This window comes from Coloeus monedula, assembly GCF_965178545.1.
Source record: "Coloeus monedula genome assembly, chromosome: 14".
NCBI lineage: Eukaryota > Metazoa > Chordata > Aves > Passeriformes > Corvidae > Coloeus > Coloeus monedula.
Window position 1 is genome coordinate 5,032,888 of NC_138794.1, and position 71,908 is coordinate 5,104,795.

Consider the following 71,908-nt stretch of genomic DNA (forward strand, 5'->3'; position numbering starts at 1 on the left):
AAATAGGTCCCACATGGGGCGTAAGAATACAAAGCTGAAACAGGAAACTAGAAATGATGTGTTGAGCACTTGGCAGGAGCTTATGGCAGCGCCTTGGGAGAGGATGGAATAGCACCAGCCCTGCCCCAAGGGTGCCTTAAGGCACTGGGCCTGCTGTGCATCACTAAATAGGAGCAGCTCCCAGAGTGCCCCAGCAGCACTGGGCTCCTTGCAATGCCCTGGCGTGCACAGCCACAAACTGTGCTGGTGTAAAACAGCCCAGCAGATCAATGAACATGGGACTGTCTCACTGCCTTCACCCAGCTCTGCAGCAATGCCACCATGCCATCTTTAAAGGTTAAAGACATTCAGGATTCAAAGTATTTAATTAATTAACATAGCTTGTCCTGCGTGTGAAGAACAATATGGCTCAGGCACTGGTCCCATTTTTTCTTGAGCTGGCTCCCCATGCCAGCAGCCCCCAAATTGTGAGGTGCTCCTTGCCAATAGGGATATCAGGGTGCAACTCCACAGGGATGTTCATCACTGTACCCTAATTTAGGGCTCCTGGCGTAGTTACTGGAGGGAGATTGGCGACTCTGGAGGGCAGTGTGGCACTCTGAATTGCCAGGGGAGTGTCCCTGGGTATATGGGGAGCCTGTAGAGAGCACTGTCAGATGTCTCCACGTTGCAGCATGAGCAGTCACTGGGCTGCTGGGAGGCTGAAGGATGTCAGAGGCACTTGGGAATCCTCGGGTTCATCACTTATGGCTCTCTCCAGTACCTCTCAATCTCCAGTTGTGTCAGCATCTTCCTCTGTCAAACTGGCAGCACCTCACAGGAACACGATTTTCAAGGCTATTGGATGGGCTGCCAGGCAGGACCCACAGGGCCTCTGGCTGTAGCACCACCAAAACCACTAAGGAGTCACTGCCAGGGCACTGGAATACATACATTACTTTCTTTTTTTTTTTACCACAGAAAATTCTTGGCTTTTGTTAAATTTTTTTCAGAAAAAAAAAAAAAAAAAAAGATCATAATTTGAAACTGTTTTGTCAAAAATCCTGAGAGTCCTGGCTGGATTGAGCAGGTACATAGGCACATATGAGCACCACACCGTGAGGCAGCTGCCCGGGTGTTCGTCACTCGCATTTTCTCTGCCCTCAGCCACGCCTGTGAAGTGTTTTCCCATCGCTTGAGCCATTTGTTCCTGTGCAGGTATCTCTGATCACATCAGCAGGATGGAGCTGCTCAGAGCCAGGTGTGGCACTGGCTGGGCCTCAGCTGGTGACGCACAACATCCCACAGGACATTCCCTAAAATCTCAGTAGATGACATAGCAAAGACACTGCAGGCTTGAACCAAAAGTTTCTCATGGCTGTTCTTGCCAAATATTTGCTGCCACAAAGATGAGAGGAAAGGAAAAAATAGATTTGTTTTGCACTAGGCTTTGGGTTAAGAAGAAGCAGGAGTGGGATTTAGACACAAAACACTGTGGTAGATTTTAATTCATAAAATCCTTAGATTATCAAGATGAAAGCTAAAACATGTCTCAGCATGAAACAGCTCTCAAGCAGAGCCCTTTTCAGAGGGGAGCTGGGCAGCTGTTCCAGCAGGCTTCATGCTGTTTCCCACATACTTCATTTGCAACACACTCCATTGAATATGCCTAGGTTACAAATGAAATATTATTTGAAAAATAACTTTTTTCAGCATTTGCCAAGCTCTGCTCCACATGCGAACTTGGACTGGGGTGGAAGCAATACATCAACTGCTCCTAGTCCCAGGGTATTTTTGCCCATAAAGGCAAACCTACCTCCATCATCTCCTTGGTGCTCACACAGTGGCATAGCAAGAGCATTAAGGACTTAGCAAAGCAAATAATCTCATCTAGAAAGCATTTATGGCAGGGAAATTTCCATCCACCTTCTTTAGCCTACTGACAGGTAGGATGGAAACAACTGTGCTTGCATAGCAGGTATGTATAGAGTAGCCCAGCTCCACACCAGGTGCCTGTCCTGCTGGGATCAACCTATGGAAATGTGTCCTTGCTGCAGTGTAAGAGCAGTTATCCAGCCATTACCTGTCAGAATTACTTCGTCTCCATCCTGCAGGAATTTACGAGACTGTCCACTGCCAAGGGGGATTTCTTTTGTTCCATTCCAGGACAGCTCCAGCATAGAGCCAAAGCTCTCTGGCTCCTGCAGCAAGAGTTCATAAACAAATAAACAATTTTTTAGTATCTTTCCTGCTGTTCAGCTTCTTGCTGCTGGGAGCAGACATACAAGTATGTTACCTCTACAGAACAGAGTTTTGCTGTTGATTCAATTCATTGATACATTGGGTCCTTTTCCTGACTTTGCATTTTAATTGCTGGCTGGCTCTTAGCAGTGGTGCTTACAGCTGTTATCTGGTGTATTTAACACAGTGTTCAACCTGTTAAAGCAGTTTGGGTCTGCCACAGCAAGAATGGAAGCAAGTGGAGGAAACTTCTACAAATCCAGTGCTTTTATGTTGTCACGTTTAAGATTTTTAATTACATTTTGTTCTTCAAAAGAACAAAAAGCTGGTGAGTGTTTGTGAGTCTTTAATGTCATTCTGCAGTACAATAATTTGAAGATTCAAAAAGCACCTCAGAAATGCTCAAAAGAGAAGTACAGGCAGCCCAGCTTGCAAACAGCTTACCTGAGGCTGTCTTTGCAACAGCGTGTACAGGATTTGTATTTGGTGTTCCAGAAAGTGCCATATATTGCAGCCACTGTCCATATGGCAGCTCAAGGGGAGTAACAGCTTGTGAAGCTGGCTCCAACTTCATTGCAGAAACTAAAAGTTATACCCAGGCACCTTTCACATTTTTTTCAGAAATACAAAGCTGCACTACATAGAGGGTAAATGGATTGGGAGGATGCTTCCACACAGAAGTTAATCTGCATTTGTTGGAAAATAGTTCTTAGGGAAAGAAGTAGGAGAGATCAAAACCCCAAAACTCAACCACATGAAAAACCAGCCAAACAAAAACCCTACCCAAACCAAACCACTTCTCAGGGTGATTTTGGGGCTACCAAAGCAGCAGCCCAGCATGCCAGGGAAAGAACTGCAAATGGTTTTGTGGTGCTCAGGTCAGGCAGGGCTTAGACCCAAGCCCTGCTCAGTTGGTTTCGAGTTGCTGACCAGTGGCTGTCATTGTTTCAACACTTACAGGTCCACTGATGGTGCCAGAGGCCAGGAGGTCTCCAGGTCTGAGGTTGCAGCCATTGATGGAATGATGAGCCAGCTGCTGTTTCATGGTCCAGTACATGTGCTGGAGGAAGGAGGAAGAGGAGGCTGAAGCAAGGAGGCAACAAAGGATGAACCTCTCTGGTGGGCCATTAGGCTGTGCAGAATGGAATCATGTGGCCTGGCCTATGGCTTTCATAAAATCCACACTTTAACATGCAATTTAAAAATCCCTTTAAATTTTTCTTATTTCAGCTGGATGTCATTTTCCCTCTTCTTCCTCTCTAAGGCCAGTACTGCTGACCCAGGCTCCATGATTACACCCAGTATTTTAACAGCCTTATAGGAAAATCTACTTATTACTGATTTGCTGACTACTGATTTACTGATTAAGGTAATTACCATGCAAAGAGCCAAATGTGAATATGAAATTGATTGAGAATTGCTGCAGCTGGCATATAAATCTCCTGGCTTCAATCAGGGGGTGGAGGCAGAGCCACCACGCTGCCCACAGAGGGGATGGGGCAGACCCAGGCTGGCAGCAGTGAGGGGCATCTAAATTAGAGCTGTGGCTGCAGAGCTGTACTGCAAGAGGCATTTCCCTCTTCCTGTAGTCCTCTGTCCTCACAGCTCCCCACCAAATGGGCACAGAACTAAGGATGCTCTGAGCACCCCAAACCCAGCAGCAGGAAGAGGTGCCCCCCTCATCGAGCATTCAGGTGTTTCCACCTCACAGGGGGGAACTATCACCATCTTCCAATTTTTTCCCCCTCTGTCTCCTATGCAGACTCAGATCTGACCTTCAGCTGCACTGGAACAGGCTACCCATGGAAGTGGTGGATTCACCATCCCTGGAAGTGTTCAAAAGCTGTGGGGATGTGAGGGACATGGTTTAGTCGTGGGCTTGGCGGTGCTGGGTTAACATTCGGACTCGATGATCTTGGAGATCTTTTCCAACCTCAGTGGTTCAGTGATTCTGTTCTATGACTCTAATGCAAAGAGCAGTGTTTGAAATTGCCTAGGGCTGGAGCTGATGGCATCAGCAAGATTGCAAATAAACAAAAGATACTGGAGTCTTACCTTGAAATTGGATCTGCATACAGTAGTTGGTGTGCTCATTCCTTCTCCTGCAGAAAATAAAGAATAAGAAAGAAAGAAGCAATTTGTTTGTGTTGGATGAATGATGTTGGAGTCTTTTTATTTTACAGATGGATGGAAACTTCTTTTATCATTGTAATCACTAGTGAGAAACCAGTAATAACATTTTTTATTGCTATGAAGACCAGGATTTCATAGAGAACAAGTGTGGGGATTGCACTGCAGTAGCATCAAGCTGCCCATTTCCTACTCTCTGCTCTCCTATAGGAAAAACACCTGGACCTAGTGGTCAGCAGGGCCATAAGGTTGGGGCTGAGCTGGGTTAATATCTGGATCCCACACAAACCTGCTTATTCCACACCCTGATGACCCCTGCTGATGCAATGAGACCCCTCAGGGACCCTCCTCAAGGGGAGCTGACCACCTGGGGGGCATTCCCTGCTTGGCACAGCAGGGAGCAGGAGGAGCTCTGCCTCTTTCTGTGACAGAGGCAATCTGGGCAAAGAGGGAGAAGAAGGAGTGCAGAGCCCAGAGCAAAGCGCCTGAAAGGTGTGGTGGTGCCACAATATTTAATTGGCAATTTCAGCTTTGCAACCCACTCAGCTTTGCCCTACCTTTAATAGCAACAAAGAGCTTGATGTCGAAAGTGTAGGGCTCTTTATCCTGAAGGTAGGGCAGCGGCTTAGGATCCTAGGAGCACATAAAACACATCATAGTCTGAACTAAAAGAAAGGAAAAAATCCACAAGCCATTCCAGTGAGTATTTGTGTACCCAGCCTGTGCTGCACAACCCATTCACTTCACCCTTCCTACTGCTCAGATTATCAGTGTTTGGTCTCATGCAGACACTTTTGAAGTTCTTCCTGAACAGATATGATACCCATATAATCCAATTCCTTTTTCTGCACAAGGTTTGCAAAAGCCATGTCCATCATTTCAGCGTGGATGTTAATCCAACACAAAGGGAGTGCCAGCACACCTTTGCTCTGTGCCTGCACAGAAAAGATAGTGAGGTCTCTGCAAGACTCTGTTATCTTTTCCAGTTTTAACCACCTACATAATGTAGACAACTGGAAATGCTTGAACAAAATATTCTGGCTTGACTCCACCCTCTCTCCACCACTTGCTGGCTGCTAAGTGCTACCAGAGACCCAGAAGAAGCTCTGATTAGTTTATTTTCCAGGTGTTTTAGAGATGATTTTTCTGTCCTGCTCAAGCAGGATGACAGCACACCATGTGCCAGGGCCAGTGACACCAATGAGCACTTGAACTCAGAGGCCTTCGTCTGCTCAGAAGCAGAATCACAACTGTAAATTCCATGGAGACAATCCTTGGCATGGATACAGCTCAGTGATTTCTACTGATGGGATCTTCCAGCTCTGCTGACATTTTCCCAGCACTGCTTTTCCTTTACTTCAGCCCTTTCCCTTGCTGACCTGGACAGGGTTTGGCAACACAAATGGCATGAGAGCTTCCATGGTGACAACCCACGGAGAGATGGTTGTGCCAAGGCTCTTGCTCAGGAAAGGACCCAGAGGAACATATTCCCACTTCTGGATGTCACGGGCTGGGAAGAGAACATCCAAAGCAATGCAGGTAAATATATCCTAGGAATTGCACATCCATCAGACCCATGAAGCAGTAACATGAAATTAAAATGTTATCCCCGCCCTTTTCCAGCTGTTGTGCCCAAATCTTAATTTAAATCCATCCATTTCGAAGCTTCAACCCAATTTTCTTACATCAGATAGATTAGGAAGACAAACCCGCAATAAGTAAAACAAACCAGGCCCTATTTAACCAGTATTTTTACCCCCAGTTTAATTAATGCTTTTATACCCAGCTTCTTGTCTTTGCCACTCATAGGGAGAATTTCAACAAGTTAAGTCCTTGCAGAGACTGAGGGATTTGTGATTGCCAAATCCTTTTCCTGACACTGAAATCAATCACCATCCTTGGTATCACCATTCTTAGGACTCCTCCATCCCTGCCCAGAAGAAACTAGACTGATATTAGCTCTTCCATATGTAAATAAATCTTCATTAGGCAGAAATTCCTGGTTCTGCTAATTGATCAAAGCCAGATTGACACAGGCACTGAAAAATACAGGCAACACTTTATTTTCATCCCTTTCAATTGTACCCAGTGGTTTCAGGGATCAGCGTTCTACTACTAAAATATGGAATTTATCCCTCTCCAGGGCTTCCCATGGTGCTGTAACCCCCTCTCCAGGCAGATCCCCACAGCACCGGTTACCGCTCCAGTCGTTCATCAGGACCATCCCAAAGATGTGCTCCTGGGCTCTGCTGATGGGAATGGGCTCCCCATACTTGTTTCCAGGGCCTACAAAGAATGCCTGAAATCAAAAAGCAACATGTTGATTATGTTTTTGAACTTAAAAATCTTTACTGCTCAGAGAGTTACAGACAGCAGCAACAGAGGCTAGGCAGGATGGGTTTTGCACCATTTCCCACACACATTTGGACAAAACCCATGGCCTACTCCCCTTTTCTTCCCCTCCGTGAAGCTGGCAGGCTTGAATTACTTAAGAGCTCTGTGTTGCTAAGAGACAGACATTAAACAAGGACACGATGTTGTCAAAATGCAGGAGGAGAAATGTTCCCTCCTAATTACAGTCTGGATTCAGGACAGGTTTGCCCACTGAAGGGACTGATTGCTGCAGGCAATGAATGGGAAGGAGTTTAAAGTCATCCAAGGGGATACTGAATGTGGCTGGAGCCTGGTGAGACAGTGGGGAAGAACAGGCAGGTGGAGAAATGTGCCCAACCAAGTAAAGCAGGCCATGAACTGGGTGCCTGCACCAGCTCCATTAAGAATCTACAAACTGCACATGCAGAGGATTCCACAAGGAATCTCAGCTGTCTCTTTCTGTCTACAATGTGGAAGTTTTTCCTTTTTCTTTCACAGCAGGCAGCAGTAGAGCTCAGGCTGGGAAGCAGAGCTATGAAGCAGAGCTATGGCAGCACCACAGGAACCCCACTTTATGGGACTTTATCCCCCCCTTATAGCACTGATTGGCAAAGCACAGAGCATTAAAGACTTTCACTTCATTTTTATAACCATTTTCATCAATAATACACTTCTTCCACTTCTTTTTTTTTAAAGGGGAAAGATTGGGAATAAATCATTAAAAAATTATATAAGCCATTAAAATGATATAAATCTTAATGAACAATCCTATGAAACTCCCCCTTCTGGATCACACTAAGCCACGGCATGATGTGCCTTCCCAACATGTTTTTTTACAACACCCACAGCACAGGTTTCAGCTTTCCAGGCAGGAGAATGAGAATTTGAATCCCACTCCCAAGAACTCAGGGCTTCCTCTGCTCTAGCTCAAGGTGCAGACAGCCTGTACTTCCAAACCCCCAGCTGTCCACTGAAAGATCCTGGCTGCAGTGCAGAGGTAACTGCTAACCAGGAAACAGGCTGTGGTGGCTGATGGAAAGAATTCTGCTGCCTGACTGCACCACGGGTGCTCAGCTTTGGCCAGGTGAGCTTTTTCCAGCCTGAGAGCTGCATGAGCAAACCTCCCAATGTGCTAAGGCACCCTGCTCCTCATCCAAAGGGAAGGTTTGCTCCACAGAAATCTTTACTGCCTGTAGCACTGACAGCTCAGAGAGGAACACAGCAATGGACCCTATGGGACGTTCTGTTTAGAAGAAGCTAAACCCACCCTTTCTTCCCCGTTTCTATTTTAATGTTTTTCAAGTCATAAGGAGAAAAAAAAAAAGACCCACTCACCATTTCTAACTCGATATCCAGACGTTTACAAGCACCAAACACTGGAGGTTTATCTGGGGGTAGAAGAAAGAATATTTTACATCAGGGGCACAGGTAGGAAAATAGATGTCCAGCAGAAACAGCAGCTGGTGCTGCTTGGCATGGTACAGAAAATGGGCGTAAACCAGGGCTTTCTCTTGCCCTGACCCCAGGCTGGGCTTTAGGCAAGGAATCCCAGACCCTTCCACTTCACTAATTTATGATGTGGAGTAAAATTAAAAACCAAAGTAAGTAACAATCCACATTAAAATCCTCCCACAGACTCACCATTGTCAGGTTTCGTTTGCCCCACAGGTCTCCGGATGGGCGTCCCAGACACCACAACAGACGATGCCCGGCCGTGATAACCCACAGGGAGGTGCAGCCTTGAGAAAGAGCACCACAGTGCCTGGGTTAGCTGTGTGCCAGAGCAGCTTTTTGGGGTGGAAGCACCAAGGGAGTGTGAGGTACAAGGAGAGGGAGCTCTGTATAGATGGGCACAGACCTCAGCACCTCACTGATACAAGGATGGAAGTGAAATGTAATCCAGAGCTGTGTTGCAGTCTTAATGCATTCTGTGCCACTTCTCCAATTAATTCCTTGGATCTTAAACTCTGCTTTCTTGTCACTCAGCAAAACCTTTTTTTTTAAGGTGTATTTGTCTTTGAACTGGGCGGCTGCACAGTAACTGCTGTGGGGGGTAATGAAGGGCAGTGCAGATTCAGCTGAGGCTGGGGACATGTGGGGTTGGGTTCTGGTATTGAACTCTGGACAACATGGATTCTCAGCTGCTGTGAACTGAAACCAGTGTGATCCTGAAAAAATACTCAGACCTTTAAAACATCACATATATGTACAGATAAGCCTGCAAAATATCGCTGCGCTAGAGAATAATCCAAGCCACCCACCAGTTTGGCATCAGAGCGTTCTCCTTCCCCCTGAACATGATCCCAACGTTTGTGGCATGCTGGCGTGAAGAATAGAAGTCAGTGTAATCTCCTGCAGGAGGAAAAAAACCATAAAATAGGGATCAGTGGCAGGAAAGTCCCTCATCTGCGGGGGCTAAAGCACATCATACACTCCTGGCAAAGAAAAGAGCAGGAGAGGAGACAGCGAGAGCACTCGGGGGATGTCATTAATAGCATAAAGGGGTGATTAACAGTTCACCTATAAATTATGCAGGCAAAAAATGTCTTTTTTTTCCTTGAGTCTCCAGTAGAGAAGAGGAGGGAAAACGCAGGACATAAAGCAGCAGCCCCCTTTCCAGAGACAAGGCAATTCCCGCTGCTTTTCCTCTTGCCGGCGGTACCCGGCGCAGGGACTCGGCAGATACTCAGGGCATCTGCTGCCCTCTGCTGCCATCCCTGCAAACAGCTCCCACCCTCCGCATCCACGGGAAAACCCAGGCAATGAGGGGGAAAGCTCAAACTGGGAAGGTGCGTTTGCATTTTGCTCGTTGGTGAGCTCAGTGAGTTATCCAGCAGCGCCAGGAGGATCCAGCAGAAAGGTATCCCCTGGATTCCCAGCCTCGCAGAGGAGGATCCAGCCACTCAGGAGAAGCAGGAACCACACACAGGACAGAGCTGCTCCTGAGTGCTGTGGAATCCTGAATGCATTGTGTCTGTGTGATACAGCTCCGTCACACCACGGCAGGGCTCCGTTCCCAGCACTCGTGGGAGCCGGGAGCCAGCAATTTTCTGACATGTTCAACCTGGAACTATTTTCAGGAAGGTATCACACCTATGGGGACTCCTCATGGTTCCTCTGGGACAGGCTAGACTTTGTCCCAAAGCAGGGCTGTGCCCCGTGGAAGGCAAAAGCCAGCTCAGAACAGAGTTTGGATGGAAAATGGGCGAGTTCACATCCCTGCCCCTGTGAAGGTTCTGCCCTCAAGTGACTTTGATCAAGTTGGTTTGGGTCCAAATACAAACTCCTGTTGAAAACAGAAAATGCTTATGTATCTATATGAATATATTAATCCCAAAGCAGTCCATGGCCTCATGGGAGTGGAGGCAAGATCTGGGATGCAGAGTAATGGTCTGGGAGTGGAAACTCATGCTTGCTTATAAGGCTGTGCTGGAGTATCTGCCTTGGAAACTGCAATCCCTGAATTATTTTCTGATGGCAAAAGGGGAAATTTTTGGAAACTGAACAAGTGTTTCTTGCCTGGCTCTAGTCACAAAGGCCTTCAGTGCTGCCAACCTGATGACAGGAGTTATGTACCACCAGACAGCCCTGATTTAGTGGAAATTGCATCCAGGAGTGTTCTGGCTGCTATTGAGCTTCCCCAGGCTTTTATTCTTGTGCCACGGACAGCACCTACCTTTCATTATGTACAATAATCTACTTCTGGCTGCTGCAAACCACATTCCCTGTCACAGCTATGATCTGTCTGTCTGAGCAGGCTGGAAATAAAGCAGCTGCTCCATGTGGGAGCAAAGGGCAGTGCTGAGGAGCCCCTGGCTGCGAGGGACTCACCGATGTGGGCAGGCAGGTGCATCGTCGCAGAAGCTTGAGGTACAAATGCTCTGAAATGAAAAGTGATGCCTTCAGATCTCAGAAAACTTGCAGCTCCCACCCTTAAGAAGTGTGGAAGAGGCTGGCTTGCTCTCCCAGCTCCTTCCTTAACTTAGTTTGCAAAGCCTTGCAGCAAAAAGACCTTGCAGAAAAGCTGGTGACTGCCCAGGCTGCTGTTACTGGGATGGTTACACCAAAAGGAGCAGCTGTCAGGGCGTGAGTGGGGAGGGGGCATCCCTGGGGCTGGCTGGATTCCCAAGGGGTGCAGAGAACCCCCCAGTGCCCATGCCCAGGACACCACTGCCTCTGCTGCATGGGAAGGATGAGTTCATGGCATGTGGCTCTTGAGGTGTCTGATGTGAACTGCTGGCCCTGCTCAGGGAAGATCCATATGGCAAGCAGCAGCTCAACCTCTCTCCTGCACAGGGGAGCCTAAATCCTCCCAATCTCCCTGGCAGGACAGGGAGGAACAGCTCCTGCCAGGGCAGGCACTTGGGGTGTTAAAAGCATCACTCTGGACAAACGAGAGGTGTGGATTAATGGACACACACGCTTTCCACCAGCACAGCACAGAGCACAGTCCTCCTCTCCAGCCCCTACACCACTGCACTGCCCCAAATCTGAAGCTGACTCGTGACCACATACTCAGTTTTAGCAAAGTCGAGTGGTTGCTGAGGACAAACTGGGGGGGTCTCCCCATGGCTGCTCCAGGTGTGACAGGCAGGGAGGGAGGCACAGGGGGAGGTGGGAGAGGTGGGGACCCTTGAAGCTGCGTCTCCATGGAAGGCCATGGTGAAGGGGCCGTGGTCAGAGGACCAGCCCAGCCCACGCCTGGGCAGCCCCACTCAGCCTCCACAGAGGCAGCAGGTCCGGACACACCCCAGGGCAGAGCTCGCTGTTTCCAGGTGGAGGGTGACACCCTGGATCTGCGGGCAGTCACAGGATTAATCAGAGATTAATCTTTACGTAATTAAGAGAAGGAAGCACTCAATGTGCACAAACACCAGTTAATTCCCATGTAGGAGGCAGGTGGCCACGTCAGTCGGTTTTGGTGCCCTGTCACTCAGGTGACACAGGTGACATCTCACTGTGCCTGCAGCCACTCTCTGCTCCCTCACCTTCTCCTCAGCTCCACGTTGTCCCTCAGGGTGGGCTCTCCAGCTGACAGCAGCCTCTGCAGGAAAGCCCTGGCTTCACTCCACGCTGGCCGGCCCAGCCCCATGAAGGCGTTCAGGGTGGGCTGACAGCGACACAGAGGTGGGGGGAGAGAAAAGACCACATTTTGCTTATTCTTCACATGCAGGAAGATGTCCCACATTTTCATCCTGGTGTTGGAAGCCTGTAGCCAGGGTTATGCAGCTGCCTGCACCCCCATCCACACACCACAAGCCCTCTGCAGCAGGACCTGCCACATGTTTGCATCACCCCATCCTAACACACCACTGCAGGCCCTGGTGGCTTTGGTATCTCAACCAGCTGCAGCCAGAGGTCATTTGTATTTGCCTTTATCCTTAACATAACCTCCCTGTCATTAATATCCCATCTGTGGAGTGTTGAAGGCACAAACAAGAGTGAATTAACATTTAGGGCTTCATGTCAGACCCCTGCATTGCCAAAGGCTGATGACACTTTCCTGGGAAATGACCTTTGGACTCCTAACACCACTGCTCTCCTTGCTATGACACCTGTGATGGTTTTTGCTCTACCAGAACCCGCCTGACAACATATCTCCAGTTCATGTTCATTATCTCACCACAAGTTGCTAAAGCCCCTTACGGAATATTTCTAAAATGCGTGTGGAGATTAGAACAGGCTCTGATAAATACCTGGTCAAAGACGTGCTGGTGTTTGGCAAGAGCTGGTCCATTGAAAAGATGTTTAATGACGCTGAGATCCAAAATCTGGTCTCCAATTGCTACCCCAAGCCTGTGCCGAGGCTGCAAAGCATCGAGAGATGGGAGGAAGAGAAGAAAAGTTTATGCTTGTACCCAAAAATGCCCCAAAGAGGGCATAGAGGAAGACAGTGACCACAGAGGGTTTAACCCATCCAGGACAAAGGTCTGGTACCACAGCAATAGACCACCAAGAGCCAGTCTGAGTCTGGCTGCTGAAAAATGCTCAGACCCATGGGCAAAGCAGCACTGGCAGACCTTGAGGGGTGGAAAAGAGCTCATCCCCACCTTTTGGGGAAAGGACAGCACAGCAAGCAGAGGTTTCTTTCCCTGCCCTCTTTCCCCCAGAAGTATTTGTGACAAGCATTGCAGAGCAAGCTCATAAGTCTGGAACAAGCTGTGAAGTAGGAAAACGCTCCTGCTCCTTCTACAAGCAGGGAGGGGCTATGGGCAGGATGGATCCCATCCCTCTGGGCATGCCATTGGAGAAACAGGCATTTCTGCACCCCCAGCTCCTCCCCAAAAGACTGAGGATGCTCTGGACTCCTCTGGTGACACCAGGAAGGCGGCACATCATGCTCGGGCACAGCATTTCTGTGCCACATCGGACGAGGCTGCCCTACATCACCCATCCTCACACCATGCCAGGAGCCCAGGACCCGCATGCCAAGCCCAGGCTGGATCCCCGCTGGATCCTGGCTGCAGGATCAGCATCCCACACACACGGGGGAATGTGGCTGCAGCCCCTGACAGATGCAGCCCAGGACACAAAGCTCCTGTTCATGTCCCGGGCGCGTGCGGAGCCGGCGGCGACGGCGGGGCAGCAGCACCGACAGACCCACGGCAGCTGCACAGGGCAAGAACACACCACAGCCCCCATTTATTTGTCTCTAGGACACAGAGACAAACTATTGCAGCCCCTCTGAAAAGCAGCTCACCAAGGTAACCATTTTCAAAGATCCATGCTATTAAACCTATTTTTTAACCTTTAATTTCCAAACAAGATTCCAAAAGTGGTAGTAAGTATTTATTCAGCAAACATTCCTGCAGAAAAAAACCTAAAGGTCACGTCAGGTTAATCTGTAACTGCGATCGTCAGGAATGACACCAATTGTTTGAGCCTGAAATCATTAAAACATTCAGCTACTATCAGAACATTGTTCTCCTAAATAATTTCTCTAAGTCTTGCCTGTCATTTCATAGGGTACGAGTGAAGATTTTTTTTCAGAGAACAGTAACTGAGGAAGGCAGAAAAATAATCCAAACTTGCCAGATAACAGCATGCACATCTAGGAATAGATTAAGCACCATCTCAGCTTTATCTTTGGAAAATACCACATCAGAAAACACAATCTTGTGGTTTAATTTTTTTTTTTAAATCTACACAGATAAGCAGTAGAAACCAGGAGATAATCATGAAGTTTCCATAAGCAATGACAAATAAATTCTCCACTTTTTCCTTCTGAGAAGCAGCTCTTAGCTTGTTCCCCTTTCTCCAGAACACACCTCTGGAGCTCCATCCCATCAGGCACTCAGAGGTGTGAGGTTCAGCCCAGCTGGGCTCAGTTCTCATGAAAATTGGGAATTGGGAGCTACCTCCTTGGCAGAAAGGTTGAGCCACGTTTTCTTATGTGCTCATAAAATAGAAGGCCTGGAGCTGGCTCAACCTGCAGGCTTTGGGCCCAGCTTTAAACAGGACACATTTGTACATGTTTAATGCAGCATTGCATAAACATAGGCAGCACTAAAACAATGGGTCAGCTGCAAAACCAGGTAAAACATACATTTGGTGTCCTGCTTTAATGCTTTTGCAGCCACCAACAAACTCCCCAAGAGCAGTAGTTAATGGGGCTTCTTTAGGGTCATGGTGTGATTACAGTCACAAAGAAAATGGATTGAGTTAAAAAACAAAAAAATTGAGTGCGAAATGCACCATGCCTCCACGTAGGGAGTGAAAGGGTCAAACACAGATCTAATGATGTCATAAAAATGGTCAAAACCACACAACAACAAATACTGTACTTATTAACCAAAGTACTTCTCAGCAGTAGCAACACTTCTGATTTCTCTTACGCAGTTTCAAAGAAGCTGACATCAAAATAACCACCCTAAGGAAACAGACAGTGTGGCAGCCACAGTTTTGCCACCAAGTGAGGAAGCCTGTGTGTCAGGCTGGGAAGTCTTCCTTTATCCCACAGTGCTGGCAGATTCTGCTCCCTCATAGCCCTGAACAATTACACCACCTCAAGAACAAAGTTTGCTGTTACTCACCTCCTCCTTCGTGGAGAAAACCCCATAGGGGAGATTTTGGAGAGGAAAATCTGAGTCCTTGTCTACCCGGATGAAAGACATGCTGAACCTCAAGCAGTCCGTGCTTACAAACAGCTCCCACCTCCCAGGTGCTACGTGCCTCCGAGGAAGAAGATCCTCTCCAGGTGGCATAACCCAGAGCAGAGGAGCATCAAATCCCACCCTCTGTCCTCAGACACAAACCAATCGCTGCTCTGCCACCATCCCACCCCTCTGCCTGGTCCCTGGCAGTGGTTAATCAATGCCAGAGATTTGCCTGAGTCAGCAGCTGTTAATTGGTCCCAGCCAGGCAGTGACCCTGGTGAAATGGGGTCTTCCTGCTCACAGTTACCTCTCCTGGATGTATTTAGAAGATGGGTAGATGTGGCACTTAATTTAGGGGTGGACTTGGCAGCACCGGGTCAGGGCTTGATGTTCTTGGAGGCCTTTTCCAACCTTAATACTTCCATGATTTTACAAACCCTCACACGAAACCGAGGCCTTCCCATGACAGGGGAACCTCGCTGTGGGTGAAGGATCCAACAGCTCTAAGACAGAGGCAACTGCCCTCGTTCACCTTCAGAGGGGTCACTTACATGCCAGGGCCCTGGTGAAATGATTCCACCCACACTGATTCTCCCACCACGAGCTCAGGGGCCCTTGAAGTTGCACAATTCACACGTGAAACTGCACTGTGTGTGGTTTTTAGTTTTGCAATGCTACTGCACCGCACCAAGTCCTTCCATTTTCTCCATGTTAAAACCAAAGACACATGTGCAGCCAACCATAAAGAGCAGGGAGGCTGGTACTTCTGCTGCCAGTCCCAGCTTTCTCCTACCTGCAGGAGAAAAGTCACTCATTTTCCAAAGTAGAAACCAATGAGGAAACATCCTTGAAATTAGAACTAAATAGCAAAGACCACCTCTCTCCAATAAAAAGAGGAAGATACTTGTGAATGCCAAGCCAAAGAATTGGTTTGCTGCTCAACTCTTTTTTTTTTTTTTTTTTTTTTTTTTGGGCAGAAGAGGCCTTAGAAAAAAATGCAGCAAATTGTACAGCCAGGGATTCAGTGCAAGATAATCTAACAGCATCATCTATGACAGCTGCTCACTTGCTGAGACACAAACTCACAAGGTGCTGTTTAAAAAGGGGTCTTATTTAAACAACACAATGCCTAGCATGAACTTGTGGAGGATTTCCTGTAAAATTTCCCCCGGCTGTTGGAAATGCTTTAAACACAGTGAAGATGTTTTGTGGCCAGATTATAGGATCTGGGTTATAGAACCTGCTTATTCCAAAACTGAAACAAAACCACATTGAAAGTCTGTTCCATTACAGTGTCCAACGTGAGGAGACAGATTTACTCAAGCGTTTTGTAGTGCTGTGAATGTGCTAGTGTTAATTAAAAGGTTAATCTGCTAACCTCAAACTGATGACACAAAATACAGATTGAAGTGCAGATCAACCACCAGGATAAACGCAGAGCCACTGCCAAAGCAAATAAACATGACACGTAATTCTCAGGTGTCACGGAAAGGTGGATATCCAGTCTAAATGTAAGCTTAGACAACAGGACCATAAACTCCTTCAATATTAACTCTGAGCCCCTGCACAAGCCAGGCCAAAGAAGGTTTATTAGATTGCTTGGAGAAGGACAGGTGTGCAAGCAGTGTGGTTCTGCCGCACTGTGGGCACTGCCAGGTGAGGATCCCACTGTGTAATCAAGAGCCAGAGGAGCAGCTGCTTCATAACTGGTGGTGGTAAAGGGAGTATGTGAATACTTTTCCTGTACCTTTTCTTTTTTCAGATACCAGAAAACACAAACATAACAGGTTTTCCCCACCCTCCTTGGGACATCTATGGTGTCTCCTCTCCGCCTGGCCCAGAAACATCACCATCAGGTGAAAGGCGCATTGGTCAGGAGGGCAAAGAGGAAAGAGAAAAGGACATGCTTAGGAAAAGAGAAACCAGAAATACGGAAGAATCAAAGTGAGAAGGACTAGAGAATATGGAAGTAGCAGCAAAGAGGAAAGCAAACAAACACTCACCAAAGGTGACGCTGCTGCTCTTCCACGCTCTGAGCTGGGCAAGAGGAAGTTTAGCAAATGCTCTGAGGAAATACAGGATCTCTGAGCCATGATAAGGCAGTTAAGAGTTATTTATTCCTTCCTTCCTTTACCATAAACTCCATGTGCTTCGTAGATTGTGGTTAGGCCATTTTTGCAAGCACAAGCTACTTCATTTATTATTGAGTCTTGCAGATTACTTTCTGTAACTACCACAGAAAGCTCCTTCTGCTGCACAGTTTATATCCTAAATGTAGTGCTTTATCTACTAATTGCCAGCCGTAGCTTTTAAAGAGCATTCCAAATTTTAAAGAATGGAGCCAGCTTTGATTAAAAATTTAATGTTTCAAATAAAGCTGTGCAATCACGTTTGTTTCACAAATGCAGCAGCAAGTCACCCAGTGAGACTTCAACTGCACATAAGGACCACCTGGAGAGGAGCTGGTGCTACTTTATTAGCATACAGTTAGATCTGGTGACAAGCAGCACTGGCTGAAGTTTCCATGGCACTACATAAACCACCTTTAAGTGATGGAGATGACCAGGGTTGAGGCACAGACTTCGATCTCAGGACAGGCAGCCTTGAAGAAAGAAACTTACTGAGCACCCTCACAAGACAAGAACAATTCCTCCAACACTCCTGCCTGTCAGACAGGAGATCCCAAACCCACAGCACCATTTCCTAGAATCACACACATGGCTTCACAGCCTACTCACGGCCACATCTGTTTTACCTTTAGGTCTGGCCCAACTGAGGTACATTGTCACAATGTCACAAATGCCCCAAACTCCTGCACAGGAAGCACGGAGAGCTCCCTGGGCAGAATCAACAGACAAGGTGTGGAAACTGCAGTGTCTCTGGTAGTTACAGGTGAAAAGACTAAAAAAACCACCAGAATTTAGCTGGCATTGGGATATACATGGTCACTGTGAATAAATACACTTTAAGTAAAGGAACCACCAAAGGAAGGTCCCCATTAAAATAAAGCAAGAGAAATCCAACTTACATATTCCAGTGACAGCCACAGGGGCTCGGATTTTTTTAAGTTTTATTTAATCAAAGTTAAGACGTGGATAAACATAAATACAGCACAGGTATTTCAGATCATTCTTCATATTTGTGTACAGACAAACTGATGGATGTAATCCCAATGAAAACTGCAGTCAATGAAGTGCATACAGCCTTCCCCCCACACACACAAAAACAAACCCCAATTAAAAAAAAAAAAAGAAAACAACAAAAAAACCCACACAATCTCAGCACACACTCTCATTACAAATGATTCATACATAAATAGGTAGAGGGTGCAAACAAGCTAATATGCGAACATGTATAACCTCTCGTTAATGGGAAAAAAAACCAGAAGCAGCCATAATGATTAAAATACATTCAGTTACTGATAACTAGTTGTGCCATACAAGGCATTATCAAAAAAAAAAAAAAAAAAAAGGAAATTGTGCTGCAGAGAAAAGCTATATACAACAAGAAAATAAACTGCAAAGTTAATGCATGCATGTTTTATCCTGGAAAAGCACAGCCCTCCAATATTTTTCTCCACGTTTGTTATAAAAGCCCTCTGCACTCAACTAAAATTAAAATGATCTTAAAGGATAATACTTGTAAAGTTTACTTAAGTCTTCAGCCACAGAAAACTGCAATGAAAATAATGTTCAGAGTCATTTTCAAAACAAAAAAAAAACCAAAACCAAAAAAATCTATTCATCTGATGACATGCATGATTAAAAGGTCTAGGCAAGATACACTGCTCTACGTTCCTGATGACTAAGGAAAAAAGCTCAAGTCAATTTAATCTGCAGATGGTCAGAAGATTTTTGTATTCCAGCAGAAGCAGCAGTTAGTTCAGATCTTCTGGATCTTTTCCCCAACAACTACAGGATTCTCTTTTCTGATTTTCTCAGCAGCATCAGCTTTGTAATTGTAAGAGCAACTGTGTACATCTGAGTAACGATGCATTCCACAGTAAACGTTCCCACACCGACATTCGAACCCTGTGGACAGAAACAGCAGCTCAGATATTTCAACATTCTTATTTACATTGGTTTGCTTTAAATCCTGAATGTGTTCACTCACTAGCAGTAAATCTCAGTCACCAGTGTCAATCAATCAGCCAAAGAGCCTCTGCTGCAGAAAGCATAAGAATCACAAATACATTTTTAAGTGATTACAGCAAGATTTGACTTGACCATCCCTCTTTTTGCATGACACTCTAGCACAGAACATTCCTAGAAAACTCCTGCTCTTTTGCTAGTGTTTATGAGCCCTGAAGAACTCAGGCCCTTTCATTGGACCACTGCAAAGGTGGCTAGTGAATGGCAGCAAACTATCAACCAATTCCTCAGCTAAGCAGACTTCCAAAAGGAAGTATTTGGAATTATGAACTTCACTTTAAGACAGGAGGCTGAAAAACAAAATGATACATGAATGACTAATCTAGTAAGATTCAGCTGAAAGCACCTTTGACTATTACTTCAAATCAACATCAAATGACCATGCCCCATTTTCCCTTTAAGATAACATTTCAAAGGTCCAAAGCCTAAACAAGCATAAGGAAACTGAAATCAGTATTTCTTACCAGTAAGTCCAACCTTCTTCCTGCACATGAAACAACGATTCTTTTTCTGTTTTGGTTTGTCAAGCGACTTGTCCTGTTCTTCAGGTGTGGGCTCTGCATTCTCTGACACTGAAGCTGACATTAAAAAAGTTAGTAAGAACAGTGGAGAAAAAAAAAAGTCTGTCTCTTCCCTTTTAAGTCCTACAACAATCTAAAGCCCATGCTGTACATTTGGCCATTTTGCTGCAGCTTCCATTTTTGAAGTGTATTGGTCTCTCTGCAGTGACTGAACTCTCTCCTTCTAGACCTTCAATGTAATTTAAGGAAAGAACTCACTAAGTGCTTGAAAATACCATAAAAAAACAGAGTAATAAACATTAGGTTTAACAGTAAGATTCAGCACTGTCAGATTCAGGAAGAAAACCCAGCAGCCAAGTGCTTCCCCACAGTGTTACTCGCCAAGTTCCCAAAATCAGCTTGTAAGAAGCACTCTGTGTACAGCATCAGCTGAGCCAAACACCCTCTTTCAGATCCTTAATCAACATTATTTTTGCTGAAGGCTGCAACACGGAGGCCACACAAAACACAGTATTTCAGAACAATCTCAGCTATTGTGACACTGCTGCTCTTGCACACCTGGAAAAAGCCTACACAGAACACAGTCCCTACCTGGGGTGACCAGCTCAAGAGACCCAGACTTACAGGTTGGAACTACATTGTCCTGGAGCCCAGAAGGAAGCAGGTAAAGACCTAATTTTAAAGACATTTCTCCTAAGGCAACTTTCAACCTACTTTAGTGTTCTCTCACATGTAAAAGAAACAGGTTACAGGTTGTGTGGGAGAGTACAAACAAGTAATGGTAGTATTTGCCTGACTCAGGTAAAAATAGAAGTTGGCTGGTTTCCTCAAGTATTTCCACATTCCTTACATTACAAAACAGAAATAGAAACAAAAAAACCCCAACTTCATTTCAAGAAGGGCAAAGAGCCAACCTCTGCCTACCAGACATAGCTACACCACAGCAGGACAAGTCTCCAGGGAGTAAGATACACAGAAGCTGGGAGTATCTGCAGCAAAGAACAAAAGCAAGCTCCAGCTGGGAGGAGTGTGGATGGAAGCAGAGCTAGAACCAGTGCTGTAAGGAAGGGAATACAACAGCAAGCTCAGACATTTGTCAGGGAAAAAGCTGCAGACATCTCTGTGCAGCTGGACTTTTGTTTGTCAGAGACTGTCAGATGCAGTTCTGTGCTAGTTCTACGCCAGTTGACAGCTCTTCTGCATGACAAATCCAGTGGGGTTTTTCATGTGCTGCTATTCTGATTTTTTTTTTTTTTTTAAAGGAAAGGGCACTCACCACTTTTGCTGCGTATCAAAACACTGTACTAAGCAACATCAATGGATAGCAAGATACCTGATAACCAGCAAAGACTTTGCCTGAGGGGACACTATATTCCACAGGTTAATCTAGCAAAGATACTATTATACACAGTCTATTAAGTCCTTCTAAGTCACCACCTATGTTACAAGCAGAGCTTCTCTTTGTCCTGAAACGTATAAAAATTCATAGTTTGCAAAAAAAAAAAAAAAAAAAAAAAGGAGGTTCAATGGCTTAAAATGGCTGTTACAGGGCACATTTCCGACTGGGGATAGTATCAGAAGGATTGCAAGATAAGAACCACAATCAGCAAGGACTGAAAGAGGTGAGACAAATACCAGAAGGGGTAAGACTTACTCAAATGAACTTCTGCAGTTTTATACAAAACAGACATTGCAGTCTTAATTCATTAAGACATCGTCATGCCATGAGCTAACATTCTCCAGTCTGCATTTCCTGTTGTAGCAAAATCCAGTTACCTCAATGTAAGTTTCACTAAGAGCCTCTGTAACTATTAGCTAAATTTAGGAAAAACTGGCACTCTTCCCTGCATAACAAGGCTCTCAAACACCCTTACTTACATTTTCTTTGTGCGTATGGCTCTCACATTAAAAAAGTTTAAAAATACTTAAGAGCTGCTGCTCAGTGTAGAACCGAGTGGGAAGATTCTTCTACTGCACCACAAGTCACTCTGTATCTACTGTAGTAACCATAAATTTTAGGTCTCAATTTGCTTTTGAATAGAAGCCAGAGATTTGAACCAAAATCCTCTATGATAATCACAAATATCCCAACCATGAGTTTCATTTTACATCATCTTTAATGGTATGTTCATGGTATTTAAGAACACTAAAGTTAAAAAAAAAATCTCTTAGTCCCTATCTTAGGGCATCTGGGCTTTTTGCAGTGTTCCACAAGCACCATCATACAAACACTAGCTCTGAAGTCTAGACTTATTAACATATTCTGAAGTTTTCCTCTATTTCTTCTGCAAAGCGTAAGTCCAACAAAGACAACTCTGAACTGCTCTTTGGGAACTTTATCCCTTTGTAGTTTTAGCTTGACTGCAAACAGCAAGGACTGTTGCACACAGCTCAAGTCCCATTTATCTGTCTGCTTTAGAAAAGTAATAACAGTAATCTAAGAAAGATTAATTATTCACCCAGTCTTTCGTTCAATGTTGTTGCAGCCTGGTAATTTTTGTTACATGGCAAGTTAAGGAGACCTCAGCTGAACACAATACATTAAGTTACACCAGCAGCATAGAACAATTCTCCTCAGAACAGACATTCCCACAAGGCAAGATTTTATCTAAATAAATACTGACATTACTTCTCCTTTTGTTCCTCTACATCAACAGAACTACTATGAGACACACTTCACTCTGGGATCAGCTAGCACATTGCTGGGACTTTATCTTTTTCTAAATGTTAGAAACTTAGGCAGTACTAAAAAAAAAACCACTTGGATTCACGTGTTTGTATCACATTCTTGTCAGCAACCTAAAATTCAAATTCCAAAAAAAGGAGAAACTTTAGGATGCACAACTGTTAGAGCAATTCAATTAAATTCTCTCAGCATCCATTCTAAGCTGCTTTCCTTCCAAACTTATATTTTCAAATCAAAATGCTTTAAAACTGGAAACACTACATTTCCTATGATTTTCAGTTACAGGGCAACACAGAAGGAACTCTTAAGGAAATAAGGCTGACCCTGCCAGAGAGTTATAAATAGGGATGGTAATTTAGAACTGCAACTATATGCTGGTGATGTTCTTAGTTTAGAAACGAGGGTACAAAGAAAAGGACAGAGAACACAGCTGAGTAATCTAAACACCTGATATAGGTTGATCCTTGAAAAACATACTGTAAAATGCAGATATGTCCCTAAATTCAAAGCTTCTCGTTGAGAAACCTCTTTTCTTCTCGTAAGGAGAATGAGCTTGAGAGGTAGAGAATCAGAAGGAGCACAGATTTACCCAAATGGTTAAGGAGAAAGACATGCCTCTGAAAACCTGCTGGAAAAAGTCTTTTCACAGGCCCACACTTCACAGTGTAAGGGTCAATAAAGTAAAGTATTCCCTCTGCCTCCCAGCGAAAAGCCTGCAGAGGCACTGTCAAAACTGAGACAAGAGCTCTCAGCTCCAGAACACAAACTTCCTAACAGGCATTAGAGCGTATCTCTAGAACATATATTTTCAAGAGTAAACATGTTTCTAATAATTAACACCTCAAAGGTTAGTAAAAATGGTAAAAAAAATAGAATTAAAATCTTCTCACAAGTTTATGTGACCAAGGAGATGGCCTTACTTGGCACAGTAGCTGAATAATGACTCTTATATTCCACCCTACAAAAAGGGGATGGGTCAGGTTTAGAAAAGTATCTGAGAAGCATAACTTTGATACCAGAAGTACAGTAGAAGAACAAATATTTAGAATGTTTAAGTGGAATTACATGTTGTATCTGTGAAAAACCTAAACTTCTGTGTTTAGACTAGTCCACAAAAAAATAATCCTCCCCACTAAAGCCTAAACTGTCTCAGTAGAAGGCAGAATATTTACTGTCTTACCTTTAAATACCTTTCATAATGTCTACAGGTTACCAGTCTGAGCATATTTTGTACACTATCTGTCATTTCTGCATTTCCTAAGAAATATTACTAATTTTTTTTTTTAGTCTTAAGCTCTTAAAGTCTGCATATAGAAAGAAAAAGGGAAAAAGAAACTTTATTTGTACCAGCAAGAAGAATTTTAGGCCAATAGAGTTAAAATAACCCACTCCGCCATTTTCCTTCAAGCAAACATAACCTGTGGTTTGTTAATTTTATACTTGATAAAGTGAATTTCAGTAGTTCAAAATATTACACCACTACAGTTCCTAAGTAAAAGGTTCCTTTATAGGTATTTCCTGTTCACAAAAAATACTCACCCTGTCTTGCACTGGCTGTGTCAAACACCCTCTATCACAAATATGCTCATAAGCTTCTGGTATGTGCTGTAAATGGTTACTCTGAGAAGTAACAGATACTCAAAACTCTACTTACATGTAATAGCCATGGCATACAACAGGATGTCCATTTACAATGTGCATTTCCAACACCAACTAACACACTTGTTTATGGCAGACACTGACCAATCACCAATTAAACATAAACATAAGGTTTCATCTTGATTTGCCGTTCAAGAAAAGAAACTTTATCCTTATTTTGCCTTCTGACTTCACACAGTATTTGGGTTTGAGAATCAGCCATCTCAAACAGGAGTGTATTAAGAACAGTCAAAGTTTAAAAAACATTATTCATAAATTCTGCCTCTGAAAACTAGGCACCAACCTTGCAACTCTTCTGTCTCAGGTACTGTTTTGTCCACAGCCGTACTATCCGGTTGGGATGATGCTACGGATTCTGTTAAAAGTGACTGACTTGACACAGGGCTGGGGGGCAAAAGAAGAAAGTTACAATTTTTATGATGCATTTCCACGTTCTTTTCCTGTAAGAGATACATTAGGGCACCTCCTGATGAAGTATCCCAGAACTTTTCACTCTGAAGCTGTTTCTGTAGCCACTTAGAACTGCCACAATCTGAACTGACACAAAAGGTAAACATTTTTTTAAAATTCATATTGAATGCAATAAAACAGTTCTACTACAAAAAAGGAAGAACATTTTGGGTGGTTTGGCATACCATCATTCCACACAGAAGCAACAATGCAACATTCAATATGCAAGGATCTTTATAACATAAGTCAGCAAGATAATTGTAGAGGAGCTACTTTCAGTGTTCTGGTGATATGAACAAGAAAATTGCAGCATGTCAATGTTTCCAGTAATAAAAAGCTGAAGCAGCTGCACACAGAACCCCTTGGATTTTCAGTGTAAAGTGGTGCAGGCAAAACTTCCCAATCCTTTGGCCATACTGCTAAATCACAGCATGGCTGAACACTCACCAATGAACACCCCGAGCAGCTGAGAGAGAGCAATTCAACACTAGCAGTCGCTCCCAGCCAAGCTGCTCATCCAGCAGCTCTCCTATGGAACAAGACAGAGCTCACGCCCCAAGCAAGAGGTAGCACTATCTCATTTGCATTATTTTTTTCTTCGTTTTCACTGAGGGATTCACTCTGAAGGCAAAGCCCAGCAGCCCATGAACCAGCACTCCATGGCACGACCAGAGCACTGGAGTCACAATTTTAATTGTCAAGAACTGCATGCAGGTCTCGAGCTGCCTGTCTGGCCACCTGCAAAAGGACATGTCAATTTAATAGATCTGTCCTTAGAGCATCATAATTCTGAGATATTTCCAGAGACTGAAGTTGAATTCCTGCTTTTTTATTTTGGAAAAAAACCCCAAGCAAGTGACACTGATTTTTCTGAAGTGCAAGTCCAAGAGCACTCACTTCTCCTGCAGTCAGTAATCAAGCCAGTGATCAGTGAGGTACTTCTGCTCTTTCATGATTTTATTGAAGTTGTGAGAGAACAAAGGCAAGGCACTGTAATTGGTTCACATCTGTGCATTGACCTGGATGAACTTTTTTTTTTTACACATACCAGAAGAGTTGTTTCAGGGTAAGATATGTATTTTCTAGCCCAACTAGAAACCTCAGAATGGAAAGACTAAATATAGCATCAAGCATGGCACCTAGCTCTCAGTTCATATGCAGGATCCAAGCATGAGATAACACCTCCCATAAAAAGATAGAGAGCAGAAAACAGTCTGAGCAGAATCAGTCAGCAGTAACTGATGAAATCGCCCTCAGCCTGTGTTTTGCTACATTCATTTTTCTAAAGAAAAGTTGAAATGAGTATTACTACAAGTTAGCTTCCATGGTATGTAACACACTAACACTTTTCACTCAAAAAATTTCCAAAGCACTTAAGTTGCTGTTGGTTGTGTCATTCTAAACTGAAATGAAGCACTAAATATAAACAAATATTTAGCTTTTACAAATGGAGAACACTTAGTAAGTCTGAGTGATTTACAAGAGCACATTATGTATCCTTGAATAATCCTGATGGAAATTACTTGCTTAATAAGAGATCAGTTCAGTAGCACAACTTGTACCAAGACTTGTATCTTTCCCCTGTTCTAGTACTCTCCACTCTTCGTGAAGCAACTGGCTTGTTAACACATTATCATACATTTATTTATGAGAGCTCTAGTAAACAGCTCTCTGCCACTTTACAAAATCCTCAAATTTCTAAGATGAAAAGAGTTCTCCTTTGGTAAATGTACAACTACAAGTTGTGGAATCAGAAGAGCAGCCAGACAAATCTCTGTAGAACAGAAGCTGGCAACTTCTATTTGAGGCTAAATTCTAAAGACAAATTTCCATTTGAATGCCAGATGAAGCCCTGACATCCTATGCTTTAAAGTCAGCACTGAAATCTTACACCTTTTCCTAATCCTGGTTCCAGCATTTAATTATGCAGGATCAGTACACTTCATTTAATCATTTCGACACAGATTTTTCTGTAAAGACACAGAGCACACCGAAGTGTCTTACCTTGGCTGCATAGATGGAGTCGATGTAGAATCTAAAGTGGACTGAGTTTCCTGGGCACTGCCCTCTGTGCACTGGACCGGTAAGGACTCGGTGATACTACTGACAGAGGCTGCTGCAAGACACACACATCCATGGAAAATGTGTTATGCTACTTCCTGGGACTACAACAGTTACACACCGAAATCACTCTTCAACCCCTGCGACACCAGTCAAGAAAGTAATTGGATCTCTGCCTACACCATAATGAAATGTAATTTAAAAAAAAAAAAAAAACACATTATGTTTGGCCATATTTTGATCTCATTCCAGCCCCAGGCCCCCAGAACTTACACTGCAGAAAATTTTGAAGCTGGAGTTTTAAAATAGTTATTATTTTTGCTAATTAAAGCATCTGCAAGCAGCTTTCTCAGCATAAACTGCAGTATTCTGACATGAGAAGTTGGTGTTTTGTTTAAAAAACCAAGATGGATCTGTGAGAACACCAGTATAACATCCTAATGCCAACTCCAGATGCATTTTGAAGGTGTAGAACCCAGATCCTCAGATTTCAATAGAAGCTATCGCATCAGTTTAAAATGTCAGGTTGTAGGAAAGGCGACAGTACACGGGGCACTGGGCCAAAAAGAACAGAAAGTATACGAAGTTAAGGAGAAACTATCAAGTGTTTACAGGTTAATCCTTCAGCATGAGGCTGCAGAGACAAAATACCTGTACTTTTAAATGCTTTTCACAAACATTCCCCAAGATCAATCCTATCTCTACACTCAGTAATTCCAGGAAAAATATGTTGGCATAGTGTTTTTCTGCATTTTTCCATCTTCAAATCAGAAACACTCGAATACAAAAGGTATTAGTGAGTCTACTTCTGAGCAGATTAGTGGCAGCACAGTTACATTATGAGCATTCCATCCAAGCTCATTCTGCACAGTAAGATGCTGGAATGAAATGGTTTGCACTAATGCTCCAACAATCAGTATTTGGACATGGCCATGAAGCTGCTGCCTGCTGTGTGTCAGGTTGAGCTGTTCACACACGTGTACAGACGGTGTTACTTACCAGGAGGGCTAATTCTACCATTACTGTTCTGCCTTTGAAGGTGCTCTTTGTAGCACACTGAACACATGCCATTTGTGCGAGGATTCCCGTAAAATCCGCAGCCAGTGGAACAAAGCATAGGCACTTGGCTACGGTTAGTTTCTTGAGCCATTTTCCCTTCTTCTATAAACCTGAAATTGATACAGACAACCCAGTATTTAGAGGCCTGAGAAAACCCTTCTTTTACAGCTGACATTTGAAAATCTGGAATTTCCTATAGCTCAGCAAAAAGACCTTCCAGAAAAAATGCCTTGTGGGTAACTTGGTGCCCTTTCCCAAAGTCTATAAAGTCTGCCCAGTAACGCAAGTACAGTCATATGTAGGCGTTGCATGACCCACCCTCAGCCCCACCAATTTGTTTTTGATATACACCCTGCAAAGAAAAGTAATTTTAGCAAATATTGGAACTATTACTGCTTCTGGCAGTCAGGTAAGGAGAAGAGGGGATGGGGACACTTATGCTGAAACCTGAACACCTGACACTGTGCATGAGAACTGTAAAATAAAAGACAAGCATAGTAATACACTCACTTGCTGCATAGTAATTATAATTAACAACAGTCACATGAATTCACATGTCACTGTGTCATTAGTGAAAGACAACATAACTGCTTACCACAAACCCTGTATTATGATTTTTCACACGCTGAGAAAATCACCCTTTCAGTCAAAAATATTAGACCAGGTACACATAACCATCTATTTATAAATTATGTGTGAAAATATAATAAAAATGAGAAGTAGAAGATACATGAGTTGCCTCATTATTTAACATCCTTAAATTTGGTTTTCATTAAAACTGCGTAATTTTTTTTTCCCCATGGCTTGTATTAAAGTAAGTTTACAGATATTTGCAAGATATTACAAGAAAACTACAACAAATTACCATTTCCATCAGTGTTCTGAGGTTCCTAACTATTATCAAGTGGTCTAACTTGCAAATCATTTCTGTCACATCACTGCATGAGATAAAATCAGTTTCCATTTTTCCCACATCCATAAATATACAACTGCCCTTTTTTTACCAATTTTGAAAGAAAAAACAGCTTCTCATTAAGAAACTAGGTATATCAAGGTATCAATTATTTAACTCAAGATCAACTTAGACCTACTATTTCCTGATTAAAAAGTAAGCTGAAGCATAGGTAATTTTAATTCTTGCAAGTCAAGCCAAAGATAACCAGTATTACTGAAAAGAAAAAAAAGAAAAAAAAAAAGAAAAAAAAAATCTTGCAAGTAACATCAGTATACATTTCAAACAGAAAAAAAAACAGAGGGAAAAGGCTTTCAAGATAGTTGAATACTTCACCAAGTGCCACGTTATAAAACTAGATTAAACCACAGTAAGAAGTACCACAGTAAAAAAGACTTCCTTTTACATAAGAGGTATTTGAAGCCAAACACAAACAACTTTCCCATTATTTTGTTTCCAGAGAAATCTCATCTCCTCTCACACCCACATCCACCCCATTTTGTTTTTATTTCCCCAAAACATATGAAATTGATATCAAGAGCAAACCTCTGGGTTGCAAAGCCAACAGCAACACAGAAACAAGTCACGTCTTCTGCTCACAGCAATAAGGTACTCTATGGATGAGGAAGTATTCAAGAGTTAAGACAAGGAAGATGTACAGGCAGGAAGACAACCAAAATCTGATAGCATCTTTTTCAGCTTCAACCTGCAATTAAGCTTATTTCAGCTGTTGACTGCACTCCCCCACCCCGACAGAGAAGCACTTGCTTTTGACATACAAAGCCCCCATTGACCTCACATGACAGCTAAATTTGATTTTTGCTGAAGTACTGTACTTGTAGTTGAAAGAACACTTTCATTCCTGCCTTTCTCCAGACAGTCTTTCAGAATGAAACTGCAAGTAGTGCATGTGGAATTTAATTCTTATGTTGGGCCCAACATTCAGAGAAGCCATTTCAGGGGAGAGCAAATTAACACAAGTTTTCTGTGCTTTGGTAACCAGAACCAATTTAAAGCTGAAACCTTATGCATGTCACTCTTGGGATAGAATGTTTAAGATTGAAAGACTAATGAAAAACACTTTTGACTGAGTATTTCAAGAGCTAATAGAGATTCAATGTCAAAATACAAGTATTAATCCTTTTAATTTTAGGCAGCAGCATATTAAAGAACCCTATGCTAACTTTCAGAAGGCACCATGATTGCCCTTCTGTTCAATATCAGCTTCAAGCAGCACACAAGAACTCAGTAACAGCACCAGCCACTGCTAATATTCCCCTACAGAACGTTGCTGAAGGGACCAGGTGCTAATGCAAACAGAGAATAACAATCTCTAACATGGATGTAAAATAAGACGTTTGGGTCCAATTCAATAAACAAAGTGTGAAAGGTGCCCAAAGATGCCCAGACGAAAAACAAGAAAAGCTGGCCTCAGTTCCAGCTAAGCCAGTTCCCAAGCTCATTAACCAGTGGATCCTGTCACCAGTCAAAGCACAAGCCACTGGCATGAGGCTCCAGAACACTTCAATCTCCAAGGGGAAGTGCCAGGGATTCTTCTGAAGAGTTTTAAAAAGGGCCACAGGAAGTGGAAGATCTTTCATTGGTTTCTAATATTTGAGAAATACAGTGAATAAGATAGGATCAAACTGATGCAATGTTATGAAGTCAAATGAGAACGTGCACCCAGACAACAAGTTCGAAGAGGGCAGTTGGCTATAATCCCCCTCACCCACACTATTAGTGCTGTGAGCTACCAAAAAAACCCACCAGGAGAAAAGGACCATAACCAACACAAAGTTTTCTGACAGTTCAGTGAGCTCAATCAGCTCACATGCAAAAACCCAAGTAGAAAGTCCAACACAAAGGAGAGCCTCTGGAACTGATGTGAGGGAGGACATGTGACCAGGAGGGACAACACATGTTTTAGCCACCTGTAAGCTGCTGGAATGGCTGAACTCATCTATTTGAACCCTAAAACCACAAAATGCCAAACCAGTATAGTAAGCTCTCCCATCCTTAGCCCTCCCTTTCAGCGCTCACATGCACGAAAATGAAACAAGGAAGTGATCAAACTTTAAAAAAACCAACCACTCTACCTTCTGCCAATTAGTTTCAACACAGGTTGGTTTCTGAGCTCATTTGTCACGGGTGTGCTGTTTGGGCAGGAGACAGGGTCTAGCTAAAGACAAGCGTGGAAATGCCTGTTTCAGCAGAAGAGCAGGCTTGAAAAATTAAGAGAACCACTAGCCAAAAACAGGCATTGAAAACAGAACGAAAGAGACCCAAGTACTGGCAGTTCCTGCCAGTGCCACTGCACTTGAGCCATGGCTCTCCTGCACACATGCACCCTGCAGGAGGGCCAGGGCCGGATGACAGCACTGCCGCAGGGACTGCTCCTCCTCCCGCCTGGGCAGCGGGCAAACAGCGCGAGCGGAGCAGCCGGACTCTGCCCCATCACAGCAAACATGAACAGAGAGAGATCATGGAACAGATGTTTTTGGGGGAGGGAAGGACCTCCCATCAGCCCAGTTCTTGGCTCAGCTTCAGATGATTTTTGTTTCAAAACTGCCCGTAATTCTTCACCCAGGAAGACCCGCAGTATCACCGAGCCCAAACATCCAATAAAGCAGTGAAGGCGGGCAGTCACTGCTGGAACAGTGCTGTAAGAGGGGCGAGCCTGCTCCCACAGCTCCAGCCACTGCTGCCCCCCTGCTCCTGCCTCCAGCCACATCAGCTCAGCCATCTGATGGAAACAACACAAATATTTGTTCTAGTGCACTGGAGAGCTTGCTGATCTGATAGAAGATCAGCTCCAGAGAAATGACATACACTGCACAGGAAGTGACATGGCTAAAAATAGGACAACTTTTTAGGGGCAGCAAGCCCTTGCTGAGCATCAAGCCTACTGTAAAATAAATCCCAAGTGCATACACTATGCACATTTCAAAAATGGTCTCCTAAGACTGGCTTCAGTATGACACTTGAAGTAGCTTCATAGATGAAGTGACAACAAGGTCTTGGGATCAGCATGACTACATGTATGTCCCCCTCAGTTTGAGGTGTCACAAAAAAAACGTGGACCTTGTCAAGCTCCTGGCTATGCCTCTGGGCTCTGCCTGTTCCCCCAGAGCTGTGCTTGCACAGCATTCACAGGGTAATGCTATGAATTCTGAAGGTTATTCTGAATGCAGATTTGATTTACCTTAAAGAAAAAAAACCCTAAACAACAGAGCTCTTGACAGTATTTTAAGCACATTCCCTGCTTTGCTTTACAGTATAGTTGTATAACCAGTTGTACGAGCACTAATGAGAAGGAACAGACTAGAGGGAAGTGCAAGAGCCTTAAACAACTCCTCTCAGTGCAACCCCAAAACATCCACTTCGTTGAAGATTATGGAATAAACAGCTTCTTTTTGTATTAGCTAAAAATTGCTAAATTTCAGCTGAAATTACCTCTAACTGTTTTCTAAAATATATTTATTGCCACCAGAAGCATGGCAGCACACAGCTCTGCAAGCTAAGTCCTCCTTTTCCTACAAATAAGGTGCTTAAAATCTACCTGTTCCTGTTACTCCTGCAATACCTAACTTCATGCATCTAATCGTGCCCTCTTGCTGCTGCTACAGGTCCTACCTTTCCTCCCTCACCACAGCACATCCTCAGAGTATTCCTGTCTGTACCAAGGAAAAAAATATGCAAAGGACATTCCTACAAAATGTAGAGAGGTGAAGCTGTAGAAACACAAGAGCAGTGCAAATCTTTTGGACATCAAGTTCTCTGGAGAAAGAGACACGTCTTCCAATACTCTGTAAAGCAAGTAACAAAATACTTGTGGACATCCCTTCCCCACAGAGCAGGCACTGTCTTCCTCCCCACCCAGCTTTCTTCATTTCCTTTTACTTAAAATGTGTATATGCCACTAGTTTCAAATAACCAATACCCTAACTTTATAGGCTTCAAATGTTAATCAGTAAGATTACAGAGAGCAGCATTTAGCAGGATTAAACACACAAGGTTTAGCAATAATCTCTTTCACCCCCCCCATTCTCGACAAGAAAAAAAAAAAAAAAAAATCCAGCACAGAAGCCAGCTCTCTCTTCATCTGTCTTCCCCAAAGAAAAAGGTCTCCCGCATACCAGTTATCATCATACTTCAAGTTGTGGCAAGGAAAACGGAATCCTTACATCCTGCAGTACAGCCTTGAGTTCTGCAAACACTTCTAAAATCTGTGACTGGTATGGGATGGATCCCTCCCAAAAGCTAATGCTGAGACCACCCAAACAGCATTGTGTCTCAGCACCACAGCAGATGCTGTTTGAACCGTCTGATGCCAGCTTTGAAACCGCTGCTCAAAGAGAAAGCAGAGCACTGAGTGTGAGCTACTCTTCACTGTCAAAATCAGCACAGTTTTGCCTGACACTCACCTCAAATGATAAATCCAATTTTAACAAGTGATTAAAATATTCCCTCCTCTGTCATAATCACCTTTATAAGGAAGCAGTTCAGCACTGAGTGAAGTAGTAACAATACTAATGGTCATTTTCTCTTTGCACTAATGAAGCAAGGAAGAAACTGCAGAAGTGGTAATGTGTGCTGCTTAAACATACAAAGCTTCATTCCAGGCACAAATAAAGCAAGACACAAAGTTGGGTACACAAAAATACACTTCACTTTAGAGCGCATACTGGCACAGATACCCAATACCACCTGTACCACCATATGAAAAGGCATGCTGGTATAAAAAGCAGTAAATAGGAAATGCATTTCCCTACAGTCTTATCAAAACAAAGGGTGAATAAAGGCTCAAGAGCAGAGTTCGGCTCCATCTTGCTGCAGAAGCTCCCAAAGCACTGGCTGTGATCGAGGATAGCACTTCATAGTGGAATTTGCTGCTCAGATGTCCTGCTGGAAGCAGGACACTACTCAGGGTATAAAGCACTAGACTCACAAATTAATAGCAAGTTACAGAACAGTCCTGTTTTCTTTTACTCCATTGCTGTCTCCCAGAAAGCTCCAATTTACATTCACTGAGCAGTCATTTGTAGCTGCTTTAAGGCATTATCATGTCCCAGCAACTTGCTATGGAGCCAAGAAGAACTGGCAGATTTGAATAGGGGCCTCAGCCATTACAGCTCAGCTCAGCTTGCTGGTTGCAGTCAGACATGTCATTTCATCTTACAGCTCACCCTGGCTAAAGCACTGCAGCTGGTTCACATTTGCCAGCACAGCTACATGTGTAGCTACACTCTGACCCAGTTTCATCAGAATGCTTTGAGTTTAAAAAAGTGAATATGGTTAAGGACCAGCTATGCAAGCAGATCTGTAAGGGCAGCGACCTCTTTGTTCCTGTAGCAGCAGAACACACAGCTGCTGCATTTTTCAAAACATGGGAGTTCCAACCTCCTCAGCACCAAGAGAATCCATACATTTTAAACCTTTCCACTCATTCCACTGAGCCTCTGCTTTTCTTGATGCTCACAACAAAGTTTTAAATTGTAATCTGAAGTAGAATTTATACAATGACTTAATAACAAAAACAAAATACTCAACACTAGTGACCAAAGACTCACATAAGATGTTCTCCTAACTCACTTGACAGGTCATTTAATATCTACTACATTCCTGTCTATTCCTGTTGAACAGCTTTTTATTTTTGTTTCTTGCACAGCCTTATTTTAGGCCAAAATCAAGTACTTATACCAGACACTCCTAGCAGAAACTTTACAAAAAGATGGAAAGAGTTACAGAAGTCTTTTCTTCACTTCAAATTTTTAGTAGTTAGCAAGTTTAAATCCTTCCATACAAAAATCAAAATATAAATAAAATTTGGACTCTTAAGAAAGCTGTATCTCAGATTTTAGTTGTCAGACTGTGGAACAATCAGACTAGTGGAAGAGACACACAGATGAGAGAAAAGTGCCAACTCAGAAGTGGCAGACGGACAGAAAAGAGACAAAAGTTCAGGTCTTAGGAAGGGAAGGAATATTAGCAACTTTTGTAACTAATCTGAGCCAGAATATCATAAACCCAGGAACACCTGGCACAGACAAAGCCTCCAGTGTTAAAGTGTGTATGCTGCTAAGTACAGCTGACTGCTCTTGTACTCAAGGTTACACGAGGAACAAGAGAACATTTCACTACAACCACTTCACTCTTACTAAGCAAGAACAAAGATGCACAGATTCTACACTGGTATCAAGGAGATCACTGATAATAAGGACTCAGCTTTCCATGCTTGTCTACATACACTATTAATAGATGTTACTTTGAAACTGTAATTACTACTTGTGACCACGCTTAACCTTTGCAAAGCACTGATTACTAGAGCCAAAGATTAACTTCTGTAAAAGAGGTGGTACTACAGATTCTCATTCACCTCATGCAAATGCATCTAATTGCTTGCAGAGACCACTTAAAGTCTACAAACAAAACCAAGAAGTATAAACAAATTTTTCATATTGAATTTCCAAACTTTCTAGTATACTCAACACACCAAACGAAGGGCCAGTTCCACAAAGTTCACTGTTTTACTGAAAGTTAATTCTAAAAAAACCCCAATAATTAACAAGCAATGTAAGAGGTACATTTTATTACCTAACAGGAGGAATTGTATTTTATTTATTCTGGATTTCAAAGAGGCAGAGTACAGGTAACAGGATTTTCATGGAAGTGTTGGAATTCCAGAAAGCTGCCACATAGAGCTACTAGTCTGATGACAGGTTTTTTTTACAAGAATGACCGCTGCTTTATGCTGGAGCATCTGCTAACTGCTGAGACACCTAAAAGATTAAGTGCAGCCTGTGTAAAAGATTGTATAAAGCCTTCAACACACCTATTTATCATGCATTTCAATTTGAGTCTAAACCAGCAAAATACAAGTCAAGATGGCAAAAGTTGTAGCTGTTTATACATTTAAGCCTGGACATTGTGACTTCCTAGCTCTAGGCTAACACTGCAGCACCACTAGAATTAGACTCCTACATATGACAGTATCCAAACTTCCTGAGATTCAAAGAAACATCATTTTTTCCTCTGACTTAGAAAACTTAAATACCTCTTATTTCCTAATAGCAACCCAGTTCATTCAGCAAACTCCAGTCCAGAACAGCACAGAAATGCTTTCAGAAAGAGCACCACCAGAATGTTCTAAGTTTCTGTCTCTTCAGTGATGATTATCAGAAAATCTAAGCTGACAAAGCTGCCTTTTTGGAGAAGTCAACCTGAAGGCAAGTGAAAACCACAAAACAAAACCCATCCACACCACGAAAGTCACTTCTTGGCTTCAAGAATAAAAACCAGCAAATAACCCTTGGAGCTGGACACGCTTGTTTACAGCGAGCCACTACAGGGACCTTCAATAAAGATAACTAGTTAAACATTAAAAGCACTGAGAACAACACATAACTATAGTTGTTCTGTACAAAGTAAAGACAATATCTAATGAGTTATAGACAAAGAAAAGTGAACACAAGAAAAGGGTATCTCATGTGTTTCGAGAGGCTGGTTTTGATCTGGTATCCCTGGGAGAGGCATGGTGAGAGAAGTTCAAGAGGCATATCTGAGGAACACAGGACACTGGCCAGCCACCCACTTGTGACGCTGTCCTACCCAAAGCACTCCATGTCCATACACAAACAGAGAAGAATGTTCTCCCCCACAAATATGAAGACATACTTATGCAGTTTAGCCTCCCCAGATCACCCAAGATTTAAGGCAGACAGGCTGAGCAGGCCCATTTTTGGAAGATGGCTGTCTCTGAGACAAGACTACCACAGAAACCTTACATGAAGTTACACTTGTGACAGAATGTGCAGCTACTTTTAAAAGAGCACCCTTTTAGGGAATGCTTGCTCTGGCATGTCTGCTCAAGAGGAATAAAAATCAAACCATGTCAGTAATTGCTCATCAGCAGCTGGCTATGTCAGCTCACGTGGTTTCCATCATGTGTGGCTGAACTGGTGTCAAGCCACACAAGTCGCAGATACTGCTTGAGGAGCCCTTTTCTTTCCTCTGGAGTTTGTCCCATCTCAAACCTGTATTTTGGCATTCAGGTCCTGCAGGAATCCTTGAGTCGCCCTTCATATTTCTACACAACTCCATAAATGTAAGGTTTACTTGAAATCTGTCAGATTACAGAAATGCCTTCTTTCAAAACGCTCTAAAAAAGGTAAGAAAGCTCCTCTGAAACAGATCAGACAGGGCTGCATTCTGCTTTCTCTGGCATCAGATGTTGAAGCTGGCCATTTCAGAAATCAGAGGTTGTATAAAATCAGAATCAGGATATTCTAGAATTCTCTAAATTCCTTTAAAATACCAAGCCAAAAGGGATGCAGGAGAGCAACTCTATAAACTATCTTTGGTGCTGTATTTTAAAACAGGTTTGACTTTACACACTGATGAGAAATAATCTGTAAGAAGGATTCAAACACTTACAAGATTACTCTCATAATTATTGGAAGAATAGATACAGATTCAGTAATCGCTTCTTTTGAGCTTCAGTGAATAAGTAATCTTCTCTCAATACAGCATAAGTTTCACTTATTTTAAGCATATCAAACCCAGAAGAGATAAAAGCCGCTTTAACACGAGTTCCCAAAATAGACAGCTTCTTGTTAACAAAACACCTGTTGCTGAGAACTGACAGTAAGCACAAAACATATTATAATTTGTTTTTATAAACAGCACTATGTAGAATTTTAATTAGCTTATAATGCCACAGTTCTATGTGGGCCTAATGTTAAGGGAGCTCCTTCCCTAATATCGGGGCTCCTATGCGTTAATAAATAAAACTATCATCACTTCTGGCTAGGGCATCTTCAATTCAGCTTAACTTCCAAAAACACTGTGATTATCATGCATGATGTGTAGTTCTATTTAGAATTACGCACTATGTCTAATTTAAGTGTGCAAAATTATACAATACCCTTACTGTGGTTTGATGGAGAACTCAACCTAAAGCTAGAGCCTGACCAAAGAAAGAGGGTATGTAAGGACAAGTTTTGAGCAGAAGAGGTATAAGTACAACGTTCCCTTTGGCAAAGCTGCATTCCTCATCTCTTGCAATACACTTAAATTTAGTCAAGGGACTCAAAGGTATCACTTTGGTTTAACCCCAATGCTATTCTAGGGGGTTTTTTTGCTGCTTTTTTTATCCCTTAATTATTATTTCAATCACTGGGGAAGCCAGCTTACATGATCCCAAACAAATTACATGTAGTATGTAGATGCCCACATTCTAAAACTCACCACCCTGCACAAAGCATAAGAAAATATTACACAGGTGATCAGCAGCTGCCATGTTGGGACAACTGCTATTTATCCATCACTTTACTATACTGTCAAGTTCCACTGAAGATATGAATAGATCAACTGGTCACACTCTGAACTTTTGCATCTTTCCTTAGCCTCCTCTCAGCTATCCCTTTACACTGCCTGAAACAATGGAGCGTGTAAACACCCAACTTCAACCTATACATGTCCATTCAGTATCTATTTACATGCAACTAATGCAATGGTTTCATGATACAGGTAATTTGGGCTTTAGATACCTCGGTCACAGCGTTGCTGGGACAGAACTGATCTACCCTGAAGACGACTTCTTCAAAAGCTTGGACTGGCTCTCATATCTGGTTTATGGTGCAGCTCTGTGCCAGAAGAGTCAAAGGTAACAGCACATTGCAGGAGGAAGGTCAGTAACAGAACTGAAATTTAAGGCATAGCCTCACTTAGAGCTTAAGCCAAGGAAAAATGCCCACATCACCAGGAGGTCAGAGTGAGAATTAGTAAGAGTTGCCTTAACTATCCAAGCACTAAGTTAATAGATAAGGGGTGAGGAAATTATCAGAAATTTGCAATGAGACACTCTCCCTTCTGAAGGTTTCCAAAAGTATACCACCTACTCAGATGGAGAGGTCACTGCTTAAGAAAAGCTTAAAAAAATACTGGAAGTAACTTGATTGAGGACAACTGGCATTTCTTCCCCCACTGCCATCATGGAACAAAAAATAGTTTTTTACACTTCTTCCCTAAGCCCATACAGAACAGACTGTACGTATTTCAGTTTCTCATCTGAGGAGAAAGCCAGAGCTGACAGCTTTCAAGTAAGAGTTTGCATTGCAAACATTGTGCTTTAATCACTAGGGCATCCTTTTTACCTACAAATACTCCAGTTACAACTCTGTGAACTGCCCTCCTGATAACCAAGTCTGTTATTCATTGTTTCCAAACAAGATTCCCCTATGTGAGCACACAGTTGTAGTACAATGTCTCCCCCACACACTGTCCAGAACAGTTAGATCAGCAAGTTAAGAACACAATCACCTAAAAATAGCATGGCTGGATGCCACTGTCTCCCCACTTATTACTATGCTACCTTTGTACAGAGTTTTTGTCTACAATTCTACATGGAAAAATAAAGCCATAAATGGCTTTACAAGAGGGACTTGTAACCAAAAAGACCAAGCTGTTAAGTAGGGCCATGGGATTTCCCCCTTTTCCTCAAGCCACATAAACAGAAATTTACATTTTTAGAAGCATTTTGAACAATAACTCCTGAAGTAGATCAAATTTCTATTTTTATTCTCTTGCCATAGCAATTGTATTCTGCCAGAGAACAGATTGACACATGACAAAGTAACAGCACTTTCTAGAGAAAGAAAAGTTCATGATATAAAGGAAAAGTACACAAACAGAAAAATGCAGGCCAGATCTCCAGTTATTTTGCTTGCCATATTAAAGCCAGTACCACACTTCAGCAGGGATAAAAAGGGGGGGGGGGGGGGGAACCCTGCTCACAGGATATTGAGCTTCAACTGTCAACAATGTGTGGCTTTCTATCATGATGCTCATTCCCTTCCATTCACAAACTATGGCCTAAAGGGCTTCTATCAGGAAACAACGGAAAAAAGAACAAAGTATTTTCCTTTTTATTATGGTACCAGGTCAGAAACAGGAGGGCCATCAGCAAGAACAAGGCCCTTTAGCTTGGCCTAAGGATGCAGGCACAAGCACAGCAGCTTAAGTTACGCTGATTCCACAAGTACAGCGTCCTCGCTATGGCTTGGAAAAAAGCCCAGTGCCCTTAACACTGTCTCCCAGAAATCCCTTCTGTCTCAGACTGCTTTTGTGAAGGCAAAAATCCACACACAACTGTTGAAGAATATTTGTATCCCTTACATTAAAAAAAAAAAAAAACCCCACTAATTTTAACCCATAACCCTGGGTTTTAAAAACCAACTGTCCCATTTTAAAACTAACTTGATGCTGCTCAAGAAAACCCAGCAACACTGCAATGCACATTTTACACTGCATATGCCACCCTGTGTAAGGTCACCAGACTGAGCTTTCAGGCCACACAGAAACATTTCAATAAATTCTTCATTTCAGGCCTTGACAGTCTGAGAAATTAAAGTGTCAGAGCTGCAGGAAGGACACAGGTATTATTCAGAGCAGACTGATGTTCCAACCATTCTGATTGTGTAGTGTGGGATCTGAGGATGAAGACAGAAGGATAAGTAGGTAGCAACTAATCAGGGATTTATTTATATACAGAATGACTAGGTATAAACTTAAGACCATGGGTCACAGTCACATTATGACTTTGCAGAATAACAAGCTAATTCCTGCAGAAAGAGACAAGGCAACAGCCAGAACTTTACAGATACCAAGAAAAAAGCAAATACAGACAGGCAACAAAATCAACCAAGTGACCAGAGTGTGAAATTAGATTTTTCTGTTGTTATGCTGAAGAAAAAAATTAAAGCCAATTAATCCATTGCTATGCACAGAAGTTTTAAATCACTTTTAAATGCACTCAAAGCACCAAATTTGAGTGGACTTATTAAGAAGGCAGCAAAGTCATGCCCATCTGCCAGACCATTCTGCAACAAATCAAACACTCCTTTATCTCGGCACTAGCCTTAGCCCCTGCATGGTTTGTCACACACAGCTGACAATTTGTTTGTTATGTAACTAATAATAATACACTTACCTTGACCTACTGTTACTAATGCTGCATTCCTCCTCTCCCAGGATACTTTAAACAAACCCCATGAAAATATGCTGATACTCAAAACAATTCTACTGAGCAATTCTAAAGTCTCTTCCCTGAAAAGCATTTCAGGTCAGTCCTTCCACGTTGTCACAATTTTTTCCCCTTTCTTTGCAAGTTAGTAATCAAGTGCTTTGGTACTGTAGAACACTAAAATAAATACTTTTCTTGTCACTTTTCACCTGGAAAACAACGTTTGTTAATTAATTCTAATTAATACCTACAAAATCACTTTACTTAAGGACTTGACACCAATATCCAACAGCATATCATACTAGTATAGTATTTGGATAGCATAATCCCAACACGAGCAGTCTAGTGAAATTCACTTAGAAAACTCTCCTGGATCAGCAACTAAAGCTACCCCATAAGCATCTTACCTGATTCTGAAGGAACTGGGCAAGGAGAGCCACCTCCAAACCTTTCAGTTTAACAGTCACAATCACTACTTTTGCCCCACCTTGATAATGATGCAGATCCCAACCCAAGGTCATCCTGTTGCACAGAAAACATTCTGATACATGACAACATTGCATTACGGCCTTGATTATAAATGACTTTAGAGTCACATGTTAAATTCATACAAGGGATAGTAGAGAAACAATCTTGTCCTTCTTTGCAGTCCCATATCTCCCCTGCCACCTCATCCTTGAAACCAGCATGATCAACAACTCATTGAATGTTTTCTTCTGACAATCTAAATTAGAGATAGCCTTCTGTATAAAATGCATTAATGTGTCCAATTTAGGTACAAAATGCTCCATTTTTGCCTGAGGAATCAGTGGTTCTCTTGCTCCAAACATCACTTAAAACTTTACATAGAAAATACCTGCCTTCCTCATGCAATATTCTGCTTTCATCAGTGTAATTACATTCCACAGCACACACACGAAAGTTGTCCAGCCTCCTATCTTGTTTCAGACTGATGGTGAAAACTTCAGGCCTTAATAAAAAACCCCATGCAATGCAAAATGTTTCAACGAGCCCAAACACCTCACTTCCATCTCACAAATACCTCTCTTAAGCTCCCATTCCAATTTGATTATTAAGTTTATATTTGTCTCCCTAATCCTTCAGATAGATAAAGATGCATTAGCATCATGAATTACAGGACACACTGGTGCACTGCTGTCTTAAACCCTGGGCTAGTTAAACTGCTGGGGTGGCTGCCAGGGCCTGCCAAGCCAGCCACACTGTTTATAGTTCAGTTCTCCAGATACAGGATTATTACATTTCAGACTGACAAATACCATATCCTGAAGGTTAGACTCCTGTGACACAAATACATCCTGGCAGGGCAGAACAGCTGAGCCAGGGTGGTCTTCAGCACAGAGACAGTCTAAGCTCCTGCAAGATTGCTGAAGCATTAAGTTAAAGGAAGAACTGTGAGTTTATAAAAGTGCTGCTTAAAAATGAGCTATTTTTAGGAAATACTCAAACGAGTGTGTTCATTTGTCTAAGTAATACTCAAAATACTGTCTTAAGTTGATCTAAATGGAGCAGAAGATGGATCAGGTTAGGATTTAACTCAGTTTCTCTCTTAATGCATAATTTAATAGCCAAAAAAGTTACTTTTCAAATGAAAAAAAGCCTCAGTTTCTTTCAACAACTGGAGAATGAGCAAAAAAACCCAACATGATTGAGAAGAAACAGTTTTTGCACTGTCAAAGCTTTTTTAGCTAATCTCTGTTTAACTCAAAAGCCCTATAAACACACTTGGAAGAAGGGATCTGTTAAAAATATATCACCCCACCCCTTCAATTAAGGGCTGAAGCTTATGACACATCTGAGAGATCCAACAAGAACAGGGAAGACAGACAATGTTCCTGATACTTCTAAAGGCAAAAAAAAAAAAAAAAAAAAGCAGGTTTAAAAATCCCAAACATGTTTCATGCCTCTGTTAAATGGATTTTAAACCAAGAACAGATCCCAACTATTTTTATTCCTTTGTAGGTCATGTGTAATTAACTGCTTATTTTCACAAAACCTTATTACAGTGTAAACATCACTGGGCAGATGATCCACCCCACCCAGAGCGAGCTCCACACCACAGGAGGATACACAACTATCTCCTGAGGAGTCCTTGTATCTGCAGGAAAGGGCTGGTCCTCGGTACCAATCTGCCCTGCAACAGCACCCTAGTGCTGATCACACCTCCTCAGCTCACCCCTTTCCTAGAAACTGCAAGAAAACCAGTTAAGAGGCCAAACCTCACAGCTAAAACCATGGGCAGGTGTTCGTTTTTGGGTATCACTGACATGTTCTAGGATGACATTATTCTTCTCCCCCCTCCCTTCTACCTTGGGCACAGGGCAATTAGCAGAAATGATCACTAAACCACTTGGGAAATGCGGGGGGGGGGAGAAGAGGAAAAGAGCCAGTTGGGTTGGCTCCAGCCACCAGTTCAGAAGAGTTTGAGCCAGCCCAGTTGACTTTGCCTGCAGTGCTCACAGAACCCACTCTGCAGGGAGCAGGCAGGAGGCCCTGCGTGTGGCAGAGAGGGCCCAACAAACAGCAGGGGGGGGATCCAAAGCCCCAGGCCCTGTTTTCAGGGTGAACTTCTGCCCTAACTAAGGCTCAGGGGTATTTTACAGAGATCAGCCCATGGCAGGCACAAGTAGCCTAAACAGAACCAGAGTGCAGGGTCATCATCCCAGCTCATGCTTGGCCACCCACCTCACAACACTGGGCAGTGCCACCAGCAGACTGTAGGGCACAGATGTCCTTTGTCTCATAAAGAGGGGAGATAAAATTTGGTCCTGCATTTCGTACACACGGTTACTGTGGATTTGAAGAATCTCTTATTCGCATCAGAGATGTATATTCCATTCTGGCACAAGAAGCAGACACATAAATCCCACAGCAAACAACACATTCACAGTGTTTAAGATCTGCAGATGGAGCATGTGCAGGAGAAGGTTTTATGAACAAGAAATGCTGGAACAACCAATCGTCATGCAGGGACAACACGGGTCCTGCCAGCAACGGCTTTGAATGCAGGCAAGAAACATTTGCTGTAGCCTGAATACAGAAGTTGTACAGCTGTGCCAGCAAAGTGGTATGTTTATCCTTTAGGGCAGATTTGCTTTCTACAAACAGCCTGCATTAGATCTGTATACATGTGGCAAGAGAGTTGAGCAGTTCACTCCTGTGTTGAATAAATCAGGAAAACTGGTCCCAGATAACACATCTTTCCTAACTAAGTTGGGGGGCAGAGGGGGCCCAAGAAACATGGCTGCTCGGTGATCAAGCTGTAAGAACCAAGTTGCCTCACGTATTCAGCTTTTATCTTGTTCAAAGCAAAACCAGCTTTTGGCTAAATGTAATATTTAATAGCACACAAATACTTCAGTTGGCTGCCTTTAGTTTCAGCAACTCTAATACACATACTCCCAAGTTTAGAGGAATTCCAGCTAACTCTACTATTCTTCTTGCCCTCACCTCATACACCTGATCTAGTCACTTAGTCTTAGGCCTAGCATCACACGGAAGTTAAGAAATTAATATCCAGGTATTTAAACACTTACATATCCTGGTCTTAAACCCAGTACAGGAAACCTATCTCAACTGTCAGCTAAAAGACCATATACAGTCACTGCCCATTATAAAACAGTACTTCCAGGATTTAAGGACAACGCAGGACATCTAAAAAATGCCATGAGCAGATAAAGACAACAAGAACAATTAGTAATTCAGACCTATAAGCCACTGGCCCATGGCAAGACACCAGTGTGTCAATAGATAGATAGATATATGAATGCAATCTATACCCAGCATTTTGGGAGAAAACAGCGTGGCTCAATGTAAAACTGAAAGAGTGAGTTATACTTTCAAAATAACACTTGTTTACATTTGGTAAAGGTCTAAGCCATTGCTTTCCACGGTCATTTGAAAGACTGTTGCTCAATTTTTCACATCCTTTCTTCTATCACCATGACTAATCATACAAAACCATCCAGCTTCTTAGACTCAACAAGTATCAGGGACATGAGTATTTCTTTCCAATTCCCAGGAGCAGCTGTGTATCAACCCAAGTGATTTTATAAAAAACAGGAAATATTTAGGGAAGTAAGAAAATAGATTTCCCAATCTGAAAGCCTTGTTCTATATGTGGCCTCATCTAATACAGAAAGGGTGAAAATTAAAAGAAAGTCTTCATTCTCATTAGAACCCCTCTTTCCTGCCTCACCACTTCCTGCTCTCCTCCCTCTCACCCTATCCCATGCCACCCATGGCAATTCATACTTTTCCTGTTCCTGAAACCCTTTCAGATGCACCAAGTGTCACTAAAAATACTATATATGATATAACTGGTACAGAAACTGAAAATAATCTTTCCTCAAATAAAACACCTGCTATCATTAGGCAATACAGGTTTCCAAACAGACTCAGACCAATTCCAAAGGAAAAAAAAAATCCCCCCCCCCCTTTTATTTCCCTTGGCTGGAAGGGTAATAGCTGCAACTGAGAGCAGTAATACTTAATTTTTCCTGCCCGTGTTTGTAATCAGAGCTCTGACAGACCCAGACACCCTACAAAACTGATTAAAATTGAGAAAAATTGCCATGTTTTACATAGTTTTTACATATCTTTGTTCTAAATGCTAAAGACCTGCAAGACATTCTTCTCATCAAGAACAAACACACAGACAACAGCACAGCAGCCTTCAGTGATACAACAAAGGACAATTTAAGACAAATGACTTGGAGCAAATGCTATCACTGAATAATCCCACAGCAGCTGTCATAATTAGTTACCTCCAATCTCATCAGAATCAGGGAAGTTAGAGTTAAAATCGAGCTCTCTTCCTGTAACATTGTGTAACTCCAAAACAGCAGCATTATCCTCGCTATTTCAGAATTAACATTTCTCCATAAGATAATGTGGAACCGCTCGATTCTTCCACATCAGAACACCCGCTGAAAGCCGAGAGATGACAAAAGAAACTCGGTCAAGTTTGAGCCTCTCAGCACCTTATTTCCTGTCTAAAGAGCCCTTTTGTTCTGCTTCCCTGCATAAATGTTAATATCCTGCCATCATTAGAGAGCGAAACGACGAAGGAAAGCCCCACGCACATGAACTCCACTGCCCCGGAGGGCGGAACGACGCCACACGACGCGATTAGAACGGCAAAATTCCTACCAACACGATCTCCACAATTTTCTGTTCGCTTCACCCCAGATTAACTTCACTTGGAGCTGCACTTCGGCGCAACCTACCCTGGGCACGGGGCCCACCCTCCCGCTCCTATTGGCCGAGCCGGCGGAGGCCGGCCCCGCTGGCCGAGCCGCGCCCGCTGATTGGTGGAGCGGCCTGTCCGTCACGTAAAGAACTTTTCCTTGCTAGCAGGTTAGGCTGGGCGGGCTCGGGCACCCCGGGCGCGCGCTCTTAAAGGGACCGTGCCCCGCTCCCGCCGTGACAAACCCGAGCCGCGGGCGGACGCACCCCGGGACTGATGCCCGGGACGGACCCCGGACCCCGCCGGGCGCCCACCGCTCCCGGCACCTCGCTCCCGGCCGGGGGGTCGGGGGTGGAAGAGAGGATAACACCCGAGCAGGCTGGGAACGCTTCTCCCGCGGCAATTACACAACTGCCGCTTGCTCCACTTACGGGATAAAATTAGCTGTGGGTTTGGAGCCCATCCGCGCTTTAAGGGTGACTGGAGTTACCCTGGGAGGCCGAGCACACTATACAAATTAGTAACCCCGGCTAAAAATACATCGGGTCGCCGGTTCCAAAGACTTCCACCCATTTAAAGCATGAGTCAGCAGGAGCTCCGCAGGAAGTGACTGTCTCCATCCCACAAGGTACCACGGTTTCTGCCAGAAACTTTTTGTGCTTATTCAGGCTTCACTTGACTGAACAAATTTGCAAGATCCTGGTCACGTTATGACAACAGCGTTTCTCACGGCACAGCTTCCTCTCAGCGCTACACAAAATCCTGTCCCTTTAGATTAAAAGTGCTTCTTTTTCCTTTGTGCAAACATAGATGTGGTTCCCTACCCATCTATCCAGTGACAGGATGAGTAAAAACAAAACAAGGCTTAATACGTATTTCACAAGTGTAGATATGACACCTGGTTCAAGACGAACCTTGCCCCATTCCTATCAAGCAACATAGGGAAGATCCAGAACACAGTCAGTGTTCCCTCCTGCACCCACAAGTATCATCATAGTTACACAAGACTTATCTGGGTAGCATGGCTGCCTTACATAAAATATTTTCATGTGTTTAGTGTAAAATCACTAAAAATATGAAGCTAGAGGAAGATAAAGCACTTGCCAGCACAAGCACATTTGGGTTGTTTTTGTTGTGTGCGAAGGCAGAGGAAAATCTTGTTTCTGGTTCTTGCCACCTTTCCTCTCCCAATGCTGGAGCTGCCTGCCTTCCCTTACTTCACCCACCACCACCACCACAAAATGGGGATATTTTAACTTCCCTAATACAGATTAATAAAGTCCAAGGCAGTCCAGCACACTGTTTTACTGCAAATACCATGCAATGCCAGGAAAATATTTACAGCTAAGTACTCCCTTGAGCTGTGATACACCAAAAAGAGCATAAAAAACACCTTCAGGAAGGACATTTACTTCTGCTAAAATGATGAAGTAGCACATTTTGTGTTACCTATTTTAGAGCAACCTATCGTGCCACAAACCCAAGTAAGACTGAAAAGCAGCAATCGGTTGTAAATTGATATGTATGAAACACTTCAAGAACAGAATTAACAATGTTCACATAACTTCCCCCAAAATACCTATACAAGCTGAAAGAACCTTAATCCTTGCATCTGAATTCAGTGCCCTGAGAGAGCCAGCACTGCTGGAAGCTGATTTGGGGTCCCCTGAGGATAACTCATACTCGCATGACACTTTTTTTGACCAACCTTTATCTAAGCAATCAAAACCAAGAACACAGTTCACACAAACAAAACAGACCAGTAAAGTGTCCCTCAAGTATCTCAGTAACCAATCTTGGAAAGCTTCAATTTAGAGCACATTAACTTTAGGCCCATAAAAACAGCAGCACAAGTCACAAATCATATCAACCAAACTGCCAAGTGCTAGAAGACACGACAACCCTGAAGTCAGCATTGTTTTTAGGGTACTTTAAAAAAGAGAGGAAAAAAACCCAAACCACACATACTACTCCAAAAGTCTCCAGCTCTCTTTGCTACCACAGCAGTCCCACCTCCTTGTAACAGCAATGAAAAATAATTTTTATCATCAAACATCCCACACTTCAGATCATGCTTCTGTCACACAGGCAACTAGCAGCTCTTATCACTACAAGTTTCATCCCTTTTCCTCCCCACCTCTTCCCCCACAAGCCCTGCAGTCTGGCCAACTCCTGAAACCCAGCTCTGGTACTCATCAGCCCCTTCCACCTGCCTTGAGTGTCTGAGCTGGCAGAAGTTTGGCCAGCCTCTGATAAGCAAGAGTATGGCTTACCCAGAGCAGAAGGGAGATGGCAAAGCAAACTCTCCTCTGCTCAGCACAGGCCTCCCAGATTTGCTTACCTCATTTAAAACCAAAACAAACACACACAACCAAACTGTCATATTAAGAAAGCCCCAGGAGTACTTTGTTATCCTCATAAAAGTGAAGATCCTCACATCATTGTGAAGTGGATTCATGGTTGACACTAGGTCACTAAACTAGAAATCATGGGTAAAACACATCTATATCTAAATGTTGGGAATCCATGCATTAAAACATTGCTATTCATTATCCCATGCTGAAGGAAATGTAATGAAAGTAGACATTAGAAAGCCTTATTTTTAGCCTCAGTTTCTGCAAAAAGCCATCTATTTTCCCTCTAAACAGACGTACACTAGAAAAATGGCACAGGCACATTTTAAGGTTCAGGCTCAAGTTAAGCCTTTCCTACTCTTCAATATCTGTAGCAATGCAGAAAAAATGAAAGTAGAAGATTGCAGCTACAAGAACCCTAGGCAGAGAAGCTTTCACAGCAGTGTTAAAAAAAAAAAATCACTTTGCTGCCACCCAACTTTTCATTTGGACAGTAAGAGAGCACCTAACTCTCATTTGACTACTGTAATCATGGAACAGCTAAAAGGCCATTTGTCCTGTAATCTTACACATGCAGAAGACAGCAAGTTTGGAAGACTTCACAGCTCAAGAGATCAAGGAACAGAGCCTTTCATCTTTAAGTCGCCCGTTCCACAGAGACAAGAATAGTAGTGATCAAAAGCTACATGTGATGGCTGTTCAGGGATTAGATGAAGAGATGGTTACTCAACGTCCAGATCCCAACAGATCAGTGTGAACCACAAGAGCTTTCTTCACTCTTTTGCACCTGGTTTTCAGTCCTGAATCCATTATACCTCCTGGATTCTGTACATGTTAATAAGTAGCAAAGAAACTGATCTGCTGCATACACACACTGAACAGGCACCCTTCACCCTCTGGTTGTCAATTACATCTGCACTACAGCATGTGCTGAATTGTTTATTTATTATTATTATAGTTCTGAGTTTTAGCTTTTCTTATTACTAGAGACAGCTTTCAAAGCAGTGTTTAGCTTCCCGTGCCTTTCACACCCTCAGATGCTGTAATCGTGTTTATAAACAGTAGTTCTCAAACTTGCTGTGTATTTTTGAAAATGTATCAATTTTAAAAGCACATAGCATAGGAATTTCAGAACTTTGGCATCTGAGAAATGACTCTGAGACAACATTATTAAATTTTTTATCAAACCTAAAAGAACCATTAACTTAATGAGGGCCATGACTACATAAAGGCAGTGGGAAAAAAATTCCCTGTGTGAAGAAACAAACATTCCTTTTCATATTATGTATTCTTCAATACATCGGTGTGCAGTCTCTGCAAAGTCTGCTAGCAATAGCTCCTTTCCAGCCTGACTATAGTTTTGAAAGCGTGCAAGAGTACCTGGAATTTCCAGGCTGGATAAGCAAGATGAAAACAAGTTCAGAGTGTATGTTGACTGAAGGTCCCCAGAGCATGGGTTCATTGTCCTGTTTCAAACACTACCAAAAACAATCTTCTACACAAACCCAACAATGCACAGTTCATAGCTCTTAGTAGCACATTACTTCCCGAGAACAAAATTGCTGATGAAAAGCCAAGATCCTAGAAACCTAGCAGGAAACTTATCCTTAGCTGTAACTAAGGAGGCCCCCACACACAAAGAATTCAACTTGCTATTCCAGGAGTTTGAAGAGAACATACCAGACTGATGAGTTTTCAGTAGTCTCGAACTTCTGAGATTCCTCTTGCTGTTTTCAATCCCAGATGTACTACTGCACTGCAATAATCAGATCTGGAAACAACAAAGAGGTGCACATGGTAAATACAGAGAGGTCTGCTGCGCTGTCTGGACAGCGGCACAGATACACCAGACACACACATTTCCCTGGATGTTTTAGCAGTTATTTTCAAACCACCCAAAGCTTAGCTGGTCTGATATATTATTAAAGTTCCAGAATGTTGAATCCCAACTCTTTCTATATAGGGAATAAACCCTTAACAGAATCATCTGTCCCTGCCCCATAAGGCTGGACATCCCTAAGAGGTCTCAGTCTCTCAGCAGCTGCCATATTGGTTTGCTTTGGGGTGGTTGGGGTTTTTTGGGGGTGTGTGATTTGGTTGGGTGTTTTTTGGTTGTTTTTTTTTTAAATCAGAACATGGAATTACATCTTGTACAGCTGCACAACCAAGGTCTCTGGTGACAAAGGGCCACATCACTTGCTTCAGCCAAAGTCCTTGAAGAAGGATCTAGACATTTTAAAAGACACTTCCTTGATATCAGGTATCCCTCGGGTGGAGCAAAAATAAGTACACTGAATTCAAAGGAAACTGTAGTATAGTCCAAGTGCATTTATTTGTCATCTATAATAATCTTTGTAGGTCAAATCACATATCTTGAATGCAAGTCATAGCTCATTCAGTATTAAAAAAAAAGGCTGCATAGCAATTAACTGCCAAGAAAATGGAGCCAGAAGTTTGTACACTTCCAATTCTCTCAGAAATCAGACTGATTAATATAGCTGTTACAAAACGACACACTTTCACAGAAACAGGGATTACCTTTATCTGTAACCATAGCAACTTTTCAGTAGTTTGTGTTAATGCTACTCTGCCTCTTGATAACTTGCCACTATCTCTTTCAAGCTATTTGTGTAAGGTTTTGAATGTGCCATCTGAGACCATGAAGTATCAAGAAGTTGAAATATAAACTTACATTCTTCAATCACACTCCTGTAAGTATACTATGTCATATACAATGTTGTTAATTTTTGCCATAAATTCATGATTAGTCAAGAAGTAAAACAGTAACAGATTAAAATAAATTTAACATGATTCACAGGTTTTTAAGACAAGCATTTTAAGAAGTATTCTATGAAATACATACAGGAGACAGTTTCTCCAGTAGTGAAGAGTATCTTCTCCCCTATCTGCAAAGTAATAAACCCAATTACGCCACTGACATGTCAGAGACTTTGTTATTCAGTATCATAAGGAGTAAAAGCCTTCCCAATATACATTTATTTTGACCTGAACAAACACAAGACAGATCAGAAAAGAGCCAGTCCCCTTGTTCTAAGTTAGGCGATAATAAAGAACAGGTGTAGGTACCTCAGCACTACAAAAACAAATCAGATAAAATTCAAAGAGTAAAGCTGTAAAAGTTAGAGGACAGACGAGAAAGAGACAAAGGCAGGAATTGACATATTTACTTCCTCAATTGTTGACTTACCATCATCCACAGCTCAGAAGAGGATTAGCACTCTGTACAAAAAATTACTTGACACAAGACAAACAAAACCATTTGCTGGTAAGTAGGAGGAAGAAGAGAATAATTTCTTCTTTTTTTTCCCCCTTGAAGTTCACAGGGCAGCTTACCAAGCTGTACCCTTCTCTTTTCAGGGTAGAGTTTGGCACAGTTAAGATGTGAGCACAGAACCTTAGAAGAGTGAAAGAAACTCGGCACGCTCTTTGCTCCCTGTAGCTCTTATGCAATGACACCTATTATAGGACAAGCCTGGACAAACACTCGGGGAATGGACTTCAGAACACAACGGTGCACTTGAAGTCAATCCATGCAGGGGGTGAAGTAACTACCACGGCTTTGCTGAATGCCTCCACATTACATCAGCACATATGGTGGAAGCCTCTGTATTTCGTTGTTGCTGCTGTTGTTATTAGCACTAAGATAACTGCCCTTTTTATTTTCTAAGGTTACCCAATCCTAACATCCTGTGGAAACACGAGTGGATGTTCACACCCCTTATCTATCACTCCAGGCTTTTGGCAAAGCCTAGAAGGTAGGATGGGTTAAATCTCACAGGGTTCCTGGGCCAACACCAAAACAACAACAGTAACTTTCAGAAAGCAAAACGCGAAAGTACGACAAACGGCATAACCGTTAACCCTTGGTTTAACCAGAAGAATGGCTCAACACAGACTGCACGCTGATTCCCGAGCACCCCCGTCCCCACACCACCCAAACCCGGCGCACTGGGCTCACCCGGGGGGCAGCGGGGCCCGGCCCGCAGCGGGGGAACCCTCGGGCCCACAGGGCACCGCCGCCGGGTCCAGCCGCTCCCAAAACCCCCGCGGTCCGCGCGGAGGACGCGGGGCCGGGGCCGGCCGGCGCAGCGCTGGCGGCGGGCCGGCTCTGCCTCTCCCTTCCACCCAAGGACACGAGTACAAACACCTCTGCCCCGGGATGGCTCCTGCGCACGCAGCCGCCCGCCGGGGGTGGGGAGAGGAGGACGGAACCACCAAAAAAGGCAGAGAAAGAGCCGCGGGCCCCGCGCCCGCGTCGCCCCGCAGCCCCTCGCCCGCAGGGTGCGGGGGTCAGGGGTACGAAGGGGGGACCTTCCCCACAGCCCCTCCACCGCTCCCGGGGGCCGGGGGGCGGGCGACCACCGTCCCCCCGCCCCGCCGCGGTGCGGAGTCGCTGCCGCAGCCCCGGCCCGGCCGCCCCGGCCCCACCGCGCTCCCTCACCTGCGCCGGGCCCGCCGCGCCCGCCGGCCCCGCTCGCTCCTCACCAAACTTTTTTTACCCCTTTCTCCGTGTTTCGTTGCCCTCAGAGTGACGCGGGCGGGCGCTGATTGGCGGAGCCCAGGAAGGGAGGCCGCAGGGAGCGGGAGGCGGCGCTACGGCCCGCGAGTAATTATTACACGGCGACGGCGGCGACGTGAACCACCGAATGCTATTTAAAGGGACAGCGGCCCGCCCCATGCGCCCCTCCACCCGGCGGGGTGACGTGAGGCGAGCGCGGCGGCGGGAGGGCGAGCGGGCGGCAGCTGCTGGGGACGGTGGTGTCCGCCCTCCTGCCCCACAAATAAATTCATTTTGCTGTAAATACTGACCGTGAAGGAGAGGGTGTCTCCGAGCGGGGTCGCCTGGGGGGCTCAGGGCGCTGTGTGAGGTCGGTGCCTCACAGCCCCCTCGCCTTCTGTGCCCTGTGGGAAGGCAGCGATGGGCTTAAGAGTCTCTTGTTATCTATAATGTCACCTGCTTGTTTCTGTTTTCTTCGCTCTGAGACAATCCACTACAGCTTCTTCACATGCACAGCATTTCCACCTCACACCCGATATATATGTATACGTATACTTTTTTTTTTTTTTTTAATATATATACACTCTCCCCACTCGTCACAGCCAGTTGTAGCCCATACCATGCAGGGAGGTTTTAAAGGTGAGCTTTAAGGATGATGAGTGACTTGATGGCTTGAAGCAGATAGGAAGGGAGTACAGGATTCCAGGGAGATGAAAGAAACCAAATAAAAGCAGAATTTTGTCTGTGGATAGGGGAGAGGAGCAGGCCAAGATGGGAGGAACTGCCAGGAGGTGAGTGGAGTTTGCAGAGAGTTTTGGAGGAAGGAAGGAAAAGTGTGCAGTTGTGCAGCCTGAGAAGCTTAGGCTGGGTAAAACAAGTTTCCATTTCATACAATCACAGAATATACTGAGCTGGAATGGACCCATCAGGATCATTGATTTCCTAGGGGTACTGTGAAGAGATTTAAAATTTGGGGTCTTGCAAGCAGACACATAAAGATTTCAGCAAAGATAAAGTCCAAGCAGAGACGTGCCAGGAGCTTGCTATCATCCACATTGAGAGCTGAGTAGGTAGATCCACAAACCTGGAAAAAACACTTAATGGGAAGAAAACACCTAGTTTGTTTGTTTGTTTGTTTGTTTGTTTGTTTTGAATATCTGAGCTTGGATCAACACTAGAAAATGCTGGTGCAACCAGCATGGAAGTGCTAGCATAGTTTTACAGCTATTTTGGTAGAGATTATTCAGTCTTGGCTGTCTTTGCTGATGCAATAGGTTTTCCAAATGCCAGGCTGCATGAGCAGAAGATGACCTGCATTGCATGTGGGTATCACAGCATTCACCACAACATTATTTGGAGCACTTTCATGGTCTTGGCAGTAATCATACGGAGCTGTGAGGAGTGATGATCACATTCCTCCCAGCCTCTCCATGATCACCTTTTGTTAATTTGATTTTTTTAAACCTCAAATTCCCTCTGCTTGTTCTCAGACTGCTTTCTTTGGAAATATAAATGCAGAATAGCAGGGCACAACATCCTCACTGTTTAGGAAAAGGCCAATTGATTGTTCTGCAGTTGTGAGCGACCAGCACAACAGCTGGCAGAACAGCAGCGTAAATACAAGGGAAATGCAAACAGAGAACAAGGCGGACACCTCCTGCTAGGAGTTACTGACCAGCAACACATGGTGCAACAAATGTTAAGTTGTGGCATCAGATGTCAAGGGGGAGCAGCAGAATGTTCAAATGTGATCTTACTTAAGTTGCGGATGACGCTCATCAGTTCTCATGTGACTGAAATGAGAAAACTCAGTTACAATAATGCTGGAGTAAGTGGGTTTCTTGGAGCATTCAGAGTCACTATGTTTGGTACAGTCAGAAGCTGCCACAGTTCAGAAGAGGCAAACAACCTCTAGGAAAATAGAGAACACAAAGTTTCATGCCGTTTGTATTAAAAAAAGCCACTAGCCTCTGAGGAAGAAAATTCCCAAACAAGATGTCCCGGCTTATTCTTGGGGTAGAATAAAGGATGCATTTAAAAATTAAATGTACATATTGTTGCACTGTGAATGGAAAGCATAATATTGAAGAAATAGTGAAAGGTTTCCCGGCTGTGCCAGTGATTTGATGATGTATGGCAAAATGATGAGTGGTAATCAGTGAACATTACTTCCTCTTCTATAACGTCAGAACTGGAATGGTGTTTATTCTCCTTGACCTGCATTACTCAGATCTGCTTTCATATATTAATGCTCCCATCACCTTCATTCCCCAGCACAACTTATTTTCATGGTTTTAAGGACTATCTATTCATATACCTCTGTGGAAAATATGGGCATAATTTTTCTGAAAGATGTTTCTTCTGATGTTTACTCCCTTCTCCCAAATCCATTTAATCCATCTGCTAACACAGAGGACCTTTTCCTTTGGCTCCTTTTATGTTTGCTTCTGCTATAGTGGCTTGTTATTTCTTTTGCTAAAGCTTTGGAAATCACTAGAGGAATCTTAGTAATGTATTCATTTTGAGGTAAATTTATCTCCAGAGCTGGTAAATGGGAAGTCTCTTCTTCACCTCAGTGGGCTTTGGATCTGATGTTTAGTGCTAACATCATTTCAGTTCTAATCTTGTTGTTTGGGGCCCAGTGTGCAGCTCCTGACACTGCTGAGATTTTTACCATAGACTTTGTCGTGAGCAGAATCAGCCCCTGCTTCCTGAGAGACAGCCTATAAACATACAGAAGAAAAAAGTACAAGGTTCTCTTGAACAAATGCATCTTAAATTTTATTTGATTCTGAGTCTCACTGGTGGGGGTTTTTTTTTATCTACAGGTACTTTGACCTCTGTTCTACGCCTTATCCTAACAGGATGAGCTGGAGTTTCAGCTGCCCAGGCCTACTGGAAATTGGGCCCAGCAGTTATTTGGCAGTGGCCTTCATGAGCAGCAATGCCAGCTTTCCACTGCAATGCCCACATTCAGAGATTTGCAGAATTAGAGTCCAAATTCTGCTTGTATTTGCAAGCCCAGAATTCCACTGACTTCAAGGGGGTTGTAGGATTTTAGCCAAGAGCAGAAATTGGCCCAGGATTTTTTCAGACTCCCTCACGCTTCTGTTTATATGGTATTACCATCAGGCTCTATTAGCATGCTCTGTGATGCATTTTACTTTTAAATTACATAAAGGATATTTACTGTGCTGATGCTACATAGTTTGCAAGAAAGATGCACATATGGAAATGAAAAAACATCAATTACCATCAGGATTTCCAGCTTTCAGCATTCATTTTCCAAAACAACCCAGGGACTATTTCTCATCAAAAAAAAAAAAAGCAGAAATGAAAATCTGATTTCTTGGCATTTATGTATGGCATTCTGGAGCCTTGCTCATCAAGTCTGTTGTGAAAATGGTTGGAATAAAAAAGCCTCGTATTGTACAAAACTTTAATACACTGCTTTTATTTTCTGTATGCTGGTTTCCCAATCAGAGACATGAGTCCACCCCTAAAAATAACTAAATGTTTTTCTGCCTCTCAGAGGATGGGAGAAGAGATCATCTGGGGAAAACTGAGAATGACAGGTACCACTGAGAATGATGGGTACCACCAAGAATGACAGGTAAAAACACAGGCAGAGTTTGAGAATTAATGGATGAAACCTGTGAAAACAGGCAAGTGAGATGCCAGGCGGAGCACGTCGGACAATGCCCACCGAAAGCGGGCAGTGGAGCCAGGTCAGTGCTGCCCTGCCCAGAGGGATGGATGGCACTGCTTCAGGGCCAGCAGCTCCGGGGTGCCCTTGGAGCTGCACAAGCTGAGACCAAACCGGCTGCTCGCTGTCTTTCCCGAGCAGGGGGCAGCGAAGGGGAGAGGGATTCCCCAGGGCAGCGCTGCTCTGGTTCGAGTCGGAGCCACCGGGCAGCTCAGCATCTTTCAAAATGAGGCAGATTGTGTTGCCACGTGGTTACAAATCTGGGAGCTTCCTTCTAGATAGCCTTGTTTAGAAATCTGGGCTGGGGCCTTTTAAAGCCCTAATGACTCCCTACTTAAGCTTTTAATATCCATATTAAATATTTCATTGAGCGTGGCCTGGTATTCAGGAGAACAGTGTGCCATTGTCGGCTGATGAGTAACTTTAGGCAAAGAAGTTATTCTGTACCTCTGTGCTTTTCCTTCTCCTGCATCTGCTTTGTCTGGGTAGATAGTAAAGTCTTTCAGGGCAGGAGTGGCTCGAGCTGTGCGTGTCTAGTCATCAGCACAGCAACTCCAGCCTCACTGGGAGCCTCTCTGCGCTCCCCAGTCTCCTGCCCATAACACAGCCCTCTGAACACGTCGGCTTCTGCCTATGCTTTCTATAGGCTACAGGGTTTTAGTATTAATTACTATTAATTACTATTTAAAACTAAAACCTGGACTCCAAAATCCTGTAACATTAAAGTAGCCATATACCATATGCATAAACCCTGCCACAAATAGGTCACTGTACAGAAAGCCCAGAGGCTACCAACTGCTCTGGCGACCAAGTGCTTAATTGTGAGGACACCAGAGATGCTCTAACAGGATGGCTTCGGCCACTGGAAAGTCTCCATGTACTCAAGAAAGCTGGCCCTACCTGTTTCTGCTCTAGTCCTTGAAATTTAAGGGGAGCAAAGATCCCATTGTGAGGGCAGCAGTGCTTGGTGATCCTTTAATAGCAGCACTGCCTCAGACACCTTTAAATCCAGCAGAATTTAGTGCATCCCTGAAGGAACTCTGAGCCAATTTTTCTTTTGCAACTTTTTGTTGTCTCCACTGCATGTAGGAGAGCTCTTAGCTCATATTGTGTCACTGGATTCTTGGATTTAGAGGGTTGCTCTGTGTGAATAAACTCAGTGCCTGGACACATCCTGGTGTCTAGAAAGCAAACAATATGCCCGAAGTGCCTGTCAAGGATCCAGATACAAACGTTCCAAATGACAAAAATGTTTGTTCATCCCTCTCCCCACTGCTTAGGAATGCCAGGAGCACCAGACTTCTACGGGTTTGGCACTCTTGTTTGTTCTGTTCCTGTCCATCTGACCTTGCTAGCTCAGATAGGCTATTTGTCAATGTCAGGGAAATCTGCTACAACAACAGAGGGAGTATCTGGTGTCAGTATTCTCCAGCTCCTTGAGGGAACCTCATTAGGGAAGCTAAAACATCTCTTTGATTGCTTAGAAGCAAACCATTTGTTTTGCAAAACTCTCCAAGCAGTTACTCACTTATTGTAAAATTCTAGTGCCTGAAGTCTTTTTCTAAAGCACTCTTGGATACTTGAACGGCTAGAAATTTGCAGCTGATAAAAAGTTTTACAGCAAAGCAGATCTGATCAATGTTTCCTTAAATGAAATAATTATTATTGTCTGTCAAAATGTCATTAGATTTTGATGGATTTAAAAGAAATAAAATGTTCTACTGGAGAAAGTTATAAAACAGGACATTTCTATAGCTTCACAGATCCTCAAAATGTGTATTAGATTTTGTTTGCTTTCTTTAGGAAATTTGAAGCTGAGACTTTTAATATACCTACAGCACATATTTTTGTCCCACAGTATCCAAGTATTGTGTCATGATCAGCTTTGAGCTCTCTCGTAAACTTTGGCATGGGCCATCAAGCTGAGATGGAATGACTGCTGTCCTGGTATTCTCCCTCAGGAAAGAAGCCTTTTGGAAGATTGATAGCTGGGGCTGCCTTTGGGTAGTACCTTTCATTCAAGGATCCTAAAGCAATCACAGAAATCCCCAAGTCCTCCTAGTCAGAAATTTGGCACAGCCTTCCTGCTTTTCTGCAGTGTACTTTGCTCATTGTATCACATCAGAAGGGACAGAGTCTATCCATCTCTCACCTCTGTGCTGGCAGTTTCCCAGGGAATTGTTTGTGAACACAGATTACAGACCATGCTCCCAGCACTCCACACAGGGAGAAGGAAGGTCCAGAGAGGGAGAGGTATCGTGTTCCTGTTCTCCTGTAACAGATGGAAATCCCTTGGGTAGTATCACATTTGGGCAGCTCCTGCACAGCTGTAGCCTATGTGAGGACCACAGTGACAGAGAAATCAGAGCAGAGGCCTGTCCATCCTCATTCCTACCCTATTCCTGATACATTTTATAAAAGCAGATCCGGTCCAGCTGATATACTGTTTAATTTAATTTAATATGAAGAAACTCTGATGCCTGATTCCCGATACTGTCTTTTGATGTCTTGTGCACTGCCCAGGACATATTAAAAAGCTATACTAGCAACTTACCTGAGTTACACACAGGAAATGCCCAGTGGACTTCTGAGCAAAAGTACACACAGAACAAGACTGAGGATTTGGATCATTGACAGGTCTACAGTTGAAAAGCAATAAATCACACCTCTCTCTCAGCTTGCTTCTCTCTGCTTCCTCCTTACTTTTCTATTTCTCCTCTTCTAAACAAAAGGGGACATCTTACAGGCTTGCAAAATCTTCCCTCCTGTATGAAATTGCTAATTATCAGAGTTGCCACAATAAAGAACAAGTCCTGCAGAAAGAGCAGCATACCACAGTAGAGTGCTGCAGTTTTTTGGTTTTTTCCTTTTTGCTTAGCAAAACTCTGGTATTTCTGAGAGTCACACGTCCTAGCACAGTGTCCTGCATGGGAAGATATAGTGGGTTTCTGTGCAGTTCAGCCATGAAAACACTGGGGTTTGTTAAGTAATGTAAGGTCTTCATAAATAGTGCCTTGTAAAATCTGCTTTATACTGTCTTTGTTCTTTTATGTAGCATTCTCTAGAATGTGCTTGGGAATATTTATTTTCCCTGATTTCTTTTCCTTAACTGAGGCAAAATATTTACACACGCCACACCAAGCTCAGTAGCTCTTGCAAAGAATAGTGCTTAGTATACTGCTGCTGTTAATTTGCTGGCATACCTAATTATACAGTTGAAAATGTCAACATTAAGTTATGTCTGCATGGCAGGCATTGATGTGGCTGTTATGTAACACAGGTGTGCTCAACCCACCTTAAAGCAAAGCTCAGGCACTGCTACCAGCAGCCGTCGCTGAGCCACGTGGGCTGCAAAACAAAGCAGAATAATATTTATTGAGTCACTAGCCCATGCCAAACTCTGGCTTTAACAACCTGGATGTTACTGGTAATCAAGCCAGCTCATAAAGACCTTGTCCAGTGTGTAGCTATACAGCAGTGATCACAGCCCCGGGTCACAGCTCTCCAGAGGAACACTGGTGGGCCTGGCCACAGAAGGATTTGGTTCCTCACCACCCTCTGCCTGCATCTTTCCTCTCCGTGAGGTGTTTTCACCTATCTGGTAGGGATTGGAGAAGGGGATGGTGACCTAGTTTATAATTCAGCTGGCCCAGCTCACGGCTTAACGCAGTGATGGAGATGCATTGGTGCTAAAATGCTGGATTATGAACTGTGGTACAGACACACAACCCTTTGTGCTATTTTATGCTACAATAGTGTCTGCAGAAAATACCATGAGAAGCACTGATCATATACAAAACTACTGCTAACAGTGCTGGAGCTGGGCTGTCAGAGCCCATACTACCAGAAGAGAGGAATTAGGAGGAACACAAACCATAAACCAGAAAGCTTTCTACTAACAAAATATCCCAAGGTAGTTCAAAATCAATATTAAGTCTTGAGTAAATCAGAGAAAGCAGAGCAATAAGTAAACCAGGGGAAATAATAGATATTAAAGACATATGTATTAGTCCATATCTAACAAAAAGTTACTTCTCTGGGATGTTCTTCTGAGTGCTGCAATAGATCTTCTGTATGATCTTGCATAAAGTGCATATTTTCTCTCTGCCGTGATGTTAGATAATACTTCCCTACTTTATAATCCCTCATGTTGTGAGTTGCTGAGTGTCAAAGAGTGCTCATTATGTAGGATTATATCAGGTCCTAAAGAAGGGAGAGGACCTGCAAAAGGCAGATAAAAATGGGATGAATTCCGTTGTCCTTGAAGACATCAGGAGCTGAGGACATGGCAGATGCTCAGGCGCTCTCAGGCTCAGTCTCTTGCTGAGGAAACATTTCTCTACCAGCATCCAGGGAGCAGGTCTAGCATAGGTGCAAGTATTTACACTCACAATGCTCAATGGACAACTTGATTACTTGCCAAAAAATGTTGTTTGATTTCTCTTTGACAACACTTGTAGAAAATATTTCAGTAGAGTCAGGACTGATTCTTCCACGGAAGAATGAGCTCCTGGTAAGGTCTTGAGAAATGTCTGAGTAAATGTCTGGAAGAAGACAAGGGTGAGTGTTAGCAGGTGACAGGGCATGTTGCTCCTTACAGTGTTACATATATTAAATTGAGTAAGACACAATAGGAAACACTGTAGAGTGACATTTGGGAAGACACCCGTACTTGAAATTCATCTGATGGATAAATCAAGTGATATTTTTTATGACTGGGTTTTACACCCTTCAAAATGATTTCCACCTGTTAGCAGTGTAATAACTATGGGCAGATCAGAACAAACAGCATTGACCATTTCTGTGCACAGACCAGAATCTTCTACCTGCAACTCTGTTCCCATCCCTGTCTGTTACCTTTATTGCCTTTTGTATAGCAGAGAATTAACACGTCAGCTTTGCAGCATTCCTTGTCATGCCCAGGTAATTAAAAGAATGCCACTGCACCTGGTAGAACTATAAAAATGTCCTTCTAAAAATCTCAGCAGCATTTAATATTTTATTCATTGCTGTGTTGTTGTGTTTTGCCTGTGGTAAAACAACCTCATGGAAGTGAGACACTACCACTGAAGGCTAACAAACATTCTCCCTTCAACATGGTATGTTAGCTCTGTGCCTTTTTTGTCCTTCCATTTTGAATCCTTGTTTTTAACAATCTTTCTGTTTTCAAGCAAGAAAAAAAGCAACCCAACATTTCTATTGCTGGAAGCAGGGAACCAGAACAGGCAGTGTTGAAGCGTTCATTCCTTTTCCTTATGTGGAAAAGACTGTCTGAAATCTTTATTTCCCAAGGAAATACAGTCCACATTTTCATCCTGTAATGCCTGAATAATTGCCCTGCATATAACAGTATCTGTCCTGTTAGTGACTGAGGAACCAGAAGAAAAAATAAAACAAGTTTAACATATACAAAATAACATTGATAGCTTTATTAGAGAAGGTGTAGGAAGCCAAACCACGCAAGCACAGACACAGTTATTATAGGAAAATTAGAAAGTTGTCGACACAAGCTGTTCAGAAATAATTTCAGGTCTCCCAAAGCCATGTGATTGGTTTGCAGACTTTCAGTCTTCAAAATACAGGTTCAGTGTGTTCTTTTTTGACGTCACTTTTTGATACGCTGGGAAATCACATGAAACCAGCTTTATTTTACAAACGTGGAGGCTGAAAACTTTTTGTTTAATAGAGATTCTTGAGTGCTACCATGACTCTAGAATCTGGAGATTTCAGAAAATCATCAGCAGGGCCACATGGCCAGCAGTAGCATGCAACATTAGTCTATTTTTCTAGCAAAAAACCTGATGTTCCACACATGCAGCTCCCTGTGGGCATGCTATGTTTTTTCATTCAGCAACCTCATCTCAGAGAAAAAGGGCTCTGTCTAGGATTTGCAGACATCTTGTTGCACAAAGGGAAGCAAAAGCAAGTTGGGACATCATGAAATTGCCATTATGTTCTGTGTATGTTCTCAGAGTGCCCATAAGTGCATATGCAGTACGTGTGACTCATCCCCAGATCCTGGATGTGAGTATAGGAGCCCCGGGTGGAGAGTGTGCCAACAGTGCAATAAGCAACATGACTAACATCTATCATATGCATTTTGTTTTCTCATCTTTTTTTTCAAAGGAAAGCCTGCAAGTCTTGGCAGGTATTGTTAGTGCTCTCTTTGCATCCAAGAACACAAGCTCTAGGAATTGCACCTCGCACAGGAAGCAGAAGGTGGTGATGTTTGTGATGGCCATGAACCCCTGAGGGAGCTCATTATTGACTTTGGGATGTGGCCTGTCCCCTGCCCAGACAAGCTGCATTGTCATTTTGCAGAATCCTATTTACCCGAGGGACGCGGCTGCCACCGAGGTGTTTAATCTGAAGGTCTGGATGATGGGGTGTGAGGGTCTTGCTGTAATGTCCAAAATTTACAATCACAAAAAGAAAATTAGTCCTCTCTCCTTTTTTTTCCCCTTCTTTTTCTCGTTGTAAATTCAGAATGGTATTCAGTCCAAGGGTATGGAGCTGTGTGAAGGTGAAGAGGTGAAATCAATATGCCAAACCCAAACCAAAGCAGTGGCACAGTCAGCCATAGGCTGAAAGTGCAGAATCGGGGGTCAGTCCACCCCATTGTCACTTTCATCCAAACCAACCCATTGATACAATTTTTAAAAAGCCTCAGCAAAAGCAATCTACACTTTCTCAAGTAGTTTGACATATCTGAACACTGAGACAGTGTGCTGAAGTGAAAAGAAAAACCCTCATTCTAGATGGAAAGGAAAAAAATCACACATTTAGTTTCAGTAAGTACATTCAGTGTCAGCACCAGTGCTGCCAGTTCTGGCCATTAGGTCTTATAATATTTCCTGTTTTTCTGAAAACAAGAATTATGTGTAGCTCATGACAAATGAATACCCTGAATTTCTAGCCTTAATGATTGCAAAGCAGGGCTTGAAGACCTGAAATGGGTGTGCCTCATAAACCTTAGAAAACCCAAAGGCAAATTGAAAATATGCATTTTATTGTTTTTGATGAACCTTGTGATTTTAAGTCATGCATGACTTTTCTTGGAGGCCTGACTCACAGCTTTTAAATGTTCATGTGGGGCTGCAGTGCCCCACAAAGAATGAAATGCAGCTACAAGAGCTGTACCCAAGTGACAGGTATGGGGCATCCAAGCAAACATGAAGCATTTGTATTTCTTAGCAATTTTTGTTCCATGTTGGCAAACGTGAGGAGCCTGACAGTCTAGCGCTTTATAGGAAGGGAGAAAGTTGAGGAAGAGCAAGGCAAGGAGAAGAAGGATTCCTGCCCAACTCAAAAAATAGGTGAAAGTTCATCTTGAGAAAAAAAATAAACTAAATCTAACTGCTACCGCTGTTCTAATGAAGGGTTGGGAAGGCAGAGAGGGAAGGCGTGTGTTTATATCGCAGAGCTGGTAATAAGGGATTCTTCTTCTCGCCCTGGTTCTGCCACTGACTCATCCAGCAGGGTTAGGCCTATGTCAGTTCTCACTTCAGAGCAGATTAGACTTAACTATAGACCCAGCTGCTGTCACATTTACTTGTGTTGAGTAACACTTTCTTCCCTGGTGACAATAGTTGTGATGGGAGAAACCCCATCGTTCACAGGAGGTGAATGACGGAGCCCCATTGTAGTTACAGAAAAGAAGCATCTGCAGCACAGAGCTGCTCTAAGGCTTCATTAGCTCTATGCCTAAAGCATCTCTTAATTAGTTGAGCCGTATGTAGATACCAGGATCTGCTCCTCTCCAGGCTTCTCTTTAGGAACAAACAATCAGGAGCTAAGGAAGATCTGTGAGCTGAGGTTTGCTCAGTTGGCAAGCCCACCCACTCAGCTGAGTAGCTGGCAAGGTGATGAAGGATCACCTCGCCTCTCTTCCATGCTTCACTGAATCAGCAACAGAAAGGCTAAAGATCACAATATATTTATGGAGATGCTTCTAAAAATCATTGTACTTAAGCCTAAAATGCTCTGCTCCAGGACTGAGCTGAGTTTGGAGCCTGGTACAAGTCTCCTTTGTAGAGCTTCTGCCAGCCTTGAGTGCACACAGCACACAAACACCCAAACTTGTTACCAGTCACTGACAGCACAAGAGCACAACTCAGGAAACCCTTCCAGGGAGGTTTTTCTCATGTTAAACAAATGTTTGGCTGAAAAACAAAGTTTTAAGAAGCAGCCAGTTGCACGGATCCCCAGGCATCATTTGTTCAGGGATTGTTTGGTGAATAGTGATGAGTATTATCAACATTTATATATATATATATAATTCAGAGGTGTCAATGAATATGATATATCTGCTTTTGTCAATGCTGGCACCCTGCCATGCCTCATTCCCCCTTTGTAGAGTGGCTGCAGATTTGTTAATAAGCACTAGATTAGAAATTAAGTGTCATAGAAACTACATCAGTTGTAATTGTATTATTATGGCTATATTGCTTAAATATCAAAGTGAACTTTTCTCTGGATTGCTCCTCAGATTTCAATAAACCACATGTGTAGTGAATTTAGGCCAATGCCTCATTTGTGCTCTTACAGAGGCCTGTACATTTTTATTTTTGATTTGAAGTGTTTCACATCTCCCTTTGCTCTTTTCTCAAAGAAAACATTGCCTTGCTACAGCTTCCAGCTCTTACATTATCTGCTTCACCTTTATTGTTATTAGTCCAGTACACAAAAATCAGGCTGAACAGCTAAAAACTGTGCAGTATTAAATGCACACTTCAGGACTTACAGCTGCTGTAAACCCCTCACCTCTACGCTTACTGGCTCAAGAACTTCATGTTCCCCTTTTATTACATACCCATAACTTACAGCAATATAAAAACACATCATTGTTTTTCCTGATAATTTTGCCACCCTGCTATTTTATGAGCCAGTCGGTTGGTCTGCGAGTACATGCACCAGGTACTGTATCTTGATGAAGGAATTGGATTATTGCCAAATAAAACAGTCAGACTATTATTATGGCTAATATGCTAGAAGTGTTTGCAATGGGTTTTTAAATAATCCTCTACATTTATATTGCACTATTCATCCTGAAGAGATCCAAGGTGCTGTGCAAGGCTGATAATGGGTCTTTTTGCTCATTGCTAAAACGTGACTGCTGCTAAGCTGGAGAAATAGTGACCATCCTGCACAAACAGCATTAGCAAGCACAGCAGGTAATGAAGCAAACAATAATATTGCCATTTGGAATTGCAAGGTAATTGCTTGATTTGGAATTTGATGAGGACATAAGAGCTGATATGCTGCTGCTTGTAAAAATATGCTCCAAAGTATTTTGTGGTCGTTTCATCACTTGTGAGTGATGATGGCACTTCCACAAGCATTAGATTCCCTGTGACCATGCTCGGCACAATATTTCCAACTGAGCTCAGGGACAAGGCTGTGACTTGGAAAGTTCATTTCTAGCAGTGCATGAATTTCTCTAAAATATTTCCTAAGCAGTCCAGTGACTTGTGAAGGCCAGCTCCCTTTGGCTCAGGACCTGAGCACACACAGCTTTACTCACTACAGCCCAAACACATGATACGTGTGGGAAGGTGGATGACAGGCAGCCTTCAGCCAGGGACGTGTAGGTGCTTTGCTGATGTCTCATTTGTAATGCAGATAATACCACTTTATTTAACAGACAGCAAATCATTCCCAAGGGTAGTAGGAGGATATGAAGCATTTTACTGGACTTAGAGAGATGTGGCATCATCAGTGCATTCCCACAGTCTGCTCTAACTTCTGTTTTGTGGCTGGCTCTGCCACGTATACTTGAAGGATTAGAAGATCAGGGCTGAAAATAGGGAAGGTGAGAAATTCTTCTATTATGTCACTTTTAAAAATTCACTGTGTTGCTATATGTAGTTATGCGAGGACTTAGTTATTACCTGAAATAGCAGATAATTCCTAACAGACCATCCATATCATGCTGCCCGTATAACCTATCATTACATGAGAGGAACTGTACCACAAGGGAGGACAACTAATCAGACCTTCCCTTGAAAAACTATTGCCAAAGGCAGATGGGAAACACCAAACCAGCATACACCAAACATGAAATCCCACATACAGGGAAGATACAGGAAAAATTCACCGTAAAAGTAGCGGTGTATGTCCAAATTGGATCTATCGCCAAATTCTTTGCACATTAAACATTTCCTGGAGCTTACAGTTGAGTGCCATTTTTGAAGCCAGGAGCTTAAATCAAACAGGTGTTGCCCAACTGGACTCTTGAGACCGAGGGTAAGAAAGGTCCATCCCCCACAGCAGGATAAAAGCTGAATCCAAAGCCTGTACCATGAATCCATTGCAGTGTGCACTGATGTCCCAGAATATGCTTATCCTAAAGCCCATCTTCTCCCCTCAGTCCCAGTACTGGGAACTGAGATACTCACACTGCAGTGCTGCTTTCTCTCTGGCTCCCGTGCATCAAGCACTGTAAGTCAGTTTCAGATGGTGCTTGTTTTTTGTGCTTAACTGAAATCATTAGGTAAGTTATGTACCAGGGTGCACAGGGATTTATCAGTAGGATTCCCATTAATATGGTCAGACATACATGGCTAAACTCTTGGCACTAAAATTTCCCTGCACAGTATTGCCTTAATAATCTTTTTAACTTCAGTATATTGTTTTGTCTATGCAGAGATGCTACAGACATACTGAAGGTAAACTTTCCCAGATTTTAATCACTCAAATGTCAATATTCCCTTTCTTCAGGCTCCTCACGCAAGAAGAAACCCTGTGATGACAAAAGGACAATGTGCCAAATTAAAAGCACTGTAATTATTGAAACCAATTGCTATAATTTACTTTTCTGGAGGATGATAGCTCAACTGGTCTCTAGAAATAAATTTCTACAAATTCCTTAGGAGTCAAAACTGATGCAGTCACTTATTCATAGTAAAAAGGCTGTGGCTGACTCAGCATTCTTCTTCATCTATTTATGTCAGAAGGTATCAAAATAACCAAACTTTAATAAAGAGGGAGATGGAGGCTGGAGACATCAGTAGTGTTAACGTTCACATAGTGTTAATGATGACAGAAGGTTTTGTCACCATACCCTAACTCAAATAAGTACAGGGACGTATAGAAACACAGTCATAAAGACACCCCCAGTGAAGGTATTTAGCTTTGATGGTGAAATTCTTATCTACCATTTCGGTTGTTCAACCACTGAACCCTCTGTAAAACTTACCAGTGGTACAGAACAAACTTTGGCTGAACATCAAACAGGTGCCTCAGGGTAGAAAGGAGGTTTACAACCCTACTGCACCAACACTCAGGTAGCTCCAGGGCCAGTGCAAGAGCCAAGGGGGAATGCTCTGGGAGAAGGAACCACAGCAGTTGTTGCGAGGCATGCGTGAATCAGAACACTCTGGAGTGTTACATTTCTGCAAAACCATTAAAAGGAATGAAATTATAAAACTGTGAGGGTTCATCTAGCTAGCAGAGCCTGTCTTAGCTCATTCATGAGCTACACACAGAAGGCAATAACTGAAAATCTCTGCTTTGTGTTATCAAAGAGGGCAGGCTGCATGCTCCAATTCCAGCAGGTGTACATTTATCAGAAGGAAGGAACCTGTTCTGACCTTTTTCACATCCAGTTGCAACCACCCTGTTGCAAATACAAAGCAGAAGCAAAGCATTACCAAGTCAAGACTACAACACCTACCTGGGGAAACGACTACATGGGCTACAGAGCAACCAACCCAGAGCATTGCCCCTTTATATGGCTGGCAGCTGAGAAATAAATATTGTACTTTTGCTTGTAAACTGCTTACATTTGGTCAGGACTCAGTGAGAGCAGCTTCCTGCAGCTTGGAAGTAACATTTTTACAGAGTCAATTTACACATCAGAACACAATTTTCAGTGTATTACTGGGGTTGTAAATGTTTGTCTCAGCATTCTTGTCTTGCTAATATCACCAGGAATTAGGGACTATGCTGAGCCCTATCCAGGACTGTGAGCTTCTGGGCCACACTTTGTTACCCAGCCCCTCTTCCTCAGAAGTGTTCAGAACCCTTTAGAATTGAGCTGGAAGCTGTCCAGGTTGGATCCTGCAGCTGCATTCTACCTCCTTCCATGCAGGAAACCTTCACACGTGCACGTGAGGCTGCAGGACAGGGCTGTAAATCCGCAGAAAGGAAGAAAGAGGACAGGACAGCACGGATGTTTTAGGATGAAAACAATGTCTCAAAGAGAAACAATAGCTAGAGGTCCACAATGCATCTAAAACGCCTCCTGATTTCACATGAAGCCATGGCTAATGGAGAGAGCATTGTTTGGCAAGGAATTGCTGCAATAAACCCCCAGACATTTTCTTTGTTGGGTATCCAGCTGGACACCATAAGCAGAAAACCTGACTACATCATGCAAGTGTGTTCTGTTTTTACCTTCCAGGGGAGATTAGTTTCCATTAGATTACAAGTTAATTAACAATAAATGTAGTTTATTGTTATTACAATTGTTTCCAATTTGCCAAATATTACATACTAGCAAAACCATTTCTTTATTTTAAAATGAGATTTTTTACCCTTTTATGAAATCTATAATTCTAAACTATTTTGGAGAGCTAGACAACAAATTAGTTTAGCACACTATAAAGAATCTGACCATGACTGAATAGAAATCCACTCACAAAGTGACTATCCAGAAAAAGTGATTAGCAAATAACAAAGGACAGAATACAAAAGAAATGCTGTTCTACACCAATTTCCAATTTATGCAAAATTAACTTCTATCTAAGTGGTTAAAAAGGAAGAATGTTTTCAGGAGCAAGTACCTTGGATCAAAGATCAATGCACAAGAAGAAAAAATTGCTTCAGAGTGTGGTAAGTTTAATGGAATAATTTTACAGCTAGCAAGCCATATTGTGAAATAAAAGTGATTTGAAAAGATGAACTTGATAAAACTGCCTTTCAGGTTGCCTCACTAGCACTCAATCTTAGGTGACTTAACCAAAACACGTCCAAAGAATTATGAGTTCTACATCTTTGGCATCTCTAAGGCAGATCTAGCTGCTATCTACAATGTCATGTGGGAGAAAAATGGGATTCAAGACATATACACACACACACATAAATGCCAAAGCCAGCCTCTCACTCCACAACATGCTACATTAGGCTATGTATTAAACCAGCACCTAGGCCTGGCTGGGATTAAGGTCCCAGCCGTGTCAACTGCTGCATAAATAAACAGCTCCAGTGACTTCCAACAAAGGATGGAAAACAAATATTAGGGCTCTGACTCACACACAGATGGCAAATGACTGGAGTGATGCACCTGTGAGTCAGCTCTTACCTGCTTCAGCTCCACTGAGCTTGTGGCTGCACAGTTAACATCATCAATAGCCTGAGCTCGGTCCAGCCCAGCTGAGGCACCACATACACAACCCCCCTGTCCCAACAGACCTCCTTGGGAAGGCTGCTAAATACAGGCAACAGGCACAGACCTGAATGTAACTCTCAAATTTCCTCTGTTTTAGAAGTGGGGAACTGGGTCATAGAGAGACCAGTGGTTTCCTCAAGGATATGCAGGCATAACTAGAAAGTTAAATTGCATTGCCAGAGTCAGCAAATCTTTTGGAGAAGCCCATCCAATAGATGAAGGAACCAAAACTCAGCAGGTTAAGAGGTCTGCCACACCATAGGAACACCAAGTTTTACCCTGGATATAATGATTCCAGATTTCGTGTCTTGCCACCTTTGGTAGCAAACACGGGCCCTTGCCGATACATCCCTCAAAGAACTGAGCTGTGCTCAAGTGAGACAACAACTCTCAATCCCCTGTAGGCAGCCAGAAAAATTGACTCCCTCTGGAACTGCAGTGGCCATTTATTAGCTCAGGAATATAAAGGAGAGACAAGTATAAGTAAACTAATTACATTTCATGGGGGCTTTTTGGGTCTGGATTCTGAGTTACGGAATAGATTGGGAATGGCTGTTTATTGTCAAGCCTCCAAAAGGAGATTGAGGGCAAAGGAGAAACAAGGATGTTGCTATTATTTATGTTGCTTGAGCACTGACCATTGGAAATGCGTTTCTCATTGAGTGATTAACAGTTATCCAGCACAAAGAGCAAATAAAAACCTTGTCTAATCCAGTCAGTCCCATTCTCTCTGCCCTTACTGCATTAAATCACGTGCAACTGGCTGATTTATTTACTGTTGCTTTTTAATATCATTACTCTGCTGTGATGCCATGTTTTCAAAATCAGGAATAATTAAGAAAACATAAGAGATTTTTAACTAAAGTTCTTTGCTCTTGAAAATCAATAACTTTAGGCTTCATTTAGCTCCCTGTAAATAGATTCACATCCCTGCACAGATGAAGTTACCAAAATCAATAGAGCTTTGCAGAGGCACAGGGGGTCAGTCTGTGCAGAGCTCCTCTGACTTCATGAGCAAAGCACTCGCTGCTGGGTCCAAGCTTCCATCTGCATTTGGGTTTAAAAAGGTTTCTCAGCTCCAGAATACACTGTGAAAGCCCTTGATTAAGTCATTATGATGCATAATTCCCTGGCATGCCAAGAATCTAGTCCCAAATTGATACAAAGGTAAAGTCTGCTGAGGATGAGTGGGTATTCTGGGGTTTTATTGTGAAAACTCAGAATTACATGCACTGAGCTGCTGGTATGGAGTTTGCTTGCTCTTGCTACCGATGGCCATTAAAATGCCTCCCAGATTAAAGGCAATCAGCCTCACTGTTGCCTAATGAAAGATCATCATAGTCCCACTCCTGCTGTTACGTGAGACCAGTGGGGTTTGTGTTGGCTCAGTGCCTCTCCCCACGCTCCGTGAGCTGGGGCAGGACACTCCTCCTGGCTTGGGCAGGTAAACTCCCAGCACAGAACAACCCCCACTCCTGGCTGGGGCATTTCGGTGTTGCTTTATTGCCTGTAACAGCTGGCAAAAGTTGAGGTTATTTGGAAGGGTCTAAAAGAATTCAGCTTTCTTAAAGACAGAGTATTTTAGGGCCTGAGCAGGTCCTGGGATCAGTATCACTGCTAAGATGCTTACAGGCTTAATTCCCTTGATGACCCCAGGCTCTGTACACAGCCATGGCAATGAAGATGGACAAATGCAATTCAAAGCACAGAGCACTGTAAAGATCCGTCATTAAAAAATGAGCTCAAAAGCAAATCATTTTTTATTCTGCTTTGGTTAGAGAATGGCAGCAGGTTTGGATAACTAGTCACGGTAGCATCAGCTTCCTTCACACTTATTTAGCAGGACATCATTTCACTTAAAAAGATCAAGGGGACAGTGTTACATGCTCAGACAGCACAGCGATGAATGTGGTATAAATACCTGGGGAGACAGATTAGTTTGCTATTTCTGCTCACAGCCTTCTCCTAGGAGCACAGAAATGCCATCTCAGCGTGCTTTTTGGAGGATTAGAAAATCGTAATAAACACAAGGATAAAAATATGCCATGGGAGTTACAGCTAATTTCTTGCTATAATTTGCAGCAATTTACACATAATCGTTTGAAAATACTGCACAGTGCCAACAGCCAAGTGTCTGCTGCAATGGTGCAAATCAGGAAAATGAGAAATGCAGTTAGGGCTGAAGAACGCTCCAGAAGGGTCTTTTGGGATATTAAGTTCACAAATTCTTCCTTGCAGTTGAGTAATGCAGGAGATTTTATTCTACCACATGGAGCCCAGTTTCTTAGGCTATAGATGGATGGAATGACCTTCACACCAACTGATTTTAGACTTCAGAAAAGTCCTACCAAAC

The 71,908-nt window shown here is 43.1% G+C and overlaps 2 protein-coding genes across 5 annotated transcripts in view; both read right to left on the bottom strand.

The window, feature by feature from the left end:
• FAH (fumarylacetoacetate hydrolase) overlaps positions 1-14,852 on the bottom strand; it is a gene marked incomplete at its 3' end in the record, with an annotated part of 16,471 nt that extends 1,619 nt beyond the window's left edge. The window contains exons 1-13 of the mRNA XM_082290480.1: positions 14,757-14,852; positions 12,420-12,530; positions 11,712-11,833; positions 10,555-10,604; positions 8,985-9,075; positions 8,365-8,462; positions 8,059-8,111; positions 6,550-6,649; positions 5,730-5,860; positions 4,908-4,983; positions 4,276-4,322; positions 3,179-3,280; positions 2,063-2,180 (exon numbers count right to left, since the gene is read on the bottom strand). Of these exons, the coding sequence (XP_082146606.1) occupies positions 2,063-2,180; positions 3,179-3,280; positions 4,276-4,322; positions 4,908-4,983; positions 5,730-5,860; positions 6,550-6,649; positions 8,059-8,111; positions 8,365-8,462; positions 8,985-9,075; positions 10,555-10,604; positions 11,712-11,833; positions 12,420-12,530; positions 14,757-14,837 (1,180 nt within the window). The 5' untranslated portion in view covers positions 14,838-14,852. The remainder of the gene's footprint in view (positions 1-2,062; positions 2,181-3,178; positions 3,281-4,275; positions 4,323-4,907; positions 4,984-5,729; positions 5,861-6,549; positions 6,650-8,058; positions 8,112-8,364; positions 8,463-8,984; positions 9,076-10,554; positions 10,605-11,711; positions 11,834-12,419; positions 12,531-14,756) is intronic.
• A 2,998-nt stretch (positions 14,853-17,850) lies between these two features.
• On the bottom strand, positions 17,851-52,520 carry ZFAND6 (zinc finger AN1-type containing 6). Of its 4 annotated transcripts, XM_082290742.1 has the most exons (8): positions 52,403-52,514; positions 50,804-50,846; positions 49,621-49,711; positions 27,347-27,516; positions 26,291-26,402; positions 24,120-24,220; positions 19,435-19,548; positions 17,851-18,850 (listed from the first exon to the last, which is right to left on the bottom strand). In XM_082290742.1, exons 4-8 carry the CDS (start codon positions 27,495-27,497, stop codon positions 18,702-18,704), a joined length of 627 nt encoding a protein of 208 aa, XP_082146868.1. In that variant the 5' UTR covers positions 27,498-27,516; positions 49,621-49,711; positions 50,804-50,846; positions 52,403-52,514; the 3' UTR covers positions 17,851-18,701. The 4 variants fall into 4 exon arrangements, with proteins under 4 accessions (XP_082146868.1, XP_082146866.1, XP_082146867.1 ...); XM_082290740.1 differs by lacking the exon at positions 50,804-50,846 and having other exon boundaries at positions 52,403-52,520; XM_082290741.1 differs by lacking the exons at positions 50,804-50,846; positions 52,403-52,514 and adding an exon at positions 51,920-52,099.
• Positions 52,521-71,908: the final 19,388 nt, after the last annotated feature.

What these genes read in the sequence shown, in the direction of transcription:
- ZFAND6 (XM_082290740.1), bottom strand. Translation starts at nt 27,497, where the DNA reads ATGGCTCAAGAAACTAACCGTAGCCAAGTGCCTATGCTTTGTTCCACT. An exon ending in TGGTAGAATTAGCCCTCCTG is followed by an intron (nt 26,403 to 27,346) that starts GTAAGTAACACC and finishes TGTGTCTTGCAG; the next exon opens with CAGCCTCTGTCAGTAGTATC. An exon ending in GAAGAAGGTTGGACTTACTG is followed by an intron (nt 18,851 to 19,434) that starts GTAAGAAATACT and finishes TTCTGTCCACAG; the next exon opens with GGTTCGAATGTCGGTGTGGG.